Raw genomic sequence first — 72,089 nt, 5'->3', positions numbered from 1 at the left:
TTAATGCCAATAACTCCAACAAATGCAAGCCTCGCATTTGTTTAGCTGTTGTCATTTAAGATGTCTGATTTTTACTTTTTTTATACCATTGACAATAGTGCTATGCAAATATAATAATTCCACTGCAAATAAAAACCAAACAACTTTCTGCCCCATCTTTGTAGTTGTCTCCTGTCCCTGCCCTTGGTAATTGGTGTTTTTTTTATTGATCAATAGGCTTAGTGGTCCTTTCTTAGTACCATCTTGTCTCTACTTTAAACTTCCCAAAAGAACATCCATTGTTATATGAGTCATTACATTACTCCTTAGGGCTTAAGTGTAACCTTGTTCTATGTGTTATTACTCCCTAAGTTTTACCTACAGTAACCAAACACTATTGTCTTAACAGCCTTTAGATAGAACACAGGCTTTAGCTTCAAAGAAAGCTTGCAGTGGTTACTTTACTCACTAGCACATCTCACAATTATATGAGACCTTCTATAACATTTCCCTTCATCAGCTCCACACAGAGTAGAACCCAATCCGGAATTAATAATAATTCTTTTGTCACATATCAAAGCTATTAATTTTATGTATGGACGTAGCTATTTGAATGTACTTGTGGTACTGTCATGTATGCAGTGCATTATGGGTAGGGTGGATTTACCATATCTACTGCAGGGTGCAGTACCATATGTGGCCAAAAGTGAGCCCACTGGACCTCTTTTGGCCACATATGGTACTACACCCAACATGGCTAGGAAAAAACATTGGTATTTATAAAGCCAATAACTTCAACTTTGCAGGGTGCAGTACTAAATGTAGCAAAAAGAGGTTCTATGCGACCTCTTTCGGCCACATATAGTTCTGCAACATGGCTAGGTAAAACAAGCATTTGCAATGCAATAGGTCTCGCACTTAAGAGAGTTTGAGCTATTGGCATTGTAAATGACAATGCCCTTTATTTATGTTTTGGTTTTTAAAACATAAATAAAAGGCATTGTCATTTACAATGCCAATAGTTTAACCTCGTGTAAATGCGAGACCTATTGCATTGCAAATGCTTGTTTTGTTGGCCCCCTACCACCCCGCTAGGAAAAAACCCAAAATTTGCAGCAGTTACTTTCAAGATGCTACAAAGTTGCAGCTGGTGCTAAGCTCGCTGCCCTGCGTGGATTTTTTGGCGCTCTATACATACTAAGCCACCACGGTAAACTTCAGATCAGAGGTAAAATAATTAAACCAGTGAGCTTTTTTTCCTTGAATACTTTTTATGCATTTGTGAGTTTCAGGCATCATACCTATGATATGATCCTTCTCGCTTTTAACAACTTTAGACCGCTTTAGGACAGAAGGCTCCGTTTTCACCACATAAAACTTCCACACAGCCTATCTCAATTTGAATTTAAAGTTCCAAGTTCCTAAACCCAAGCATGGGAATCTTTTCACCCGTGAAGGTTACAGGATGAACTTCAGTAGTCAGCAAATTATCCCCTAAAACACTTGCAATGCGATCTGGAGTCCCCCACAATAGTCATAGCAACACTTCCAGTCTTCATCTTAAATGTCAGTTTGTCCTTGGATTTCAGGTCCGAATGTAGTATGGGACAGTTAATTCTCAAAGCACTCTCTGTAACATCCCTATCGTATTGCACATAATTGGATTCCCTAGATACAAACTTTTACATGAGTCTTTTTATTAAAAACCTTTTTTAAAGATCAATCATATAGACCTCTACGGTCTGTGGGTTATTGTGTTAATGCTGAAAGAAATTATACCTATCAATAGCTACACACTAATAGTAAAGGTCTGTCTTGCAATGCAGGTCTAAAGACATCAACCTCAGTCCATAGAAGAGCAACACTTCCGGAATATGTGGAAAAATCTTTTTCCGCGACAAAGTATAGTCCTCAGACGCTTCTTCCTTTACAGCTAATAAATAAGAAAGGAAGTAATCCTTCCATTCTGGCCACTTCATTTGTGAGTCGCCACAGGAAGAATGAGACGAAACATCTGGGCACACATCACTGTATGTAAATCAACAAAAGCAATTCTTTTTTTTTAAATTATATTTTTATTGTTACGTAAGAAACAGTGATGTACATCACAATCATACAGTGAAAAGGCTTACAATTGTGCCGTGGGGAATTCAAAGCAGGAAGCGGATAGTTCAATACCAAAACAGTATGCAATACAGTTAATCATCATACATTAACCAATGCGAGTGGGTCGTCGGCTCGGGAAATCTGGGGAGGTGCGCATATATAGCCCCTATACTCATTCCAGCTGGACCATATCTCGACCCATTTCTTCGGGCATCCCCTGGCCACATACACAGTCTTCTCCTGGAGCATGCACCAGTCCATATCTTTTTTCCAGGAGCCAAGCGTTGGTGGCCCCGCAGCCCCCCACAACCTAGCTATGTTCCTTTTCGCTATTCTGAAGCCCAGCGTGGTCCAGGCCCTCCCGCATGCAGATAGATCAGTGGGCTCCCATATATTCAATAGACATCTCTTCGCCTCAACACGGAGCTCCACCTCCCACACCTCCCGCGTGCAACGGTGTATCCGCTGCCAGTAAGCCTGGAGCAGTGGGCATTCACATAGGATATGGAAAAACGTCCCAGCCTCCCCACACCCCCTCCTGCAGAGCCCGTCCACACTGCGGCCCATCAATTGTAATCTCGTTCCTGATATATATACTCGATGGAGGATCTTCAACTGTATCAGGCGGATCCTGGCTGATATGGCCACTTCCTTAGGGGATGCCAGCGCACTCCGCCACTCTTCCTCGTCTATCTCCAACCCATCGGACTCCCACTTTCTTTTAAGGGGTTGCAGTATATCAGGGGAGTTGTTGATAATTTTTTTATATGTGAGGGAGATAGCGTGCTCGGGGAGGTGTCCGTCCAGTAACCTATCCTCTAGAGGGGAAGCGGCTGGGGGAAGTGTCCCATGGGGAATGTTGGATTGGAGGGAGTGTCGGACCTGTAGGTAGCGGTAATGTTCTGTCTGTGAGAGCTCATATGTGTGTTGGAGGGAAGCAAAGGAGGCCACCCCCCCGGCTCCCCATAAGTCTCTTATGTGGGAGATCCCAATCAGGTCCCAATTACGGAACCCTTTAGTACGGCTTAGAGTGCCCAGTCTTTCGGATGCCCATAGCGGGGTCGCCATAGTCAAAGTATCAGCCCAGCCTAGTTTCCGTTGTGCTATGTGCCAGATTTGTGCTGAGTGTTTGGTGGGCCCAGTAAGTGGATATCTGCCAGGCCTGGAGTATAGTGCCGCCTCATAGTTTCCCCCGGGCAGGAGCCATCGATCCATTCCGAACCCTGGATCATTACCATTGCAGTATGTGCCCTGATTGATGGCCGCAAGATGGGCTGCCCAGTAGTACTTACGAATATCTGGGAGCGCTATACCCCCATCATACCAACCTAACGTCAGCTTCTGAAAGGAGATACAGGGTGCCCCTGCCCACAATAACTCTCTGAGCGTGGTTTCAAGAAATGCGAAGTATGACTGTGGCACCAGGTCAGGGTAATTCTGCAGGGCGTATAAAAATCTCGGCAGCGCCATCATTTTGAAAAGTGACGCTCTGCCCAATAGCGACAGTGGGAGCTTCTGCCAGGAGGCCAAGTCACTTTTGAGCCTTTGCATGGGTGGCAGGAGGTTTTTCTCATACCGGGTGGCCGCGTCCTTGGAGACAAAAATCCCAAGATATTTAAATCCGTCGGTGGCGACCCTTATCGGGCAACGGTTTGGGATCGTCGGGGGATCGCTATGGAGGACATACATTACAGACTTGCCCCAGTTTATACTATATCCCGAGTTTCTACCGAAACTGGTGAATATGTCCATGGCCCCTACAAGTGACTTGCGAGGGTTTGTGAGATATAAAAGGATATCATCCGCGTAGAGTGATATCTTGTCCTCCCACCCATCGCAGCCCCTTGATAGAAAGGTCTTGCCTGATCCAAGCGGCCAGGGGCGAGAGAGATAGGTCAAAAAGCAGGGGCGAGAGAGGGCACCCCTGGCGCGTCCCTCTTTCAAGACAAAAGACCTCCGAAAGTTTGTTATTTACGGTGACTTGGGCCAAGGGCTCAGCGTATAGGAGCCGCACCCACCCTATGAATTCGGGACCGAAGCCCAGTTTCCGAAGAACCGCCATCATGTATGGCCACTCTAGGGTGTCAAAAGCCATGGCGGCATCCAGTGACACCACTACTGCGTTCTCCTGGATGGTGTGGCAGCGTCCCAAAACGCCATGTAGTCGACCAAAATGGAGTGCAGTGTTGCGATGCGGCATAAAGCCCGACTGGTCAGGGTGAACCAACGTTGGCAGGACCTGCTGCTGTTAGCCAGAACCTTGGCCAGGATCTTGGGTTCAGCGTTGAGCAAAGAAATAGGTCGATACGAGGCACAAGAGTCTCTGGGTTTGCCTTCCTTCAGGATAGCCACAATAGTGGCGACACATTGGTCTCTAGGCAGTACGCCCTGTTCCTTACTTTCCTCAAACATCCGTTTGAGATACGGGCTAAGGCCATCAGAGTTAAGCTTGTAAAGTTCAATGGGGAGCCCATTGGGTCCCATGGCTTCACCCGAGTGGAGGTCACGAATAGCACAACCCAGCTCCCCCGTCGAGATCGGAGCCTCCAAGAGTACACGCTCTTCCTCTGTGAGGGCCGGCAGACGAATATCTGTCAGAAAATCAACAGAGTCCTCAGGCCGGTCCGACCCTCTGCTATAAACCTTCCGATAGTGTCTCTCAAACTCCGCTACAACCTCTCGGGGTTCAGTTATGGTCGCTCCCGTCTCGGTCCTAAGTTCCACGACCACCTTCTGCGCCTGTTGCTTCTTATCCAGCCATGCTATTAGCTTGCCTGCCTTGTCCCCTTGGTCGTACACCCTACCCTTTCTGTCTCTGAGGACAGCTTTGGCAGCATCTGTGGCCAGCATCATATATTCCGCTCTCTTGAGTTGCAGCCGGTGGGCTATCTTTGGGTCTCCTTCTTCAAGCCCAGCAGCCTCCTGGTCGCGCAAGTCCCCCTCCACTTTAACCAACTGCGCCTCCCTCTCCCTACAACGTCCCGCGATCGCCGAGAGGGCCTCCCCTCTGAGCACGGTTTTAAACACCTCCCATAAGACCACAGAGGAATCAACTGTACCATCATTATCCGTGAAATAGTGGTCAATCGCCAGCATAAGAGTGTTACGGGTGTCTGCATTGCGGAGATACCAGGCGTTGATCGGCGCTATACCGCCCTCCCGCCTGTCTCCGATAGTGAGGTGGACCAGCAGAGGGGAGTGGTCCGAGATTCCCCGCACTAAGTGGGTGGCTTCCTGAATAACGGTGCCATGTTGTAAAGGTGTGAAAATGTAGTCTAAGCGGGAGAAGGAACGGTGAGGACCCGAGAAAAAGGTAAATTGGCTGTCAGTAGGGTGCTTGAAACGCCAAAGGTCAGTAAGGCCAAATGTCTCAACAAAATCGGCCAACCATGCGTGGCCGGAAGGTGTGTCCCTGGGGGGATGCCTGTCATAGTGCCCTGAGACCACAGCATTAAAATCGCCCCCCCCAGAAAGAGCTGGCCATCCGGAAGGGAAAGGATCAGTTTTCCTAAATCCTGAAAAGATTGGGGTTGTAGCCCAGGCGGGATATAGCTAGTGACCAGGTTCACCCTGCTGCCCTCCCATCTACCCGAGATGACCGCAAATCGGCCCTGTGCGTCAGAGTCTTTATGGTCTATCACCAAGGGGAGGCTGCGTCCCACCCCGTGGGACCCAGAGGTAAAGCCAGCATGGATCATAAGGAGGTACCCTAATCGATTAAGGGCATGGCACGTGTTTCCCAGTAGGTGGGTCTCCTGCAGGAGCACAACATCCGGTAGGTGTCGTTTAATTAATTGTAAGACTATAGTTCTCTTGAGTTTATCCCCTAGTCCGTTGACGTTCCAACTCAGAATCCTGAGACCTTTATCCCACTCCATGGCGGCATGGTTTGAGGACTGTAGTAAAAACCTTGACGCCCCTGGCACATTCCTGCAAAATGATCATCGTGATACGCTGTGACAACACCAAACAACTCCCAATCCCCCCAACCCTAGCTCCCCTCCACCCCCCTGTAACAACTTACCCCCCCCAATCCACACACCCTGCTCCGTAGGTTTCGAACTACCCACATCCCCAATTAGCAGAGCGCCTTTCGCCCCAAACCTGAAAAAGAGGAGAAAAACTAGCCCCAACCCCCCCACCACTCCCCTTAAGGTTCCTTCTCTCTAAGGAGCGTGCACCGGCCCCAACTTCAGCCGCCACCCGTTCCAACCCCACGTAACTTCACATTACATTTAGGTACTACACTCCACCTGAAATTGTACGAACATCCTTCAGTGGCAGAGCCATTTCCTTAGCAGCCAGTGTTACAGTCCGCCCCGGGCTCGTGTGGGCCCGCAGATCAAACAATGGTTGAGGGGGTTAGCCGTAGTAGACGTAAGAGTCAGTTAAGTCCACAACCTCCCAGGGCCAACCATCAATACCCCCCCCCCCCCCCCCCCAAGACTATACCCAACCAGAAATAGGCCTAAATGCCCCACCCCCTAGACCCAGCGCCCACAATACGTTACATTAGTTCTGTCGCCTTCATTCTTCTGCTCCCTCACGGAGGGACCCCCACCGGGGACTCGCCGACCTGGACCTCCATGAGCGGTGACTCTGTGCGTCCGCCTCTGATCTTCCGGCCGTCGAAGCAGGAGACGCTGCCTGAGTGTCTCTCCAGTTCTCACCGCCAGTCCGGCCTTCCGTTCTCGCCGACTCCCGATCAAGCCATTCTTGCACATCCGCTGGCGAGGTGAAGAAAAGGGATCAGCCCCCGGCTATGATTTTGAGCTTGGCCGGAAAGAACATCATGTATTTGATCCCTCGCTCCCGCAATGTTGCTTTGACACCTACGAAGGAGCGCCGCTCCCTCTGCACTTGGAGCGTGAAGTCCGAGAAAAAGCGAATTATGGCATTTTCATAATGCAGGTCCCCCGCCTGTCTTGCTGTTTGTAGGATGGTGTCCCTGTCCCTGTGGTTTAGTATTTTGGCAATTATCGTCCTGGGCGGGGCTCCTGGTTTGGGCTTCGAGATCGGCGCCCGGTGTGCGCGTTCCACGGTGAAGATCTTTGACAATCTTTTGGATTTGAGGTGGTTGAGGATCAGATCTTCTAGAAAGAGTTCTACACTTGGCCCTTCCAGTTCCTCCGGAACACCCACCACGCGTACGTTGCTCCTCCGGGCCCTCCCTTCCTGGTCCTCGAGGCGTCCAGCCATCTGTCGGTGCTGGTGCACAAGTTCGTTAATTTGCTGTTCCATGGCCTTTGTTGATGTCTGGAGCACTTGGATATCAGCTTCGTTCGCCTTGGCCTTTTCTGAGGTTTTCCCGAGGTCCGCGCGTAGGAGGTTAACCTCGATGGAGACTTTATCGTTCTTGGTCTCCAGAGTTGTGCCCAGCGTTTGTATGGCTGTGAGAATGGAGGCCAGCGACGGTTCTGTCTGTCCGGCCGGGTCCACCGTCGCCCCCGCAGCCTGCGGCATCCCTTTCTGCACCGTGTATTTGTCTAGCTTGTTAGACTGCGTGGTGGTGGATTGTTTTGGCCTCATGATTCCGGCGCAGTTTCTCCTTACGGTGACGTCAGATCTCCCGGTGCTGCCTCTGTGCGCCAGTGCCCCTCCTGGATCCGCCACCTGCACACCGTGCCGTTAGAATCCCCCCCAGGCCGATCTGCCGGGCACCAGTCCCCAAGCAGGGCCCGTCCACCAATCAAAGTCACAAGGCAGTCCCTGTCTCTACCGGGTCCTTGCTCCCCCCTCGTTCAGCCATCTCTGCCAGACGGGGAATAGAAACCTCCCCGACTCACTTTGGATGCCCGGCCTGTACACAGCAAGCCGTGTAGGCACCTCCGTCCCCTGGGCCCACACAGTCTCTGCAGGGACCGCAGTGTCTCCTTCCACTATCTGCCCTCACCCGTGCTGCGTCTCTCACTGTAGGCTCTAGTGTGCCTTTATAGTGCAAGGAGCTTTTCTGGCCATCAGGGACCGACTGTGTGTTGCTGTGGATCCACCACCCAGCCGCTATGGCCGCCGCCGAGTTCCTGGTCCACCACCGGTCCCGCCTCCTACTGTCGTGCCTCACGGTACGGTAAAACCAGCGGTCGATGAGGGTTCCGGCCGAAGCGGCTACCCTTATTTGGCCCCGCTGCAAGAGTGGCTCGATTACGCTGCAGTGCAGACCCTGCACCCGTTCCGTCCAGCTTAGGCCCCAAAGCCGGGGCCTCTCGTAAAAGTCCAGCCGGCCAGTCACACAGCCGCGTTCCTCTAAGAGAGCTGGCCCAGGATCTCCGATGTGTGGCGCAGCCCCGGGGGCACATATCGGGACCGGAGTTAGATCGAGATGCTCCGCTTCCTTTCCTCCACACCAGGATGCCAGTGATGTACAGCCCCAGCGGATTTGTCCGGATTTCAGCAGGGCGAAGGGTTTAGGCTCCGAGGAGCTCCCGGGTTAAGCGCCCATCTCAGTTGGCGCCTGGCCACGCCTCACAAAAGCAATTCTTAAGTTAGATAACTAGTAAATAAGTTAGGAGTACACACAAAGTGATTAAAATAAAAAACAGTAGGAGGTCCTACAAAGGTGTGTGCACCATCAAAATCTTGGTCTAGTATAACAATCCAAACTGAATAGAAGTCTGTCAAGTTACTACAATGAGTTTAACCTGGCAAGTTGGTATGCGCCACAATAAACAGCATCCATACCAAGTTTTGCGCATCACTGCATCCGTAACAAGAATCATCAAGGTGTGCACGTAACTACCAGCTGGCAGCTACACAACCAGGTGTGCGTATCACAAAGAAAGTCCTTACTGAGTGCCCTGCTGTAACATGCCACTGCCCAAGCCAAGATGGCTGCAACGCAAGGGTAGGTAGAGTGACCTCGCAAGGGGAGGTACAGACACGATAGTGTATGTACGCTGATGTAGATTCAAGCTCAGTGTTGCAGGAGTTCTAGCGCTCTGCGGGCATGTGGTCACAGGATCTCTCACAATCCAGCTAAGCAATGCACACACATGAACGTTGAAAGTCTACAGTGGCCAAACCGGCAAACTAACCCAAACTCAGCAAAGGCGAGCTAGCTTTCCTCTGACACCGTCCTAATAGACAGCAGTTCCTCCAACGTTCTACCTGCCCTCATGCTGGAACCACCGACATCCCAGAATGGTCAGGAGGACTCCAACTGCAACACAAGCATGTAAGTACCTCGTTGCCAACTTGTAGAGACAACAGGACACATGGGTAGTGGCTGTATAGTTTACTTGAGGGCAGACTTTTACCTTCAACTCCTGTTCCTCTCAACTGACAGTGCCTCCCTCCCACCCCCGAGTCTGGAACCCACAATCCCTATGGCAACTAAACTTCAAGACACCTATAGGAAGCTGGCTCTGTATATGGCATATCACTAGGTGGTTATACCATGCACAGAGTCCACAGGATCTCCAGAAGCGTACAGGGCTCAATGCCAACTCAAAGTGCTCTATTTAGTGGTGGTGTGGGCGAGTAGCCTTAGGTTGAACACAGAGGAGTGTAAGACATTTATTGAACACACATAGACCAATAAGGGACACACAAATCAAAAAGACGGTCCACACCAATTTTAGAAAAATAAGCTTTGTTTAAGTTTCATTTTCAGACCAAGATCTTCCCAATAAGGCAAGTACGTTTTTCAGGAAAAATACTTTTCAGTGTCTAAAATGGACAGTGTAATTTTTAAACAGTTCATTGTTGTTCTATGGAGGAAAACAACAATGCTGTTTCCCGGGTAAGTACCCAATATGCAGTTCCAATCTTCAGTGGTTAAGGTGAGCAGAGGACAAGGGTTAGGAAAGCACCAAATCTGCACCACCAGTGACACAGGGGTGGCCGGGTGCAGAGGTCTAAATCAGAGAAAAACCCAGTGCGTTTCAATGAATACTGGGTGTGCTCGGAGCCCCACTGCTTGCAGGTAGGTAAATCTGTTGCAGGGTACAAGCTTTAGAGGTTAGAGCAAGCACGGTGTGTGGGGAGAGGGTACAAAGCAGTGCCAACCATATACCACCATTGGCAAGGTGCAATAATCCAGCATCTGGCGCACAAAGCTTTTCAATGCAGAATCTCGGTTTGACAAACAGGCTGCAGGCATTGGACCGGAGGCTGCACGGAGGTGAGTTGAGGTGTTGAATAGGGGCACTGTCAGTTCAGCTCACCAAGGCCCAAGGGTGTCCTTTGACGTCCGATTCTTCTTACTGGAGCCAGTCAGGGGGAGCCTTCGGATTCAGTCCGCAGGCGTCCGTGTGGAGTTCAGGAGTGGTCAGCCAATGCTGGACTTGAGGTCAGATCGCTAGGGGACCTGTTCTGGTTCGGTGGGCCGCCTGGACACGGGCCTGCGGCATCGGGTTCAGAATGGGCAGGACAGGCGGATCCGGAGGGCACTGGAGTACTTTGTGTAGGTTTCTTGCGGACAGATCCGCTGTTCTCTGGAGTCTCTGAAGACTGAGGAAGACAAGCAGTCTTCCTCAGGTTCCGGAATTCACTGGCTGCAGGACAGGCGTGGTCTTCTTTGCAGGGACTTTGAAGCTGGAGACAGGCTGATAGAGCTGGGCCAAGTCAGTAGGTATCTTCAGTCTTCCCTGTAAGCCATCATCATAGGTCTGCAGGAATTAGATTCCAGGTCTTGGGGAGCCACCTAAATACTAACTGTAGGGGGTGTTTTTTAGGGGAGTAGCAGGTAGGGCCAATGGGCACCTTACCTGGGGTGACTACGCCCTCAATTATGCCACCCTCCGGTGGGAGGGGGCAAAGTCCTAGCTCTGATTGGAGGGGTCTCCCCATCTTCAAGATGGCAGTACTGAAAGATGTGCTTCACCTAGCCTCCCCAACCTTGGTGGATGAGTTGGCAGGAGTGGGCACACCTGCTATTCTTCCTAGGTTTTCCTGCCCAATGTGGGGGTGTAAACCGGGGGCCACCATCTGCTTCTAGCAGCAGAAGCTGGAGGTCACATTACAATGGCGGCAGGCCTTTGAAGCTTCCCTCTCGAGCACTGTGCACATCTTAGTGGAGGTGGTGTGATGCCTCCACCCAGGATGTGCTTTGTTTCAGGTCCCAGAGAGGATAGACTCTCAACCCAGGGGTCCAGATACATATCTGGTGGTGGAAGGCTGCCTACAGCCATTGTGTGATCACACCAGGGTTGGTAGGTTTACAGGGGGCACCTTAGAGTACATGGGCCAATAAATACCACACTGGCATCCGTGTTGGTTTATAGAGAGGAGTAGTTTGGTACCAAGTACTCCTGGTTTCAGAGAAGGCCTCACAGTGCTGGAGAACTCGTTATCGAGTTTCCATCCCATGTACTCTATGTGGCTTCCCTGGGATTCCAATATCCAAGAATTGACTTAAATATTGTAAGGGCACACCTTTGCTATAGAGCACACTGCCTTAGGGCTGGAAGGCCTGCTAGAGGGGGGACTTATCTAAGCCTTAGGAAGTGCAAGTTGGCATGACACACATGCAGTGTGCCATGTCGACTTTATCTGCACCAGGCCATGCATGCTGCAGCAACAGTCTGCAGGGCCTAGTTGAGGGGTCCCCTGTCAAGTCCCAGGTACCTAGCACAATTTACTAGGGACTTACAGGGGACCTGAAAGGCCAATTGTGGGATAGTTTTAGGGAAGAAGCACTGGCACAGGGGGCCTGCTTGACAGGTACCCTGCACACTACAATAGAAACCACATCAAGAAGTAGGGGCTAACCATGTCAAAAGAGGCACTTTCTCACAACACAGCTAATTTGTACATTCTTCTTGTGGTGGAAAAGACTTAGTAGTTTAATGGCAGATGTTGGGCAACATTGATACCTGTTAGGGGGATTCATAGTAGATGGCACTGGTCGTGTTGCAGTATTCCTATGGCACATGAGGCTCACAGCTGGCATCTGAGTGAAGTGAAGTGCAACATTTCAGTTGGCTTCCTATTGCTCCCACCACTGACTGCATTAGGAGGTCTTGTAATGTTGTGTAGACTGCCTAGTGTGCTTGCTGGAGCACAGTTGGTGATAGTTTAACTCAGCAAAGGATTTTTGGAAGTGAATAAGTGCCGATTTCTGAAGCATGCATGTCAAAAAGAAAAAGCCATAGTTCCCGAAACAACAATACATGTCAGTGTCATCACTAAAGTTTATTATTAATTTTACCATCAATTATACACTATGATAGTGCCTCTTTTTGTATGACCACCCTCCCAAGTTTTTCGACTGATGCTGCTGGTTTCTCGACCGTAGTGCACAAGGCCTTTCTGTCCAGGCCCACTGTATGTACTCTGAGCCATCATTTTATGTGTACAACTGGCCGATATTTGATTAGCACTCTTAAGTCCCTAGTATATGGCAAAGGAGGTACTTGGGTAAGTTAAATTCCACTAGTGGACTGCAGCACTTGGGTGTCGAGGTGAAAACATGACTCTAGGCCTCCCACTGCAGCCAACTTGGGCGGCTCCCAAATTGCCTACTTGACAAAGCAAAATAACACCTCTTAGCAAGTTAAACCTTCAATTTTAATATAAATAAGTCACCCCTAGGGAAGGCTTTGGTACCCCGCAAGGCAAGGTGCTAGATATTAAAAAAGAAGTGCATGTTCTCATGTTAAATATGCCCGGACAGTGAAAACTCAAAATTGTTGTTATCACTGTAGTAAGTCTGGTGGCCTCATTCGTTAACCTGGAGTTACATTAGCCGCCACACTAACTTCAGTTTGTTACCACCAACTATAGTACTCAAAAATATCAAATCAGCTGTCACCTTCAACCCACTCATTGCTGAGATTGGATTTAGGTAACTTAATAGGAAGGTGATTTTAGAAAGTTACCACTATGTTGCCTCTGGTAGCCCTTGATTATTTCTACAGCAGTTGTCACCTGCAACAGACTCCTCCCTTACAAAGAAGTGTGAAGTGCTCCCAGGAAAAAAAAGGAATTGCTGGTGAGAGGAGGTAGGACTTCCTCAAGAAGATGGCCACAGATGACCCAGCTTTAGAGAGGCTACTGCTTAGAAAAGCAAATGCTGATTACACCTTAGCCTGCCCGCTCCTTTGTGTAGGCAGCCAGGTTGGCATCTCCTTCACAGGGGTAAAACCCATTGCAGAACTGGTTTCTCAGGAGCAGTGGTTTATTATGCTGTTTATACCATAGACGATTTGAGCTATGTTGGATTCAGGCAGAGAAGGGTACTCTGGAATGATTTCTGGCCAAACCCCCAAGACGAAATGGAAAGTGCGACGGGCTGCCATGAGGAAATTGTTGTCCTAATGGCTTGTGAGTCACCCCAAATACGAAGTTGGCATATAAGAGGCACACCTGGTACTCGGTCCTCACATCACTACTGAACTGGGTAGAACTGCCCCGCTGCTCCCTAGACCCAGCAAAGAGAGGATGCACCAAATGGAAATCACCTGCTGCACCTAAGGAACCCGCAAAGAGGACTGTGCCCACTTGTGTAAAAGAACTCCAATTGTGTCAGAACAGAAAAAGTCACTCCAAGTACTAAGTGGCTATCCCCTGTTCAGCATTAGGACTACAAAAGCTAAAGAAACCTGCACCCTTGAGAGCCCAACTGCCCAGGATCGCCTGTTGCCTGCCACTGGATGCCGAAGTGGGAGAATGATGCTTGACTGTCTAGAAGTATCCCCAAGGTCGTTGGATCTATGACCGAAGTCAGAGTTGACTCTGGACCCCAGACAAGAAAGATTTGTTTACCGGTAAGGAAGGAATATGCTACTTACCAGTATGCATCTGTTCTTGGCATAGAGGGCTGCAGAGTGGTACATTTATGAATAGATCGCCATCTGGTGTTGGGCTCGGATGATTGCACTTGTTTTTCTCCTGGAGAAGTCTTTGTCGTCACGAGATCGATGACTCCTCCTCTGGGTGCTAGTGCGCATGGGCATCGGCTCCATCCTTAGATTGTTTTGCCATAGTAGGGTTAGATGGAGTAGTGTAATAGAATACAGAAAGAGATGCCCGTGTAAGTGTATCTAAATAAGAAAATGTTGGGACAGACACAGGTTTATGGGGAGGCAGGGAGGGCATGTACCACTCTGCAGCCCTCTATGCCAAGAACAGATGCATACTGGTAAGTAGCATATTCCGTTCGAGGAATATGGGCTGCAGATGGTACATTTATGAATAGATTATACAGCAGTTACCTCCCTAGCGGAGGTCACCCGTGTCTGTCGCAACCGTTTGAAATAAAGTTTTTAATACAGCTTGGCCCACTCTGGCTTGTAGTGTAGCCTGCACATCAACACAGTAGTGTTTTGTGAAGGTATGTGGTGTAGACCAAGTTGCTGCTCTGCATATGTCATCTAGGGGAACATTTCCTAAGATTGCCATAGATGCTCCTAGCTTACGTGTAGAATGAGCTCTAGGAGGAACAGCTAATGTTCTCTTTGCTTTTATGTAACATATTTGTATACATCTTACAATCCATCTGGCGATGCCTGCCTTAGAGATAGGATTGCCCTTATGTGTTGGGGAAAACGCTACATATAGTTGTTTAGTTTTCCTGAAATGTTGTGTCCTTTCTATGTAGTACAATATTGCCCTTTTGACATCTAATGTGTGTAGGGCCCTTTCTGCTACCGTCTGTGGTTTTGGGAAAAAGACTGGTAGTTCCACTGGTTGATTGATGTGAAATGTTGAAATTACTTTAGGCAAGAACTTTGGGTTTGTTCTAAGAACCACTTTATTCTGGTGTAACTGTAGGAATGGTTCTTGTATTGTCAATGCCTGTAATTTGCTTACTCTCCTGAGGGAGGTAATGGCTATAAGGAAGGCCACCTTCCATGTAAGGAATTGTATTTCGCACCTATGCATAGGTTCGAAAGGTGGTCCCATTAGTCTGGTGAGTACTATGTTGAGGTTCCAGACCGGGGCAGGTGGTAATCTTGGTGGAATGACTCTTTTAAGGCCTTCCATGAAGGCTTTGATTGCTGGCACTCTAAACAGGGATAGGTGTTGCCTGTTTTGTAGGTACGCTGCTATAGCTGCTAGATGTACTCTGATAGATGTGTACACAAGATTACATTGCTGTAAGTGTAGTAAATAGCAAATAATCTCTTTTATTGATACATCCAGAGGGTTGATGTTATTACTGGTACAGTATACAGCAAACCTTTTCCACTTAGCTGCCTAGCATGCTCTGGTGGTGGGACGTCTCGCTTGCTTAATGATCTCCATACAATTTGGGGGTAGATCTAAGTATCCAAATTCTAGGATTTCAGGAGCCAGATCGCTAGGTTCAGTTGTTTGGGATCTGGGTGCATTATTTCTCCATGGTTCTGTGTAAGGTGCATGGGTAAAATTCTTAACTTTTGGTGTGGCACCTGTGAGAGTTGCAGGAGCGTGGTGAACCACGGCTGTCGTGGGTGCTACTAGTATCATGGTCATTGAGTGTTGTTGCAGCTTTCGGACCACTAATGGGATTAGTGGGAGAGGGGGAAAAGCGTATGCAAATTTGTTGGACCAATTTATCCATAACGCATTGCCCTGCGACAGGTGGTGTGGGTACCTGGATGCGAAGCTTTGGCATTTTGCGTTCTGATGAGTGGCAAAAAGATCTATCTCTGGTTGTCCCCATCTTTGGAAGAATGGCTGCAGTATTTGGTGGTGCAGTTCCCATTCGTGTATTTGTTCTGACTGTCTGCTTAAGATGTCTGCTATCTGATTTTGAACTCCTGGTAGGTGTTCGGCTAATAGATAGATGTTTTGAGGAATGGCCCATCTCCAGATTTCCTGCGCTAGTCTGGATAGTTGGAGAGAGTGCGTCCCCCCGTTTTTGAATATAATACATTGCTGTCATGTTGTCTGTTCTGATCAGGACTGCTTTGTTTATAACATGCATTTGAAAGGCTTTCAATGCTAGAAACACTGCTAGTAGTTCTAGATGATTGATGTGCAGTCTTTTTTCCTGCACACTCCATCTTCCCTGTACTGTAGATTTCTCCATATGCGCTCCCCATCCAGTGAGCGATGCATCCGCTGTTATCATCACCTGTGGAATTGGTTCTAGGAACGACCGCCCCTTGGCAATGTTTGTTGTGTTCCACCACTTCAGAGAGCGGTGTGTGCAGTCGTCTACCAACACCAGATCTGTAATCTGTCCTTGAGCCTGATTCCACTGTGTCGCTAAGCATTCTTGTAGCGGACGCATTTGTAGTTTGGCATATGGTATTAGCAGTATGCAGGATGACATCATCCCTAATAGCTGCATGAACACTCTCGCTGTTAGTGAGTGTTGTGGTTGGAATCTTTGAATGACTGTAAGCATTGTTTGGATTCTGACTGGATTGGGGTATACTTTGGCTTTTTCTGTGTCTATAGTAGGCCCTAGATATTGTTGAACCTTGCTTGGTTGCAGGTGTGACTTTGTGTAGTTCACCGTAAACCCTAGCTGGTGCAGCAGCTGAATTGTCTTTTGTGTGTTCTGAAGACATTCTTCTTGTGACTTGGCCTTTATTAGCCAGTCGTCCAAGTATGGGAAGACATGTATTCGTTGTCTTCTTAGGTGAGCTGCAACCACTGCTAGGCATTTTGTGAACACCCTTGGTGCCGTTGTGACACCAAACGGAAGGACTTTGAACTGATAATGTTGTCCTTCTACCACAAACCTGAGGTATTTTCTGTGGGCTTTGTGAATAGGGATATGAAAGTAAGCGTCTTTTAGATCCAGTGTAGAAAGAAAGTCCCCTTTCTTCAGTAAAGGAAGTACTTGTTGGAGCGTGACCATGTGGAAATGTTCCGAATTTATGTATGCATTGAGAGGTCTTAGGTCTACCATTGGCCTTAGAGACCCGTCTTTTTGGGGGATCAGGAAGTATAGGGAGTATACTCCTGTTCCTTGTTGGTGTTGTGGAACCTTCTCCATGGCATGCTTTTCTAGCAGGGATAGTACTTCTTGTTTTAACAGTGTTAGTTGATCTTGTCTCATTGGACGCTGTTTGGGGGGTATGTTTGGTGGGGTAGCTGTGAGTTCCAGGCAATAACCATGTTGGATAATTTGTCTCACCCACCTGTCTGATGTGATGTTTTCCCAGACAGGTAGGAACTGTGATAGGCGTCCCCCGACCGGTGTTATGTGGTCTGGGGGAAGCTGTATGGAGTCACTGCTTTGGGGTTGGGGAGTTGCGGTTGTTATTGTTTCCGCGACCTCTACCCTTGTTGTTGTTACCTCTGTAACTGCCTCTAGAATTACCTCTGGGTGATGTTGGTGTAAACGAGGTTGGTTGCTGGCTTGTACCTGTATTTTTGGATCCTCCTCTATAGGTGGACCAACGAAAGGAACCTCTTTGGGTTGGCTGTTGCAATGCTCCCATTGATTTAGCCGTTTCCGTATCTTTTTTCATCTTTTCTAAGGCCTCATCTGTCCCTGAGCCGAAAAGTGTTTTCTCATCAAAAGGTTGGTTCAATAATGATGTTTGTACCTCTTGTTTGAACCCTGAAACTCTGAGCCATGCATGTCTCCTTAGCATTATGCTTGTGTTTATGGATCTTGCTGCAGTGTCTGCTGCGTCTAGGGCGCACTTAATGGAAGTATTAGTTATTATCTTTCCTTCTTGTATGAGTTGATCTGCCTTCTTTTGATGTTCTTTAGGGAGATGCGTTTTGAGTTTTTCTAATTCATCATAATGGGCTCTGTCATACCGTGCAAGTAGCGCTTGCGTATTAGCTATGCACCAGCTGTTTGCCGCTTGGGATGCTACTCTCTTGCCGGAGGCATCTATTAGCTTAGACTCTTTGTCAGGAGGTGGAGCTTCTCCTGTAGTTAAAGAGTTTGCTCTCTTACGAGCGTTTGTGACCACTAGTGAGTCTAGAGGAATTTGTCCCTTGATAAATATTGGGTCTTTTGGAGCTGCCTTATATTTTTTATCAATTCTTGGGTTTAATACCCTAGCCCTCACCGGGTCTTTGAATATTTCTGATGTGTGATTGAGGAGGCCCTTAAGCATTGGTAGTGTTCCTGATGTTCTTTGTGCAGCAGGTAGTGTTTCTAACAGGAAACCCTCTATTTGAGGTTCTGCATGTAGCTCTACCTTGTGGTATTTTGCTGCCCTATTAATTAGTTGTGCAAAACCTGTATTATCATCAGGTGGTGAAGGTTTTGAGGGATACAGTTCAGGGTCGTTATCATTATCTGACCCTACATTATAATCTTCCCATGGGTCGGCATCCTCTGGGATTGTGTCTTCATCATCCCTAGGATGCTCTCCCTCTCCTGTGTCACTTTCTACATCTGTTATAGGTGTAGATGGGCGTGTGAAAGGAGTAGTTGGCCTAGTGTGAGGAAGAGGAGAAGAGGGTGTGTCTATATGTTGTGGAGAAAGGGGAGGAGTTGTATTCGTCCCCATTGTTCTCTTCTTAGTAGGAGGAGTTTTGTCGTCCAACTGTTCATTCTTTCTCTTTTTAGGTAGTTCTGTCACTACCTTGCCAGTTTGTGGATCAATAAACAGAGTCTTTTCTTTAGGATCGGTTTGATGCTCCTGTGTCGGTACCGAAGTTTTTGGTTCCGAAAGGTGCTTTTTCTTCTGACTGTCCATTTGTGTTTTCGGCACCGAGAGTTTGTTCGAATCCAATGTTTTCGGTGTCGAGGATGTCTTCGGTGTCGAGGTTGTCTTCGACGTCGAAGCATGTTTCGGTTTCGACATGGACTGTTTCGACTTCGAGCTTTCCTTTGTATGGAGCTTCGGTGTCGATGTCGAGGTGGGCCGTTTTTCGGATCCACCATGGTGGGAGACCTAGTGTTTCGGTTTCGTTGCCGGGCCCGAAGGCGGGGCGTCTGAAACTTTTTTCGGTTGTCTGACCGGGCTCGAAGGCGGGGTCGACACCGTGCGGGGTCTGTTCTTTGGTAAGGGGACGTCGTCACTCACGGTTTGCTGAACGTCGATTTCCTCGATGTCGGACTCGTCCGCTTCTTACCCCGCTTCGTCCTCCTCTTCGGGGTGCTGGTCCTCGAACAGCTCCGGGATTGCCTGTGACTGCATTCTCGATACCTCGTGTCTTTGGGCTCGACGGTTTCTAATCGTCGACTTGGAGGAGAATGCCGCGCAGGCTTCACAGTCCCTGGATTCGTGTTCAGGGGACAAGCAGAGGTTGCACACCTCGTGTAGGTCCTTGTGTGGGAACTTAGCACCACACGTTGGACATTTTTTGAATGGAGTCCTTTCCATGGACTCCGGGCTGGACTACGTTGAGATGGGCCTCTTGGTCTCGTCGACGTAGCAGTTGGAAATCTTGTTGTTGACTTCGAAACGCGTCGAAATGGAAGTGTAGCCGCGTTCGATAACAATACCGTCGAATTGGAAAGGGAATACGCGCCGAATATATTTTTCTTTGTCGAAGTCGATCCGGAGCGCTTCGATCCTCATCCGAACCCGATGGCGGAAAAAAACAATCTAAGGATGGAGCCGATGCCCATGCGCACTAGCACCCAGAGGAGGAGTCATCGATCTCGTGACGACTAAGACTTCTCCAAGGAGAAAAACAAGTGCAATCATCCAAGCCCAACACCAGATGGCGATCTATTCATAAATGTACCATCTGCAGCCCATATGCCTCGAACCCACTGTTCCCGGGGTAAACAGTTGCAACTGGATCTGCACTGGATTCCACTTGTGCATCATGGGAAATAGAGTCCTGCGGCCGGTAACAACACCTGATGCTCATGGATCACAGGGTGGCCATAGAAAACTCACCGCTCGTCACAGCACACTCACCGCTCGTCACAGCAACAGCATCAAGAGCACTTTGCCAAAACGCCATAAGTGACGAGGATACAGAAAATACCTTGAAACTTGGAACCAACAAATAACTATTCCCCAGAACCTGAGTGGTCTCCGGGACTGGCTCCCAACCAGTTGTGGCCCGTCCATGAGTTTTAGTAACCGTTCAAGCCTGCTGCCCAAAAACCGCTTAGCTACTTGCAGTGATTTATTACAGTTTGATAGGTGACCTGCAGGGATTTATTTTAACTTTGAAAAATCATTTCTTCGGTTTCCTTCAGTAGTTTGTCGTTTTGGTGTCTATCTAAAGATAAAAATAGACATTTTTTTAAAAACTGGTGTTGGATTTTTATTGTCATGTTTATTTTTTATTTATTGGTTGTTTTGGTACTACTAAATGCTTTACACGTACTTCTTTAACTAAGCCTGACTGCTCTATGCCACAGCTACCCAGGACTAAGCTGAAGGTTTTGTTAAAGAGCATATCTAGACCGGGTAGACATTGTGGTATTATTACATGGTAAGGTCTCACAGCCACACGACATAATAATTCACTTTTCTACATATATGATTTAGGAATGTGTTTTTGTTTTGTTATCTAGCATCTCTTCAGCAGCCAGCCAGTGCCCCTTTGCCAGTATGACAGCAGCTGAGGTAGTTACTTTTATTTGTTTTGAACAGCAATGCAGATCTCAATTTAAGTTGAGGCGAGACTTGACATGCCTATTTCAAAGTAAAACACTTTATTTGCTCTGGCTTTAAGAAGAGTGAGCCAGGAATGCTCACAAAGCTTTTGTGGGCACATCATCTTGAATTTAGCAACTATTAGGGAAAAAGTGAGGTCAGCTACTTATTACACACACGGTTGTCGTCACAAATTAACACATTACTGGGCATCTATATGATAAAAACCACTCCTCTAAGCGCAATGTGTGGTATTAACCGCATCCATGCGGAGCTTTTTCCCGCTGTGCGCTGGAAAATTAAAAAACCCATTGTTCATGACGAGCTCACCTTGTCATGAGTGTACCAGAGGTACACCTCATGACGAGCTGAGCTCGTCATGAGCGTCGAAGGGGTTAAGAAACAAATGGGTTACAGCCACCCCTGCTGACTAATGGTGGACATTGGTTCATTGCCTGAGATGTTACAGGGAACTAAAGGTCTGTCGAACTTTATCCTGCAACAAAAACAGAAATTAATACCTAGTAGAGACTGCCAATTTGGAAGCATCCCGGACTCTTCTAATGCTTAATCATACTGTCATTGAAAGAAAAAAAAAAGACAAAAAAGACAAACGATAAGCATATTTTCAAAATGCATTTGAAAATATTTCATAATGGGTTAGTGAAAAGGAGTCGTCATCTTCTTTAAAATATATGGAAAGATTAAATGGCTCCAGTCTCAAAAACACACAAATACATACTGTGACACATGAAATTTAATTTTAAGAAAAAGGGATTGGCTTTTCTTCTTTAGAAGAATAGTCGTTTTTCACTATAAAACCACTTTTAAGTATATTGTGGACCATAATTCAGCGTTGTAGCGGTAATCGAAAATTTGCATGGTCCTTGGAATACTATATTGCTACATTGGAAGGAAGGCAAACTATATTGCCTATGTCAGACTGCAAACATCCACTACCCTGTAATTCATAAAGTCTGTTTTGCACATACTAACAAAATGTCACAAACTGCAGAGAATACAAGAAAAGGTTGTTATGCAAGATGATTTACTCCTCCCTCACAAGCTCCCATTACAAATTATAATCAGTTGAGTGATATCTAAGGCCTGAATCAACACGTTTCTTTAAAAACTTTAGTAATGTACAAAAATATTGCAACAGTATACCAATAATGCAGTCCTTGTGTGCCTGGGATAGTAGAGGAGCTATTTCTCACTTAAATCCAGCTCAAGTTAGATGGGGATCATTTGAAAGGCAAATAAAAAAGAAAATACCCATGTTCCTTCTTTAAGAGAAAACAACTGTGGAAGTTTTATAAATAGGAATTCACAAGGCCAGCTTCCGCCATAGTTTTCAGCGACATGAAACTGCACATCCACTATGTTTTCCACAAGTGCAACAAATGAAGATGTTATTTTGAACGTCAAGAAGGACATTCTTGGACGAAAAGTAAAACAAATCGGTCACAACATACTCTGAAGGAATGCAACTGGGGCCAATACAAGAAGGAAAAAAAACTTAAGGGATAAAACACTTGTAATGCACTCGGCACCATTCTAGGAAGGACAGGAACATTTTTACTAAAAAAAAAAAAAGAAAAGAAAGTTGAGGTCCTATAACTGAAATTAATCTGGCATCCAATACTCTTCAACGAATAAGAACAAGTTTAAAGTCTGATCTTCTGCATCTCAGAAAGAGGGCCTGCAAGTGATGTGGTTACAACTGTCCAGACACTTTCTGAGAAGGCAGCTTTGACACATTAGTTGGTCTTTCTCTTTTTGACTGATGGTCTGTCAAACACATCTCGAACTCCAGCTGCCTTGTGCTTGAAGAACTTTGTGTTCTGTGCACTCTCCTGCCCCCAAGCAGAGTCAAAGGATGTGGTGTCCTGATCAACCAGGTGAGTATATTTTGTTCGGCCGGAGCGTCCAAAATTCTTGACCTAAGAAGAAATAGAAAAAAAGATCAGGAAAGCCAACTTTCTAGAAAAGTCCAAATATCAACTTCACCCAAAAAGAAGTTCAAGTATCTCACACTGCAGACCCTTTAAATCTTGGTAACATGATAGTCCAAAATATTCAAATACTCCATTTACGTTAACTAAAGACAATATATATATATATATATATATATATATATATTTTTTTTTGCAGAGTTTTATATAGCGCGAACTAGACCCGAACCGAATCAGGCATCAGAGCGCTTTACATATTTTTCCAGTTACGTTACATGAGGACACACTTTCATTTTAGGCACGGGGAGATTAAGTGATTTGCCCAGAATCACAGGAGGTTTTGGCGTCGTTACCGAGGCTCGAACCCAGATCCCCAGGTCCGAGGTCGAGCGCCCTAGCCATTAGGCCAACTCCTCTCCCCAAATATGAAGAGAAACAGGGGAAGATGGGCTTAGACACAGATGTGCAGACTGAATCTCAATATCTTCAGCTTCATACAAGAATCAGATGTTAGCAACCCATATGAAGATCAACATAATGTTGTGTGAATCACATGCAGCGCAAAACATCGGATAGTGCCACTGCAGCAGAATGCATCCTAAAGTGTTTCACTGGTCCTTGATTTCAACAAAAAAGAAGCTGCGCCCATGTAAGCATGGACCACCCAAAAGACCGGTTTACATAACTTGCCTGTGTGGCGCCTTATCAGGAAATTAAATTCAGCTTCTCAATTTTGCACAAATGTGAATTACATCAGTATGGGGGAAGAGAACTAATGCAGTTCCCATCGTACTTAAAAAAAATTAACCCTTCTAAAAGACTTAACTTCTGTTGTAAGTAGAAATAAACATCAGATCCTTTGGGAGATCACATTAACTACACTACTTCAAACCTCCTGACGTGCAGCACAATAACAGTGACATATGGTTTTCAAGCAGACTTTAAAACAGATTCATCATTGTTGGTGATACTGGGGATCAGGTTAATGGTTCCACCAAAATCAATAGCACTGAAACGTAACAGTTCATGCAAAGGTACACCACATAAAACTCACATGTGAATATGAAAAAAAAGAAAAATGATTAATTCAAATTTACCTGCATGACTTTAGGTAGGATGGTCTTGTTAAAATGGTCCTCCAACGTCGGAGCACTGAAATCACGCTTATAAACATCCTCATCTTCATCCTAAGAAATAACAGATCACAATTGGAAATTACCGTCATACGGCATACCAACAATAAATATAGGTGAAACCCAAACTGCATTCATTCGTACAACATATACTACCATCTAGTCACTCAGAGGTCACAAACAGTATTCCAAAAAAGGAGGAAGGCTTTTTCAATCAACTAACATATAAAGCCTGATTTTGGGGGAGGAAAGCCCTCAAAAAACTACTGCCACAAAAATAAATTCACCCAGCATTGTTGTACTACAACAGCATTCCACCCAAACAGAGCCTAGCCAAAGAAAAGTCCTCTCATTGGAGGGCCTCAACCAAGTATCAGTTAATCTCACTGAGGTTAGTCGTGGTTATGCAACAATAGTGATTTTCTGGGAGGGAAACAGTGTAACAGAGAGGCTGTGCAGCGACTGGATTTTAAAAATACCTATGGGTTGTCGTTTTCCCTGGCAGGAACAGAGAAGTTCCTTAAAATGCAGCAACATTTTAGTTTTATCTTTGAAATGTGGGGGGGGAAGTGCAATGCAAGAATGTTTATAGGTTTTTTTTCAGCACCAACATGAGATTTGCTCTACCAAGATCATCTTCTCAACTGTCAAGAGCAGGTAGAGTAGTAAAACACCCCCCAAAAACTTTTTTTTAACCAAACGTTTAGCATTTTTTGAGTGGTAGTCTTTTTTTGTCGTTCTACCTATTTGTAGTTTGTGGTTGAAACGTGTGTGAAACCAATAAGTGAACTAGGAAAGCTATACATTTCTGAAAAGTAGACAAAATTTGGAATTCAACATGGTCATTCATTTGCGTAGATCACGAACAGTTTGTCCAAAGAAACTACTTGTTGAAATAAAATAATGAAATTATGGAAGAAAAATACCACAACATTACAATCTTTAAACTTCAAATTTTTTGTCCCAGTTGCCGATTTACAAAACCAATACACCGTTTCCTCCATCACACCCTTCAGGTCTCAGGGACGACAGTCTTTGTTAGATGACCAAAAATATTTGAATACCAGAGCCAGCAATTTATAATTAATTTTCATTTTGGATTGGCTATGCATCAATTCATATGGTAAAATCTAATGAAAGAAAAATGAGTATGAAGGAAATCTATGCAGTTTCAGTGTTCACAAGATATTGACTTTTAGGACAGAGGGTAATTTGTGCAGTTCTTACATTTTGAGTTATCTAGAACATCAAGATTTAGGTGGCATTTTGCAGAATGTGCTCGGTATTGCACAGTGGTTAGCATTTAGAAGCAAAATGTGAAAAGATATTCAATTGATAACATATGTTCTACACGTGATATAAAAAACAGTACCCCATGTGTGAGGCTGGGCCTATAGTCTGCATCAAGATACACCCCAAAATGCAGCGTGGAGACATCAAGATTTTGCTGTGCAAACTGAGCCATTCTTGTGATGAGGGTAGTTGTGGTACTTTGGACCGGAATTGGCTGTCTCCCAGAGAAACATACCAAACCCAAACATTTCTTAAAACTAGGCTCCAAGGAGTTCAGGGTGGTGTGTCATGAGTGGATCCGACAATGGTTTTCCTAGCAAGAATTCCCTACAAACATCAAAATTTGACTTAAGTCACATATTTACCTAACATTTCTGTGATGGAAAGTTCCGGAATTGGTGAAGCTCCACAACTTTCCTACCACCTAGCCTTCCCACACTGCTTTGCCCTAGACTACATATAGATAGACCGGTTCATACTAACATACTTCTACACAGGCACGTTATAGAAACTCTACAGACCGCATATGCAGGTTGCCCAAAATCGAAACTGTAGCACATGTTTTTTCATGAATGAAAAGAAAAACAAAATCTAATTAGGCATCTACTTATTTTTTTGACTCGGACTAATGATGAACACATATTCTGTCTACAAAAAGTCGTTTAATTGGCAATGAGAAACAGAAAAGGCCACTTCTACAATAGTTTGTGTAATTGTTTTAGTAGATCCAGCACAAACCTACACAGTCAATCATTGACATATGAAGATGAAATGTGGTCTAGTGGTTAAGTTGCAGAAATTGGAACCATAAGAACTGGTGCAAACCATCGCCTCCGTTTGCCCTTAATTGTAAATGTGTGTAGTGTAAAAATGTAAATGTGTGCAGTCTACTTTTCTATTCAACACAAGCAGGTACTATGATCTATATAAACTTGCTATGACCATGTACTAAATGTTAATATGTGCAGCATTCCTAATAGATAGGATTCATTCACAAATAAAGTAATTAATTACAAATAAATACTAAAAAACGAAGGTCTACTGTCCACATCACACACCTGCTAATTGGATCCTAGCTGTTGGTGTTTCAATCAATCTTCACAGCCCTAAGCTCTAATACGTTTCAATTTGCCATAAAGCATAACCAAGCCACTGACTGAAGGCATTTGGCCAGTTATAAGAAATCTCCCGATATGCCATACCATGAAAAAGGCTCCTCTGTGGTAGTACTTCTGCAGGAACTTGTATTTGCCTTTCAAAGCCTTGTTGGTGATGACCTTGCCATTGGCTCGCAGCTCAGCCCGACGCTCCTCCTCCGTCATATTCCTCATGCGCTCAATTTCAGCCTTCTCTTTCTCAATCCTGTCAAGAAAGAGCATGGTCCATATCAGTTTGGAATACTCAAAAATAGGACAGCGAGGATAAATTAGGAGCTGAGGGAGATAATTAGCTTAGAGTAAATAACTATTGGAAGCACTAGATTAGCTTCATGAATTGCTCAGAGTACAGTTTAATAAGACTTCCACATCACCTCATCTAACGATGTTTAAACTACAGGACCACAGCAACTACGTTTTCCCTTAGATCTTTGCTGGCAGTTGTATGTGGCAAATCCCAAAAAACATCTTAAATAAGTTAATCAGTTACAATTTCATACCAAAATAGTTCTCATACATTGGAAAGGATTTTTTTCAATAATCAATCATGTACTCAGCAGGGCATCTATAATACAAAATAGGATTGCCGAGGGTTCCAATGCTTCAACTGCAACAGCAGCGCAAGGCTGCCAAGGAATGCAACATTTACTTACGTGTCAAGAGGCAAGCATTAGATTATGATTCCATGTCATCAGGGGCGCCATTTCCTAGTCATGGCCTTTACTTTAACTAACTAATGCAGTTTCAGTATGCTAGGCTTAGTACATTTCAACTTGTAAGAAATGGAAAATGAGGTCCATGATAACAGGAGTCGTATGGTAAACCTATTCCTGAAAAGTAAGTTTGTGGATACTCCATATACACAATAAAGGTAATTGAACACCGGAAATTCTATACTTCCCAGTCATTCTTAATGGTTTCTTCTTTATGTACGTTGCCTTCTACTCTCATTGTGACAAAGATGGCGAGTAGAATTTCCTATCTATCATATATCTTGTAAGCGAGTTTTAGACGTCATAGAAAACAATGAAGCCTTTAGTAAAAAAGTGTTATATGATAAGAACTGCTTACGCTTCTCTCTCCTCACGATCTCGTTTGATGCGTTTCAACTCTCTGACTTTCCAGGCTTCGTACTCCTCCTCATCATTCTCATCATCTGTGTTCAAGGCATCGAGCGCAGCCAACGAGCGTTTGTTCTCTTCAATCTCCTTTTTAGTTTCTTCTTCTACTATCTATAAGGAGCAGTCATTAACAAGATTAAAAAAGGGACAAATATTCATCACAATTCATTCGTCAGGAGAGAAGGAATAAAAGTGCGGATTACAGGCAATTTCTCTGTTTTGATCATTTTATTGAACATTCTTGCAAGGAGTTCTTTTACATTAGTATTGCGCAGAGTGTCAGCGTGGTCTACGATTTCTAACTTTATAAGAGGTTTTTACTCTGTACCTGCTTCCTGCGATTTTAATGATCTTATGTTTTAGCTATGGTCAGTACAAGGTTCAAAAGTTGGTGCATGAACCATTAAATTAAATTGCACCCATTTTATTACTATTTAGTCCTGAACAGTGCAATCAGATAATGCAGGAGAGTTGCGTGTTTATATATTATTCTGCATTGGTGCCCACCATTCCTCTGTAACGAGGTGATGGATGGAATGCCTGAATTAATCTCAGCCACTGGCAATCGCTCAGGGCTGCACCCCAATCCATCATTTTCCATCCACCATGCCACCTCAGTTTGGACCCAGCCATATTTAAATAAGTGAGGCTGGCTGCCTACTGAGGATTTGGCCACAGGACAGATCCTGCGCTGCGGGAAGTTGGCTTTGCGTATGGTAATAAAATATTACTATATGTCAATAAAAATCTAGAAATTCACTGCAAAACCCAAAGAGAAAAGTAACGTTAAAGTTAGGTAAATATGTCAGAGACAACATAACGCTTTGAACAAAAAAAAAAAAACACAGAAATCACAAGAAATATTTAGCAGAGCCAACTATAACTTGCGCTCCTGCCATGCCCTGCTTATGACCTGACATATTACATCACTCATGACATGTTCTATGACATCATAGACATATGTAGTTTAAGACATATGTGATGTCATAGAACATGTGAGTGATGTAATATTTGAGATCACTCGCAGTGCATGGCAATGGCGCAAGTTATAGTTAGCTCTGCTAACAATAACTGGTGAATTTCAGGTTGTTTTTTTGGGCACAAAACGTTAATGTTGTCACTGACACATTCACCTAACTAGACCATTAATATAACCTTTGTTTTTTTGAATATGTATAAAGATACATGTATACACAGGCTGTCATATGGATACATTCTCAAGATCCCTCGACTAAACAGTAAAAATATGGCACCTCAAGCTCCACAAGTCAGACAGGCATGTGCTTGCATCCAGAAAGTTTTTTGATTGAAGGACAATGGTTGATCACAGCTCGTATCTCAGAGACGGGCCTGGCTTTGCAAGCAGAGGGCATCCTGCCCTCACCAATGATGTCCTCCACCTCTTATGATGGCAAACTTTTTAGATGTTAATTGTTATTAAGAGAGACCCAGGAGAAACTGGAATTCTTGAGAATACTGTGTAATATCTTTTCATTAAATGTATGCTCTCCGTACTGTTGCCCTAATAATGGTGAGGATTTGCCATTATTATTTTGCATATATTCTGAACTAATTTGGCTTTTAAAAATACTTTACTAATCCTAATAGTCAAGATATCTTATGTGTACCAATTCCTGGGAAAGGAAGAGGGGATCCCCCTACACCCCTCACCCCCCAAAAAATACATGTCTATGGCAGGTTAGTCTGTTCCGAATGTGGAACCATTCTATGCATGTCTGGGAGAGGTTCATGGAACGCCTGTCTATTTTCCAAGCTTTGAACGGTAAGGGGGTTTACATGCACTGCCTCTGGAAAAAGGAAGTTTACAGGTGCGCCCACCTTGGTATTACAACAAATGCACTGTTTAGTTGACTTATGATGCCGCCTCCTTTAACTTCTGACCCTTTTGGCTCATCTTAGACTTACAGTGATGTCATGGTTGAACTGGAGCATACCAACAAAGGCATTACTTTGATACTACTGTGACGTCATTTCTATCAGCTGGAATGCCCTGCGAGGAGTGTGTTTGGCAACAAACCTACCGAATGCATATTAACATCTTTGGCGACTAGTGTTTTCTGAGATTCTGATGCTTGTTCAGCGAGGTGCCATCTCTTTTCTATTTAGTCACCTTTGGCTAGTCAGGATTTAATGTATAGAAAACCGTTTTCAAATGTACAAGAAAAGATGTGGAGCATCCTTGGAGGAAGGCACTGTGCACAAGTCTGGTAGCTTTGTTAACAGGACACCGCAAGTTTATATTTGGACCACTTCTTTGGCATCAGTTCACCTTTAGGTGATGGGTGTTCAAAACAATTTGGACCATGACTATTTTTGGGAGACTTAGCAGCTGGGAATCAAACTCCCTAAAATACTCCTCTTTGCACCAAGGGTTGCTGGGAAATTGAACAAAAGGCAGACTTATTCACACAATTGCAATGAGCTGGGTATGATATGTGGCTAGAGGATATACAGTACAACTATGGATTTGCCACACCTGACATACTGTTCACCATCGGACTGTACTAATTGCAGATTTTAACAAATATTTAGATTTGTTTTAGCCCAAACATTAATAAAATAAAGAATAAAAAGTTAATGAAAATGCTGCACATGAAATGCAATAGAACTACAGACTACAGAAGTTAGTTGGTCGCCCTTGCCCGATGATTCAGGCTGCACTCGAGCATTAAAGAGGTGGAACATTTTTGCCAGATGGTGCTCATATACGTAGACCAGTCTCAGCTGTGAACAAAAGCCTCACTTATTTGAATGCAATTTCAGGATTCAATTATATGATTTCTTAGACAGGCACATGCTTTCTTCACCAGTTTATGCAAATGCAAGTTAACGTTACAGTTTTTTCAGTGCACAAAGAGGTAACCATAGGTTTAGAACAATAACAATATGTATCTCTAAAAGAATTGATGTTTTGCCTCACATACGGTCTGCTATTGAATGGATTACTGAAGTGCGCAATATCATTTGTTGAGAATTGCTTCCAGATGCAGGACAGCAAGTACGCATAAGAGCCCTTGAAGACGTACATAGGTATCTTTCCAGGCGATTGAAAGATTGTACATGCTCCACGCAAATTATTTTTATTCTTGGAGGCAGAAAGGACAAGTGCTAATAAAATTGCATGCCCATGCTTCTGCGCAACACAAACCATTCATTATATAATGAATATAACATTTTTAATAGCATCTGTTACATTTGAAATGCTTATTCTTAAAGCAGTCTCACCATTTTATACAGCTTTATCATCTCTTTTGGATAATTGACTCAAACATAACACCATAATCATAGCCACAAATTTTGACTATAAAATGAATAATAAGCCACATAGTTTGCCTTACCTTGCTCATAAATTGATAAACCTGCAAAATGTTGTCATGTACTATTCCATAATTTTAGGACATCTGATCAAAGCACATAATGTATCATACTATTTGGCAACTTTATTACAAAGAAAAGGAACTGACAAAGCTACATAGAACTACAAAAGCCTAGTTTTTGACTGTAGCCAAACAGGTACCTGACTCCACAGGCAGATTATTGTTCGAGTTCCTGGTTATTTGAAGGGGCCCTACTATACTACACTACAAAACAGTTTAAAGCCCTATCACAGCAGAGAAGGTAGAGGGACCATCTCATTTTGTGTTTATTTTTACCTTCCCTACATTTCATGAATGCAAACAAACTATTTGGGAGTCTTCGCTCTAAAATGACATGAGATTTATTGATTCTAGTTACTGGGTCATACAGTATGCACGTTCAAAACATACACCACCTCCTCCTGTAAGTTTTGACTTCTCCAAGAAGCTACCATTGAAAAATAAAGTTTACAAAGAGAATATCTAGGTTTTACAATTGGAATGCCTAAGAATTTAAGACGCTAAGTTTAAACACCATTATCCACCAACAACCCCTGAGAAAAAAACTTAAATTTCCACCATCAGAATGAGAACGAAAGCCGAAATAGTTGATGCTGTAGGCAGGTGCTGGAAAGAAGCGTACATTGTTAGGCTTAACCTTTATACAAAGAAGTTGTGAGTGACAGGGTTATGATACTATTAGGTATAGTTCAATATTCTTGTTCTACTAATTTATATGGATTCCGTAAAGTAAAGAAGGATTCCAGAGGTTCCATAAAGTTCATGGGTATTAAAATGGATTCCTGAAGAATTTAGAGGAATCTAGAGGAGCCCCCGTAGAGGTACTGGTAATGTTTATCCAGAAAGATGTGAAGTATTTTAAGCCGTTCATCACTGTGCCCAGGTGTGAGGAGATCAACGGAGTGAAATGTGATAGGAAAATCTATTATGATGAGTAGGCACGGTCATCGACTGACTGAAAAAAGGAGAATTGTGTCACTATTCATCAAATAATGGAGTAGGATGTGTTACTACAACTTACAGGTGAGGCTGGCTGAGACAAAAAGAAATCATGAAACCAGCCTGATATGAATAGGATTCCTAAGTAGGTATGTGTGATCAAGCGATTTGTCCAGCCAAGAAAATTTGTGTCGTTTTGAGGTTGAGCTTAACACATTAAATTATAACTTTCATGCTAATGTGCTGCACCAAATCAGCACATCACCAGCAAATCTTAACTAATATAGAAAGTGTTTATTACCAGAGTAAGAAAGGTGAATTACCTTAAGAGAGTATTTTCGTCTTTCCTCTGCCATGCGTTTGTTCTCCTGCTCCACCTCCTTCAGTCTAAGCTCTTCAGCCTCCTTCTCTTGAACTGTCACACGATCCTTCCTGTAAGTAGCATATTAATAAAACATAAACGCTTATACAATTGTATAATATTTATTGTATCCTATAAAAGTGGGTACGAATATATTTGTACAAGCAGAAACACAAGTCAAGAAAGCACCTTTTTGATGGGTTTGTTCAAAGTGCAACAGACATTTCAAAATGAGAAATATCTTGGTAAAGAAGTTCCGTTTGTCCTTCTACATGGAAAAGGCGATATCCACAGTGGGCCCTCATTGTCCTTAGATTAGCAGAGAGAAGTGAAGTGAGAGCTAGTAATCATTTGGGTCAGTAAGGCAACAGCCTGTGATGGATATTTTGCTCAGGATCCTCACAATCTCCACTTACTGTATACATCTACACCTCGATCCTTAGCGTAGTTTTACAGTTAAGGGCAATCTATAGAGGCATATTAGGAGCACTAAAACCTGGTTTAAATAGAAATTTAAAATGTTCTTTTTCTTGTCATTCTCCACATCCAAACAAGTACACTCCTCCTTCCCACTCTGAAGACTATCTAGGCCACTTCAATTATTTCTCATGCCTTGCTAACCATTTTCTCCATTACTTCTCTTACCAACATTTGCTACAGCAAGTCTGCATGAATTAGAGCCATATAACCATAAAGTCATCTCAAAATAACCAAGATATATTTTCAATAATTTAAGATTTTAGCATTTCATGGGTGCAACAATGCAACCACTACCAAAAGGGACCACGCTCAGTGCATGAGCTATAAAAACACTGTGAAGATAGCAATGTTGAGAAACTACTGCAGCTTTACTTGAAATAAATGAAGGAACTGCCAGGACCCCTCTCATAGCATCACAGGGAGGGTTTAACACACAATGCCCTGGTGCATCTGTTCTCCAGGGCAATCAGTAGGTAAAGACAATAATTTGGGAGGAAGGAACAATAACCTTTGTAGCGCATTAATGAGAGGGAGCAAAAAGGCAACTGCTTTTTTTGGAATCACTCGTTTACTAGCTCAATTCCACTCATTGTTGTCCTGATTTATCTTACAACTTCACAGTCTGCTCTCATCATCTCCTTGTGAGGACTGTAGGTAGAGCTCATGTATTTCATAGTGTATACCTTATAAACAAGCATTGGCAAATGAAGTAGTTCTGGGTCCAGTGTGCTAATGCAAACAATGCTGACAGATTGAAGTCTGACCAAGGAGAGGGAGCACCAGCCGGAGCAGACAAAGAGGGCTATACTTGTAAAACAGGCTGACTGACAGGCTAGGCTGTTATGCATCTCAAAGCAAACAATCTAGTGGAGGCGGAAGGATACCCCTAAATTGCCAATAGCATTAGGTGAGATGAATGGTCCGCTTAATGAGCCAAGACATGATTGACAGAGTTTTAGGGCAAAGGCTGGTCAAAGAAAGAAAATAGTTGAAAGAGGGGCCAAAAGTCTACTATGTATATATTGTTAGCAATCCGACAGCTGCACTGACAAAACCGAGACCAAAAAACACACATAACTGTGTGACAGAGAACAGAATCAAACAGATTAGGATAATTAATTTAAAGTGTGTCAAAACAGTATTGAAAAAGGGCACGTTAATTGTGAGCAGTCGCTTTCCCGACTAGCACACTATCTCTGGCAATAGATATTTTTTATAGCACACTAAATGCGACACCATTAAGATGGGGGCATCCTGACTTGGAGTAGGTTGAAATGTTAGTGGCACACTTGAGACAGCAAGGCCAATAGTCCATTCTGAAAAAGTCGAACTAAACATTAGCCATGTAAGAATCTATTGCTTTCCCACACATAGAATAACTATGACGGTTAGACAGCTATAGAGCTAAACGTTTTTAAGGGGCAGTGAAGACTAGCTCCCCATTAAAGGAAACATACCACTTATACACAAAGGAGCACTAGAAGGCGTGTAAAGCACGAGGCACAGCTGCCAAGACTCTGTTCCACTTCTCACTGAAAGTGGGTTCACTCCGTTCCCCATTCTGTGCTTTTAGCCCCACAACAAGCTGAATACTCCAGTTTTTCTACCAAAATCTAGGTGGGCATTAAGGGAGGAAGATAAATGGATGTGCTTTCCTTCAGGCAACTAGAGAGAATCAAACACAAAATCGAAAGTTAGCCAAGGTATCCTGTCCATCAGGATACAAAGCACGTCACATCTTCTGATTTCCCCATAACACACAATATATCTAATAAAGCGCTTGCCAGCTTAAGGAATCTGGCCTACTAACTGTATAGAGGTGCTAAGACAATTAAATCTATTATTTTTTTATCTATTATTTTTGGTCATGGAAGGGATGTGGAGAGTCAGGGTTAGAAATGAAGATAGAGATTATTTAGTCTTGCTTTACATGAAAAAAATCCCGAATTCTTTTATTGGCATATGTACTGACGTAGTCTATTTTCTTCAAATGTTCTGCTCTGGATTCTGCTACTTTTGGTATTGCCAATAAGGCACAAGAGGACTTGCGGGTTGAAAGAGTCCAAGGCCATCCAGTAAACAGCATATGTATTACTATCGCAAAAATAAGCATCTGCTTTAACAGAGCAAACTTATTATATAGGACAAGTGTTTATTTGATCAACTGCTTTACTTTCAGAGCACTTTGATTTTTCAAGCTAATCCTCAGTGCGTGACAACACTAAAGTTCCCCTGCTCTAATGGGCTGTAAAAATACTTCTTGAGAATGGGTTTAATAAAGTGTTTTACTGTGATGCATATTATGACACGATCCAAAATCTACAAATATGCGTTTATTGCACATTTAATCATGCTAAAATATTTGTATAATGTATTCAAGTACTTATTTATCCATTTAAAAAAAAAAAGACATGGTAAAAATTTAGTTTTGGTTTATGAACTATTTCCTTTACCTGAAGCACAACATTTACGTATTTCCCTAACAAAGTTTCTCTATATCTCTTCTTATGACTGCAAGCCAGCCAACTATAATTTGTAATATTCCAATTTTTTAATAGGACTGTGCTACCTTGAACGTATGTCAATGGCCTTTTAGAGATTCTAATCTTTTATTGCTTTACCCAACCCTATATCCCCTATTCACAACACATTTTAATGGTGTATTGCCAAACTGCAAGCCTACATCTGTTGGTTTCAAATAGCAGTTTCAAGACTGGAGTAGAGAGTAAATGGTAAAAAAAAAGAAGCAAAAGGAGGCCGACCTTCATGGGGGCCGTGCCATTACCCCATTCCAAATAAATTTATATCTTTAAAAAACAAACCAGCTATTTATGCTTGAAGAAGCAGCAATTCCATCATTAGGTTGATTGGAGAGGAACACACACAAGATGATGGACGGGATGTTGCACATTGGCAAAACGATCACCCCCAGTCACAGATCTGGGTTTAATCCATCGTTATTTTTCTCACCACGCCACCCCAGTTCAGACATGACCGTATGCAAATCAGTCTTGACCCTGTGCCTCATGGGAACAGTCCAGTACTAGGTACTCTGTATGTCCCTAGTAAATGGTATCCCTGGTACATAGTGCCTGAGGTACTAAAGAGGGTACCCAAGGTCAGAAGCACGAATTGTGCCACCCATCACCAAGCCCATGCAAGGCTGCAATTGCATGCTGTGTCTTGTTATGTAGAAATTAGCCCTTTCTGACATGGTCACCCCCACTTTTTGCCTGGTAACGGATGGAATTTCGACAGGAAGTGCACTAGATTCCTGCCAACCAGGTTCCAACAAGTGCCAAAGCTCTTTCCTAAAATTGTACAATTTTTTCCCTATTGGCAAAACCTTAAGCACCCTCTGTAAGTCCCTAGTAAATGGTACCCCTGGTACCTAGGGCCTAAGATACTAAAGAGGTCAGGTAAACTAGCCACCTCCAGGCTAGTACCATCCCTAAGGTAGACCCACTGAGGTGAACACAATTTTAAATAAGTAGCCATCTTTGTGATGGCATAGTAAGGAATTCTGGGACAGGTTATGCCCACTTCCCATAGGAAGGGGTCATATAGGGGGCATGGTGACCCAAAGGGTCAGTAGCCCAGTGGCTCTCCCATAACCACTCCCCTAACACCCCAAAATTCATTATTTATGGGAGTCCCTAGCACCAGAGAAGCAGGTCCTGATGGCCTACGAAGAAGGACACGAAGAGCCGCAGATGACTGAAAACAGCACCTGACTTGGCACCAGTCCAGCTGAGCTGTCTGCCGTTCTCCGTCTAAAATACGCCATAGATGTCTCATCCTGCAGCTGTGGGCCTCCAAAACCTGGGATGATTGCCTGCCTTCAATAAAATCTAAGACCTTCTGAAAAACAGAGGAACTGTTCCTTGCATCCTGCAGAAACTCCAAAAGAAAAGACTTTGAAGACTCCGGAACCGCCAATACCAGACACCCAAAGCCACCACTGCACCCATCTCTCCCAGCCCAATTCGAAGTGCGTCAACGGGTGTCATCAAGGTCCCCGAGCTCTCAAGGGCCCAATTCCATTGTGGTTTCACCCCTCGTGGACCCACAGGCGCTGTCTGCAGCCTCTGCACCCAAGCTCCCTCTACAACAACTACTCCTAGTAAGAAAATCTAATGCCTAAAGCCAACTCTGCATCCGTCGCCCCCGGGCCGTGGAGCAGATGACCAAGGATGTTCCTACGCCCCAGAGCATCAAAAGGCCGGAGCCCCCCTGTTGGTTCAGCACGAATTGCTTTCCAGCCAGAACATGTCGCCTCTTTTTGCAGTGACCAATCTCCATTGAAAAACACTGGGCTCCTGACACTGTTTTGCACTTGCACCCGGCCACTTTCATGCTGCTGGTGGTGAGCCTTAGACCTTGCCCACCCCCCAACTTAACTCCTGAATATTGGTCCTGAAAGTCGCTGAACTTTGCAATACTTGTTCTTCCTTCCATAGGATAACATTGCCAAACTCAAAAATTGCACTTTTTTTAATTGAAAAGAATGTCATATTTTAAAACGTACATACCTGAACTATTTCTCTCCGATGCCTAACTATATATCAAGATACTTGCTATTTGTAGGTTTTGCCAACAAGCGCTGTGCTTGGGAAATCTATTGTATTTAATATACATTTTAAAAGGGGCTTACATCCCGCCTCCTTGCTTTTCATTGGTTCCTGTGCTTGCCACTTACTTTCCCCGCATTTCTATTGCCAGTAGAATCCTGCACTTACCAATGCTTGTTCCTCGTGCTTCTCTCATCAGTTTCCCATCACCAAAGTAATGTTTCCATTCGTGTTTCCAGAACTATTTTCTTTGCCATCAAGCTATAATTCCCCTTCCTCGATCGCTCTTGCACTGGTTTTTCTTTCTATCACTTCTATTTCATTCGTTTTCAGCACTTTTACATAATCACTCACCTGGCTGCAGCATTTCAAGCGTGCATTTCGGCTCAGACACAGGCAATCTTCTGTTGTAATTTTTTCTATCTCCCCCATCCCGCCAGTCTTTCTTGCGATTACCTTTTTCTTATAAATTCTTTCTGTTTCCGTTTTTAATATCTTATTGCTTTCCTTTTTCGTGTGCTTCCTTATTTCTCTTAAGCATTCTTTCTTTGCTGTTCTATTTTTCTTGTACATTCCTGTTTCTCAACTCTTTAATAATAGTTCACTTTCCTCTGTCATGCTCTCACTCCCAGCTGCCCTCTTCTCTACATATGTTACAACTAAACCAGCATGTTTTCCCTTTCTCTAGTCTTTTCTTCCACTCTGCCCTCTCTTTCTCACGTTCTCATTCACTGTCACTGATCACCTTCTATCTCTCCCCTTCTTCCATCTCCTGCTGAGACTTATAGCCGGCTCCCCAGCTCCAAGGTCGGCAGTTCTAGCCCTTAAGCCACAACCAAGGTCCTGCCCCTTCTCTTATTTACATTCGAGTTCGTGGCTTGTTGAATACCGCCGGGAACTGGCCCTACACAGTCTTTGCACTGTACACCAAAGCAGATGTTGAACAAAAAGCACAAACCAAAACCAATTTAAAAGAATGACTGTGTGTGCAAATGACACAAAGCCGTAGACAGTGCATTTAAAAAAATAAGAGTAAGAAGTTGCACATATTAAAGCAGCAAATACATGTGGTTGGTGTATTACAGCCAAAGTCGATGACGGGACCACTGATGAATTTATTAACACAAAAGGCACATACGGTGACTGTGCAGTTGGTGACTCTGATAAACAAAACAACATTACCCTGGATTCACAGATGGAAGCGGTATCCCGTGACCCAGCTTGCACAAAGCCTTTAGATTTCCAGCCAGCTGATCTGAACTCTGGCTGTGCTGGTTTTCTCAATGGGCATATTTGAACAAGGAAGAACTTAGACCGGTAGGGTTTTACCCTAGTTCGCCCCCAACTTTCCTGTAAAGTTATCTGCCATTTCAGAGTGAGTGCAAATGAAAAATCTACATCAATCACCATGCATTCAGGCACTTACCAACCTTCCCCACACCTCTTATAATTAATTCCAGAGGTGAAACCTAATGCATTTACCAATGATTGTTATACATGGGTGTGGCATTCTTCTTGAGTCGTGGGTGTCTTTTATTGATCATTGTGTGCATATGCAGATATCTTGAACTCCTCTCAGTTAAGCCGAAGGCTGCTTGACCAACATGGTATTGCTAGAGCAAGCCCCTGTCCACTTATAGGGGAACCCTGGACTCATTACAAAGTATATCAGGTTACTGTTATATCACAAAGAGCCTGCTTCCTACTTTAACCGTGCTGAACGATTTTGCTATTATTTTTATGTGGTTTTAAATATGGACAGACCAATATCACACATACTTGCGGATGAAGAACTGGCTTAAGTCGCGGCTCTGCTTCATCTTTCACTGTCAGTGTATTCTTCATACTCCGATTCCGACTCAGACTCTTCCCCAGAACGTCCTTCATCCTCCACTTCCATAATCCTCCATCTCCTCATTCTTCCGCTCCTTGAGCTCGCTGGCGCATCATGACACGCCTCCGCTCAATTTCCACTAAGTAGGAAAAGTCAGAATGATTCACCTCTGAAAATCTCTAAATTAGATGAGCTGGCCCAAAGCACCAACATGCCCTTTAGAAATGTATTTTGTTATTTCTGAGGCCTGTCAGCAGAACTTTAGCCCATTTCACTATGTTATGAAGTTAAATAATAATGCAGATAAGCGCCATCGTTGACAGACACCAAGTATCCTAGAATCCAATGTACAAATGAGCAGAGCTGAATTCTTACATACATAATTGACTTCAGAGCTCTGTGTCTCAAATAAGCAAGATACCACCGCCTGCTGTGCAGAACAAGGGTGGATGTACTTTTACCAAATTCATAGCAGCACCATTACGTTACCACTAAGTGTTTTTACTTGAATCATGTAATACACACCTCATCATCAATCTCTTCTTCCTCCTCCTCACTACTATCCTCTCTTTCCACATGCCACTCCTCTTTTTCAGACTCAGATTCGCTTTCACCCACAACTTCGGGTTCCACAATTTTTCGATGCCGTGCCAATCTAAACACAAAAAGAAGCTCAATTGAAAACATATAACATTTTAGAACCTGGATATATATTATATGAGAGAGAGAGAGCGAGAAAGAGAGATACAGAGAGAGAGAGAGAGAGAGAAAGAGAGACAGAGAGAGAGAGACAGAAAGAGACAGAAAGAGAAAGAGAGAGAGAGAGAAAAAAAGAAAAAGAGAAAAAGAGAAAGAAACAGAAAGAGAAAGAGAGAGAAAGAGAGAGAGCTCTCTCTTTTGGAATTACAAAAGATTTTCAAAGTCAAGAGTCATTCGAAATTGAGGAAAAGAATACAAGCAAGAGACTGTAACTACATATCAGCAAAGAGGTTTTTATACTAGAAACTAGGTACACATCTGGAAATCCTCCACTAAACGCTCACCTTTTGTTTAAAAACTCCTTTGTAACGAGTGTCAAGTTCTATTGGAATGGTACTCTACTACAGCATTTTCAATGAGGCATGAACTAGCTTTGATCACACATTTGATTTGTTGCATACGGTAAGTGGAGTACCTCTGTTTGCTTGCTTGAAAAAAAAGAAATAGGGCTTTTACTGAAAACAGTAATTCTGTTGAGAGTAAAGGTGTGAGAACTCCAATTCCGTGTCTGAATATAGCACTGCACACTATGTTGTATTGGCAACACTGGAATATATGGGCCAAAACTTGGAGATAAGAAAAGAGGAGTAGGGAAATCACATCCCAATAATTCACAAAAACTCTACCTCAAAGGGGACTGTAGAAAAGACGCAGAAAACAATACTTGAGTGTAGTGCAGAAGTTATATTACACGTTCTAAACGTAGTGCTGAAATGCATTGCGACAAAGAAACTCAAAATATTAATAACACCTTTCTACCTTTGTGCTGTATTGTTGTGTCCAAAAGTCACAGGAAATTAAACATAATAAATACAAATGAAGTTGCAAGCCCATCTGCGCCTGAACTGTGCCCAGTGCCAGGAACTATGGTTCGATCACCACCTAGCGATACTCAGCAGCACTTCTTAGGGTCCTAGACCCTGGACGCTGTTCCACCAATTGCTGCCGCTTCTCACACCATGGTAGCTTACACCTGCACCCACTGCCGGTTCTCCAGCAGCCACCCACCCCCCTCGCCCGCCCCCAAGCAAATACTACAATGAATACATCAAATGCACAACATCCACAGAGAACGCCACCCCAATCATGGGACACCTGCACTTCAAGCTGCAAATGTCTGAAAACTTCACCCTGAACAAAACCCTTGCCTACTGACCACAAGCCATCTTTACCAACCTCATCACAAACTTCGTCACTCTGTTCACCATCGACTCCAGACATTCTCCTCAGTGACCTGAACTTTCACCGGGAAGACCGAAACAACCCCTGCTCCACTGCACTCCTCGAACACTGTGCAGACTCCCTTGCACCCATCAAACCCAAACACCATAGTAAATCAAACAAGCAGGCCAGCTGGTACACAGAAGACCTCCGAAAAACCAACAGATTCTGTAAATAGCTAGTAAGGAAATGGACAGCCAGCTACGATACCATCAGGAGAACTACTTACAAGACTGTACTGAGACGCTATCACCAGCAAGTAAGTCACCAAGAAAAAAAGCACTAGTGGACCGCATCAAAGGAAGCTCCAACAGTTGCAAGGAGATCTTGACCCTCAAGGATTTCACCTTAGCCTCAGCCACTGTCAACAGCATTGCTGCCTCCCGACACATCTGCAACAACCTATCCAACTTCTTCCACAGCAAGTTGCAAACATCTACAGCAACTTTGCACACCAACCCAAACCCAGAGAACTCATTGCTAACCTACCCAGCACTAACCGATACAGCTACCTGACCAAATAGATAATACTCACCAGAAATGACAGCAGCAATCATGCGGACCATCCACTCAAGGGCCCCAGTGGGCTCATGCCCCCACCACATCTACAGCCTAGGAACAGCGCCACCCTGACCTACATCATTAACAGCTCCACGTCTGTCACTTTCCCAGATGAACGGAAACTTGAATAAATCAACAACCTCCGTAAAAAGCCCATAGCCGACCCAAATCAACCTCGGACCCATCTCCCTGCTCCCCTTTCCAGCCAAAGCAATTGAGAAGGCCATCAACAAGTAACTCACATTGAACTTCACCATCTTCTAAACATCACTTATTCAGTATTCAGAAAGAACTACAGCACTGAAACAGCACCCATCGCGGCCAACAACGGCATTCAAATCATCTAGGAAAAGAAATAGCGGCCATCATCCTGCTTGACCGGTCCACGGCCTCCCATAACACCCTCATCAGAAGACTCCACAAGAATGGCATACAAGGATCCGCTCTAAAATAGATCTGTTACTTCCTCACAGGAAGAACCCAAAGAGTCAGGCTGTCACTCTTCACATCCGAGATGAAGAAACGGATATGGGGAGTCCCAACAGGGATCGTCACTCAGTCCCACACTTTATCAAAAAACATGACACCGCTTGCCAACATCAAGATCATACACAATCACTATCATCTCCTATGCCGATGAAACCCAACTCATCCTCTCCCTGACGGACAAGACAACCACCACTAGAACCAACTTTACCAACTGCATGATCATTGTAGCAGACTGGATGTGAACAAAATGCTTGAAGCTCAACTCCGACAAGACGAAGTACTGGTCTACAGCAACAAGAGCGCCCTATGGTACCCCCTCCGCCCCCGGTGGCTGTTGAAGCTAGGACCCATTGGCCGCGCAAGAAATCTAGGGAGCATCCTAGACCACAAGCTCAAATTGCCGGCTCAAGTCGACGCAGCGTGTCCCTCTGCTTCCACATCCTATGCATGCTGTGAAAGATCTTCAAATGGTTGCCTCGGAATACCAGATGAACCTCCACGCAAGCTCATATCACCAGCAGGATGGACTACGGCATCCCTCTCTACGCCGGAATCTCCAAATAACTCATGCACAAATTCCAAAACACGGAGAACACCATCACAAGACTCATACTCTACCTTCCACGCTTCACCCACATCACACTGTAACACAGTAAGCTTCACTGGGCTTCCCTTTCACAAGCACATCCAATTCAAACTTCTCATGCACACATACAAAGCCCTACTCAACACAGAACCAGAATACCTGAACAGCCACATACACTTCGATCAATCCACCAGACACTATGCTCTTCCTAACTCTTGCATACTCTCCGCATCTGCAAAACCAGAGGTCACTCATTCTCCTACATCGCACTCAAGACATGGAATGACTTCCCTCAAGACATCAGAGCCGCCTCCTCACTTTTTGAATTCTGTGCTTCTTATAAGCAACTACGGGACCACACACCTACGCACCTGCCTGGCTACCCTAGAGTGATTATTGTGCTATACAAATCAACATACCATAACACAGTCCCTAAAAATGCGACTCGATAAGTAGATTGGAACGTCCTAGGAAACACAGTCTAGCTCTGCAATCAGAGAGGAACATATACATTTCCTGAGATGATTTTCAATAGTTCACATCACAGTGGTGTAGATCCCTCCCTTTTATAAGTAGCAAAAGCAGCCTGATAACCACAGAAAATTACCTTTCTTCCACATCTTCATTCAGACGGTTCTGTAATCGTCTCAGACGGGGGTCGCTGGTGCTCTCCTCTTGCTGCTCCTCAGGCTCAACTTCCTGCTCTTTTCCCTTTTTGATGAACTGAAACTCCTCATCCTCTTCATCAGAGGATTCCATAGGAGCATAGTCGGGCCTTTTACCAGAGACATAACGCTTCACCTTCACCTTTTCCATCGAGATTTCACCTAGAAACAGGGAGCAAATGTCATTGTTACATTCAACAGTCAGACATTGCTCCATGATACCTACAGTGCTTGTAGGGTCTAGTTGTGAATTAATAACAACAGCCAGTCAACTTTTACTCTAAACAGTGTTAGATGAGCAGTCATTTTAATTGAGATGTATAAAGTTTTGAGATGCACTTTACAAATGCTGAATTTTTTCACCAAAAGAACCGCACCATCAGAGACAGACTGGTACACAGTACCAGCACAACAAATGTGACAAACTAAGAGTACACTAGGGGAACTACCCCATGTCACAGGGCATTTCCCATGCTGGAATTGTTCAATGTGCCCACTCACAATTCACACCAAAACAATTGACCTGGGACTGATACACCATGGGAACAAAGAGTACAAACCAATTGCAACAGTAATAACGCCATCTATATGATTACTTGCCCATGCAACCTGAAGTATATTGGAATGACCACCAGGAATGTAAAACTACACATCAGTGATCACAGACGCAACATCAGATGTAAAAGAGTCACAACCAAGCTCACTGCCCACTTCCTAGAGATGCAAACACAGATATTGACCTCAGATGGACAATCATTGAAAAATTACCACAGGTAATTGGGATACACAAGAGACTCCTCACCATGGAACACTGTCTACAGATACATAGAGAAGGACTCAATGACGATATCCCTTGGAACCAGCTGAACAATTTATATTAAAGAGTGTTTTCAGACCACAGCTGTCTTAGACAAGCATTACAACATGGCACTCTACCCAACTGGCTGTATTCCAATCTATCACATACAGAATAATATCCACTTGATACTCTGCAAACATTACAACTGACATATTGAAACTTCACACGTTTGCCTCTCTTGCCCCGTTTCTGTACTTACTCAGGCAGCACCTTCAGTGCCCTACATTTACCCGATATCTTAATAACGGGCTGTTCACCACCACAAGCTGTTAATGTGCACACGCCTTTTTTTTTTTAGATATGTGCACTTTGCTTTTAAATATACCCCATTTTTCTGTAAACCAGCTTAGTGATCGTTCCTCTTATATTAGGCAAATGACATAATTTCCTTTTTTTCACACTACACATGCCTAAATAAGGCAACCCATGGTGCAATGATAAATGGAATATTGAACTACATTACCCAAAGTGCATCTCATATGGGATCTACGTCTGTGTTTCAACTAATATGATCTCATGTAGCACGAGTAATAATCTCACATGTGCACGCTAACATTGACGCCCCTCCTTCTCTTGGGAGCGTCCATTCTGCTGCATCTGCTATACAAATCATTACTACTGCCCTTGATAATGTGATGCATTGAACGAGCATCACACATATGACGTTTGCGCTCGTTCCATCGGGCGGGGCCTCACACGGAAGCCTTGTGTTTCCATATACAATGAGGAACGTCCAGACTTCGGTCCTGGACGAGCCCCCGCGCTACAACCAATGTTCATCTTCCACGTCAGGGCAGGCGGGGCAACACACGGAAACACCATTCCAGATCTCGATAATGGCACGATACTTAAACAGAGCACCAGATCCTTTACTGCTACTGCAAGAATGGGATCTGAACTGGCAGTAGGTTCTATGCAGGGACAGGAGCTTTGATGAAGTAAGTTATCTTGCTCTTCGTGGCGGAGGATACTGCTGGATGCTTACTTTAACGGAGCCTTGCATCCATGCACCTTTAATTTTTTTTTATTCTGGCATTTCCCCCTTTTTCTATACCTAGAATGTGGCTACAAGGCTTCCCTCAAATGCCCCTGTGGAAGCAGATGCCCCTTTTAAAATTGGGTGGGTGACTATCACCCCAAACACGAAATTGTATATTATAAATCTTGACAATACATACTTTTTACACGAGAGAGTTTGGATGCTCGTGTAAGTGTGAGCAACCCTACATTGAGGGCGTTTTTTTTGCGTATGAGACCATATGTGTGAATTCACGTTCAATTAACTCACCTTGACTTACAATTGAACGTAAACAGTTTTTAAAGCAAATGCATCTGGTTTGGTATCACTGGGATCACTGAACAAAGTGCTATTCTATCTTTATTGTCACAATTGGCATTTGGTTGCCTGGGGACTTCACTGTTAAGTATCTCTGCAACAGTATGTTAACCTCTGGCTTTACAGCATAAATTACAGCATGTACTTTTCTACCATGTTTTTGTTGCAGGTAATTCCGTCATAATGCGGCGGCAAGTATAGGCCTTTCTCTAATCCTTTCACATGCAAATTGCATGCACACGTTATTCACGTCTTCGGGGGAAGTGACTTCATCACTAACCACCCTGACGAAAACCCCGGACCTCACGCAGGCTGTTAGGAAAGGGCTGAAACATGTTGGTGTTTTAGGGGAACATCCTTTAGCCCTACATACTATTTTCATACTTACCTCCCACCCCACGAATAAAGGATACCTTTGGAGTGGGTGAGGATTTTTATCTTTAAAGCATAAGTGCTCCCTGAAATGTGGTAGAGCCCACCCCTACCTTAAGGAGTTGGGGTGAACCCAATGATGAAACTTGTCACTACTAGAGTGGTGAGGGTTACATAAAGAAAACGGTCTTATTCTCGTCCCAATGGGTGTGTTGCCACCAGGCGTACTGACCACCCCGTTTTGTCACTGTGTTTCAGAAGGAGCCATCCTGGTTCCAGAGGGAATACTTTTGTGTTTTTGAGAAGGTAAAGTACTACCTGATGAGAGCCTTGCTTTCAGAAAATGGAAAGGACTATTTGATTGAGGAAGAAGGAAAACAGTAATACTGGGCACCTGAAATGAGTTGAATTAAACAAGTAAGGTCCTATAGTCTGTCTTAATTTAAAGTGAAGACTGTGACTTGGGGACCAGGGTGAACAGAGTATGAAAATAGCGACAGAACAATAATCGTACAAACCATAGGAGTAATGCTGAGCAAAAACAGAGTCTACAAGTAAGTATGGTTGTGACAGTAACCAATAAAATCTATGAGCTGGTAAACTGTGATAGCACGACCCAGGCAAAAGGAACATGCCCAAATATGTTCTACTTAACAGGTAAACACTGAATGGTGCCTTGGCTGAAGGGATTGACAGACAGCAAAGTCTGTAAGCAAGTACAGCCGTAAAGGAGGTAAACAATATCACTTCAGGGGGTCCGTCAACAAGTATGACATGTTATCAAATAAAGATGGTTACTTCCAAGAGAATAGGCATAGACAATGACACACTGGATAACAAAAAAGCAAATAGGGAAAAAAGACCAGATCAGTGACCAAACAGGCAGACTAGTGTTGTAATGAGATGAACACTTACTGTATTTTAGATTGTGTGCTTAAATAACGATCATTGAGCAAGAAGCCAACTATCTATCATGAATACACTACTTACGTATCAGAGAAGGCAATTCACATAATCACACTATGGTGTCGTTAGACAATAAAACCGACTGTCCCACTGTTCCAAGTGATGGGAAGCATCACCTAAAGTCAACTAGTGCTGTAATCAACATAGCACAAGCTATCGTCAATTATTTTGCTTTTATACTCTGAGCTAGGTTCAACCGCAGAAAATAAACCTGAGAGGCAATCGTTGTTTAAGAATGGAGAGCTGTTTGTGCTTCAGAGCCTCGATTTTAAAATCCTGCTAATTCTAAAACAAATCTACAACTGTAAGATTAGAATTAATCAGTGGCATGGACATAAAAGCCAGAACATGCAGAACATGACCAAACAGACTTGTCTGAAAAAATGCAGCATTTTCTGTGCCATGTGGATCAGAATGCTAAGAAACCACTAATGGCGGGTGATATGGAATCGGTATGCAACGGGTAATTTCGATTTTTTTCCCCATGGATAGAATATATACAGTACGATATGATCTCTTTCCATAAGGGAACACAGGCTTAGTCATGTGAATCGACTTTCAGCGATGCAGCCTGGGCATGGTCTTTCAGGCTCTTTCCTTACATCCAATAGATACAGAGGATCATACTTAAAATGTGTGGGCAACGAGAGACTTAATTCACTTAACAGATTATATTTGGGGTGACCATCTACATTACAGGTTTAAAAGTAGAACATGGTGGCTCCAGAGGATGTGGTTTCGGTCAACTGGTCAGACCACTGCCTGATCATGTTTACATTAATGGAACTTAACTGTAGACAACACTCAAAAAACACTAGAGTGAAGGTACAGGAATGAGCTTGGCGATACTTAGGGACATGGAGGGGAAAAAATCTTCAATACTACACACTACTTCCAAGAAGAAGAGACTGTATACACCAATTATAACTGTCTACGAATCAAAAATCACAATAAATGAACTCATTCAGATAAAACTGATGACACCAAAGCAAAAACTAGGCTTGACCTAACCATCTGTCCCATGGCACACGGAAGCCCAGAAGGATAGAAAGGCTGAATGTAGAATACAAGAAAGACAATGGCGAATAACATATACAAATAAACATAAGTTGCAACTGAAAGATGCATTAAGAAATTACAAGACAGAAGTCAGAAAAGCCAAAAAAACACCACTATTTTGCCAATACCATTACTACTGCAGTGAGGAAAACTAAGAACGTTTGTGAGACTGTCAAAGAACTTGCTCACCCAGACTGCACAAAACAAATAGCAGAACCAACACAGGAACTATGTAATAAATTGTCAGACTTCTACCATTACAAAGTGAAACTAATCATAAAAGAGTATCGGTAAAGAGAACCCTCCAAAGCAAACGGAAGACCCTAAAAGCATGGACCTCCAAATAGTCACAACGTAACTCAACAGCTGGTGGAGCAGGGTATAAAACTGATGGAAAAAGCCTCATTAAATGACGGTGAATTTCAGGGCACTAGCAATGTCAATTTCTTCTGGCTCGCCACTAGACCCTATACCACAAACTCTGGAAAAAAGGGGGAATGAACTATTCCTGGCCTTATGGAAAATATGCAACCAATCACTTGTGGCAGGGTCGGTTCCAGCAGGGTGGAAGAATGGTCTAGTCACCCTCTTAGTGAAGAAACCCCAAGCTGACTTACAAGATCTTAGTAACTTTTGACCTATCTCGCAGCTCCCCTACCTGGTTAAGATAATAGAGAGACATACTAGTAAAATATTGGCAAACTTTCTAGAATCTAATCACCTACTTGACCCTGAACAGATGGGCTTTGGACCAGCCCATGGCACAGAATCTACGCTAACAATAGCAACAAATTAGTTAAGGAGGAGAGTTGATGAGGTAAAAATCAGCAGCCCTGGTTGTGTTAGATCTGTAGTCGGCGTTCGACACCGTCAACCTCCGAATCCTACTTGATAGATTAAAAGGGAATGGGGTGAAAGACACCTTTCTAAAATGGATTGAATCCTATTTACAGAGAGGTGGCAGGCTATCTACCCCCCCCCCCATTCAGATCAGAGCTGATGCATGGAGTGCCACATAACATGTGTAATTGTAAAGCGCACATTCACCACAACGGATATCTTGGCGCTGAATAACAGATGTTTATTGTTACCCAACTCAATGGTACTCATTTTATCAACCTCAGAAGGATGAAAGGATGAATGGACCTGCCAGTATTTGAACCTGTGACCAGGAGGTCAAACACAGGCCCCTACAGTGAACGCATTAGTCCACTAAGCCACCAGACAGGGGTCAGCACTGAGGCCTATTTTATTTAATGTGTATTTACGCCCCATACTGACCCTAATGAAATCCTTTGGGTTAACTTTCATAAACTATGCAGACAACACTCAGCTAATCATATCCCTGGATAATGAAGACCCGAACCAGCTGAATAACTTCCATGACCGCCTTACTGAAATGGCAAATTGGTTCAGTAACAACGCACTCAAATTGAGTGGATGCAAAACAGAGTTCCTGTGCTACTCCCCCAATAAAGTTTCCGGCCAACTCCGAGATAACTTTTTGGCCATGGACAAAAGCTGTGGATCTGTGTCCGGTAAAATCAATGCGAAATCTAGAAGAGCAGATAGATATGAAGTTCTCCGTGTAATCTCAGGTTAACAAAACAGTGGCCACTTGTCATGGGTTGATGAGAAACCCGAGAAAAAAAAATCATCCCCTTGCTTCCACAGCCAGCTAGAAAGCTGGTGGTACAGTGAGCAATTCTAAGCTGGATTGACTACTGCAATGCCCTTCTACTGTGAATTCCAGACAATCTATTAAAAATATTACGTAGAATACAAGGAGCGGCGGCTAAATTAGCCCTCAATAAATCATGGGCTGATTCCGCGAATGAAACTTTGAAGGAACTCCAGTGGCTACCAGTGAAAGAGAGAGGCACGTTCAAAGCAATGTGTACAGTCCATTAGGCCCTAAATAGATAAGGACCCAGACTCCTACAGGATAAACATACGTACAATAAACCTGCAAGGAGGCTGCGATCGTCATCAGTGTGGCGTCGCGGCCAGGGCGACTGACGCTGGAATCTGGGGATCAGGGTTCGATCCCCGGCTCCGGCGGCAGGTTAGCCCAGCACCATGTGACTCTGGGCAATAGCCTGCTTAATCTTCCCGACGGCCCCCAGCGCCTAGAGACCCTTACGGGTGATTGTGCGCTTTACAAATGTGGATTATTATTATCAGCGAACCCAATGCAAGTGACCAGGTTTAGGAAAAGCAGGGTCGGATGGGGAGCTTTACGAATTAGGGCAGCTCAAGCCTGGAGTAAGCTGCCAGGCTCCCTCAGTTCAAGCACAAACCTTTTTAGTTTTAGGAAGAGCCTAAAAACCTGGTTCTATCCTAAATAAACCAAGAATGGATGTCTCCAGTCTTTTTTGACAGTCTCAAATGAACTCCGATAGTGCCACGACACCTGCCAGGTGAACGTTGTGCGTTACAAATGAACAATTTTTAAAAAAAATAATTTGTTTACCAAATTCTCCACCATGCCTATGCATATTTAAATCTATACACATAAATAAACCACTGTCAAACCAAGACAATACATGCACAGAACGTTACATTAACACTTATTAATACTATAATTGTTCAGAAATAAATGCATACTGAAGAAAAGGGTGCTAGGTCGGATCTCTATGCTGAAGAGAAAACGCGAACTCGAGGGTGTGCCTAGGAACTCAACGCAGTACTTCACCCATCCCAAATTATCCAGGCCGCTGCAATCCTTCTTGCGATTCATGCGAGACATGCTGAAAGTGGCTGCTAGTAACTAACACTTGTCTGGACAACTCCTCCATAATCAGCATGGATGGTAGAGTAGCTGCTACTGAAAAGTACCCGAGGTAATACGTTTTTAAGACATGTCACTTGAATGTCTGAAAAGAGACAGACTTATTTATGCTCTCTGAAATATGCGCTTTCGCTAACCAATGAAATGACATACTTTATGATATAAAATATCTTTTTACCCCTGCAGTAAAGGATGAAGGAGCTTGTGTTTGAAAAAAATACAATTACTTCAGTCAACATCCAAATTTGGCAGCACGGTATCTGTTAATTGTCATTTCGTGACCTACCTGTGAGGACAGATCATCACTGGGCTATAATCTGTCAGTGAAGTGGCCCCACTAGCAATGGAAAACTCAAGAGGGACAAACCACATACTTCAAATGTATTTGCATTAACAACCACAGAGAAGCTGGTATATTCTTTCAGGCTGCCTCCACCATATTATATTATCTGACGGAATGGCTTCTCTTTACTGCCAGGTTAGTCATCCTAGCACTACAAGTAAAAAAAATGATCCATGCAGAGGCATTCCAATAGTTCTCATGCAGGATAAAGCATTATCTGTAAAGTGACACAGAAAGCTCCATTTGCTTCTTCTGATCAATATAAATGCATCCAACACAGGATTCTAGAAAGAAACAATCATGACTTCGTAGAGATGTACTCTATCGATAATTTCCTCCTACACGAATGCGGATAGGAAGTAAGCATGCTCGGACTCTGGGGGAGTGCAATCTGATCCACAGAACAGGTAACCCAATTATATTTGCCAGTCCCATGGTTAGGGAGAACAAAAAAAACATACCCGACAGAACTGAGAGCACTCCATGTGGGATCCATGCTCTTAAACCCGTGTGCAGTGAACGTTACAACCATCTTGCTTCACCAGGCCCATAATACTGTGCCTGAAAGGAGCCTTTAACCATCCCACCACAGGTGCTGGGTGGCCCCCACCGAACCCCATAACAGTAAGCACTGAAATTGCTTAACTCCAGCCTGAATAGATGCCTACTCCAATAAAGCCTTGCTAAAGTGCTGCATACTCCTGTAGGCCTTCTATCTAACCACTTAACAGCTGTTTCTATCACCATGTCAGCGAACCTACTCCATTATCTAAAACTGATCACCCTCAAGCATCACGCTCTTTATAATGTCCTGTTGCTTTATTATCTACCCTATGCCTATAGTTTCACCGTCGTAGTCCAAACTTGTGACCCTCGACCAATACTTGCTGCCTACTTCTCACAGATGCCCAATTCCACACACATGCCCAGCCCTCACCTTTCTCATTGCGGATGGGCACGGCCCCCGCCGTGGACTGGATGGGCGGCTGCTTGTTCAGGTTGTTGTTGATGTTATTGGCCGCCATAACGGCAGCTGCGTGTCCGTCCCAAGACATTTTGACAACCGGCACCGACCCCGAGATCTCCAGGTAAACTGTACAAACCGGAAGCGGAAGTATTCTCAGACGTACACAAACAAGCCGTACGCTCGCGGTGTCATAAAGACGCGACCAGCTATAAACGGAATAAGATTGGCAGTAGCAGCCAGCAAACAGCAGATGGCAGCACAGGGTCTGTAATCACGCTCAGTGCGGTGGTTCGCGTGTGTCTAAATTGTCTATGATTTTAGGGCTCCCCCTGCTGACATTTCTCTGTATTTGTGCAAGTTGTTTTGGATTTGTGATGCTCATTGAGAAGGCTATGTATTAATATCACATAGAATAATAACGCGCATAAGGAGTCTGATGTTGATCGTGTTTTTTTTGATTTACATTTCTTTTATTGATTTCAAACACAGGGAAAATGAACGAGCCATTGTGCTCTTTGGTCATCGGGGTGCAACCCGGCAGTCGTATTACGGTATTCGGCCAATCAAAGGTAAAGTTAAACAAGCATTTACAATGCAATGGTTTCGCCTTTGGAAAAGTTAGAGCTATTGGCATTGTAAATGACAAAATTTGTATTTATGTGTTGGTTTTGAAAACAGATAAATAAATGGCATTGTCATTTACATTGCCGATAGCTTAATCTCTCGCAAATGTGAGACTTATTGTACCCTACGGACGAGCTCAGCAGACAGCAATTACTACCACACATACACACCCAGAGCCACACACACACCCAAAGCCACACACACACACCCAGAGCCAGCAACACACACACACCCAGAGCCACACACACACACACCCAGAGCCACACACAAACACACACCCAGAGCCACACACACACACCCAGAGCCACACACACACACACCCAGAGCCACACACACACACACACACACACACACACACACACACACACACACACACACCCAGAGCCACACACACACCCAGAGCCACACACACACACACACACCCAGAGCCACACACACCCACCCAGAGCCACACACACTCACCCAGAGCCACACACACCCACACAGAGCCACACACACTCAGGAGAGCAAGCACAGCGAGGGGGCAGGGAAGCAAGCACAGCGAGGGGGCAGGGAAGCAAGCACAGCGAGGGGGCAGGGAAGCAAGCACAGCCAGGTTGCAGGGGAGCAAGCACAGCCAGGGGAAGTGGAACCAGGGGGCGGAGGAGCAAGCACAGCCAGGGGGCGGGGAAGCAAGCACAGCCAGGGGGCAGGGAAGCAAGCACGGGCAGGGAAGCAAGCACAGCCAGGGGGCAGGGAAGCAAGCACAGCCAGGGGGCAGGGAAGCAAGCACAGCCAGGGGGCAGGGAAGCAAGCACAGCCATGTTTCCAGTGCTTGGCTATTCTGAACAAACCATTGGTATCCGGCCTGCCACTCAAATGAAAACAACTCCCAGAATACCATAAATAGCTAAATGAAACCTCAGAAGTAGAAACATTATGTCCTGACTACACGAGAGAGGCTGCAATTGTAACTGCGAGGGACCAATACCACTGAACTGGGAAGAAGACGGCGTACAACTTTAGTGGAGGAATAACAACCTCGTACACTACTGCATACCACAGGTTTGAACGCTACTTCAGAAATGCACAGCACAGAAAGAATAACATTACCTAATGTACTTGTGTAATGTAGTTGGTGCTCATGTAAAGCACTCCAATACCTACTTTCGCGTTATTTAAAACTTCCCAAAAATAGAAGCGGGTTTGAAGTCCTGGCAACGTGTTACAAATGTAGTTCATTAAAAAAAGTTTTTTCTTGTTATTGAGGCCGCAGAAACAGCCAGCCTCGAGGAGCAGCTTCAAGCATGGGGAGTAACTGTGACGGTGAGTAAGCTGTTTTCTGGGCTAGTTCTTTAGATGCTTACCGTGCCGCGGGGACGGGGCTTCGTGATAGGAGAATAAAGACTCTGCAATGGACAGAGGCTGGTAATCTATAAGAGCGGCATACGTGGCATTGTGTGAGGATTGGGCACGAGATGACTGACTCGGTGAAGTCTGTGAAGGGAGCAGGACTTTGTGGCCATTTGAGGATTGGAAAAGCGAATGCCATAAGTGGACTGACTGGGGTTGTAATAGAAGGCTTTCGGCGTTACAAAGGGAAACTTAATCAACGGGGCATTGGGTTAAGGAGAAGTGGACTGTTCTATGAAGAGAGCGGGGTTGGGGAGTAGGTGAGATGAGGTTTTCAGGCTGTGGGCTCCCTGGGGCAATTGTTTGACGTTATCGTTAGCGAGAGCGGGATGGAGAAGAGCTGCGGGGAGGAGAGCTGCGGGCAGAGGGAAGGGGGGCCACGCACGACAACAAACCAAGACCACAGGACACCCAGAGGACAAAAACAAAGACAACAGACACGAAGAACAGTACACAGAGACGACAGGACACGGACAAGACCTACAAAGTAAACAACCAGAAAACAAAGACAAGCCACGGACGTACAAAATGCCGCTTACCTGCTAGCAAATCAAGGAAATTGAAATCGCGCAACCCACCCCTGCAAAACACACGTCCAAAATGGCCAAAACATGCCGAGAAAAAAAAAACCATCCGCCCACCGCCGCATGATGTTCTAAAAGGGGCGGAATGAGAAAAAATCTACGGAACGCCCACGAATATGCTCGGAGGATAACGGACAGATCTCTCTTCCAATGGCTAGCCTCCATTTATGAAGCTAGCCAATGGAACAGACAGGCGGGACAAAGCCCCGTACTGCTAAACAAAAGATTTCGCCTGCGCGAACACTGCTGCGCAGTGGACGCCAGGCGAAACCTAAAAAGAAGAAACATCTCCCCACCCTCCTCCTCCCCAGGAAGGAACACACATCTATGAAAAGAGAGTACGACGGGCAATCTGGGAAAAGACCGCATGGAGTATGCTAAGTAGTGGAATCGTTGGGGCCAGTCAGTCTAGGGGGTCTCTGCAAGTCTCAATAGTCGCAGATCTTTGGGGCAGGTAAGCTCCGTAATCTCTGATGTCAATAATGTAAGAAAGGGTGCCCATAGATCGTGAAAGGAAGTCCCTGGGTGAGTCAAAGAGAGAGAGATCTTTTCCATTCCCAAAATGGCCCACAACCTATGAAGCCATTCTAGGCGTGTAGGGACTGTCTTGGTACACCAGTGAGTCAAAACATTTTGTACCGCCGCCCCTAGGGCGAGTGCCATCTGATTACCCCTCTGGAATTTTTAGGGGGAAAGTAATGGTGTTAGGGAGGCCCAGAAGAACATAGACCGGGAATCAGGGAATCTGGGTGTCAAGGATCTGCAGCAATATGCCCCCAGGGAGGGACACTCCCACAGCAGATGAGTAAGGGTGCTCAGTGAACCACAGACTCACCAACACTACGGACTTCGGGACAGGTTGCCTCTATTGAGTCTTACAGTTGGTAGGTACCAATAAGTGGCCACTTTAGTAGCAGTCTCAATGGAGGCGACGTTACGTGCTGATCGTCAGGCCCTATAGTAGATATCAGTCCATTCTTTCTGTGTCTGGGCCCTACCCAACTCCCCCTCCCATCGTAGTTGGCCGGGAGTCTTCCCAGTGTCAGGAGTGCCTCTGGCAAATTTATATAAGTCTGACGTGCGTCACTATGTCGAGTGAGCAGCCACCTCTCAAACGGAGTGAGATGTCTCACCGCGCCCTCCTGCACCTCATTGTGGAGAACCCAGTTGTCATGTCTTGCATACAATAAGGACACGACGCTTGTGGATCTGGTAACGCAGCCTTTATTATCTTGACCCTTCCTTTTACCGTCCCTAGTCTGTTCCGCCCCTTATCCTGTTTCCCCGCTCCTCCCTTTCCTGTCCCTCCCACGTCTCCACCCTGTGATGACTAGACAAGCTGATTCTCGGGTCTGAGGAGAGGACTGCTGGAGATTGACGTCTCCTTGGCTGGAGCTTCTGATAGCTTGTTAAGGGCATCTTTGACTGCCGAAGTGCACTTTTGGAAATGTGACACATTTTGTGTGATCCTTTTGTTTTCAGATTCCGCGGTTATCATAGTTCCTTTTTGTTGAGTGACTATCAGGGGTTCAGCCTGATAGCGACAGTCCGTTTTCCTCTGTTGCTCTTGTTTGACTAGCACCCAGTCTCCTTCCTGAATGGACAGGTCTTTGGCTCTCCGCCGGGCATCAGCATAGACCTTCATCCTCTCCTTGTTCTTGCGATCAGTGTCGGCAATGTCACTATGCGTCCCGTCAGGTGTGTGACACTGTATAGCGTCCTCCAGGGTGGGTATTCTGGTTCGTATGGGACGCCCTAGCATGAGGGTGGCAGGGCACTTGCCAGTGGTCGCATGTGGAGTTGCGCGATATGCCCGCAAGACTTCCTTCAGGGCAACTTGCGGATCCTTTTTGTCGAGAGCCGCCTGTTGAAGTGTCTTTTTCAGAGTGGCCAGGAAGCGTTCAACCATCCCGTTAGCTTGCGGCCACAGAGGAGTGATCTTACGATGCTTAAAATTAAGATGTTTAGCAAATCCTCCGAACTCTTGACCGTTGAACAGTGGTCCATTGTCTGTTTTAACTTTTTTCCGTATGCCCCAGGCAGCAAATAATTCATCCAGGACAGCGATGGTAATGGCAGCTTTGGTGGATGAGACAAACTGTGCGATTGGAAATCTTGAATATTCGTCCATGATGACCAGAACGTATTTTCCCGATTGAAGAGGCCCAAAGAAATCCAGAGCAATATCTTGCCAGACGCCAGTGGGTAGTGTGGATATTTGAAGGGGAGCTGGAGGTTCTCCTTGGCTCACCAGTTGGCATTGAGGGCAGTCCTTGAGAGTCAGTTCGACCATCTGATCCAGGAGCGGGAAGCACACTTTCTCTCGAAGCGCTCTTTTAGTTGCCACCACTCCACGATGTCCTTCGTGCGCTAGATTGATTACACCTTTGAAGGATTCAAAATTAATCTATCAGGCTATACTTACCAATAGCCCATATACATTCATCAGTAATAATAATTCAGTCGGCAATGGAGAAGGTTCAATCGTTTATTCAGAAAATACAAGCCCTGGCAGGGGAGCCTCAGTCTACACGACCCTCGGAGGTGCGCAGAGGAGACTGGTTACATGTTCAAAACACAAAGCATATATACGTTTCATGTGTTCAAGATGACACCCTACAAGGAAAGATACAAGTTGTCCGTATGCCAAGAGGAATACCCATATAAGGCACAATTGATTGCTAGTAGCCTAGGCCTAAGCTATTCTGGGGGCAGGTCAGTAAGGTGCCTCTGTGTCTATCTGTAGCCCGGGGAGTACAGGAACGGGCTCGGCTAGAATGTGCGCATCCCACAAGAAAGGCAGATGTGACCTTGGGTTTCCTTGAGCAGACGACTAACAACTATAATAAGCGGCCTGACTATCGAGAGAGTTTCGACCAGCAAAGGTGATCACGTGATTTCAGGGAAACCACACGAGCACACAGGGAAATGAAACAAAATGGTTCCGGTTATATCAATAGAAATGAACGAGTAAAAGTGAATCTATGGCCACTAAAAGTTCATAATGCATTCTAACTATGTGATTATATATTACGGGGTTACATTGGATATATTAGGCCAATTAATGCATGGTATCGAAAATTCGATCCCAACAGACGGCCCTTTTGGCCTACTATAGCCAATACAATTTATTCTACAAAAATCCCTTCGTCGATCTGCATGAGATCCGATACTTCCTTCTGAATTATCTGCTTCTCGACCTTTACTTGCAGAGAAAAATGCAAAGCAGATGTCATTCGATTTGCGCAAAATGAACAGCAAGCCGGGCCACACTGGAGACACAAGCAACACGTGAATATCACTCCAAAAGCTCCGGCCAGCACTATGAATATCTTCCAACCCCAGGTGGCTAAAAGACCCCAGAACCAGCTACTAAGGGACCAGGTACCATTGTCCACACGGGCCTCACCGGCTAATCGATGTAATTTCTGTATAGCTAAGTGGATGGTAGGGGCGGAATCTGGAATAAACACACAGCAAGAGCTGCCGATCACACAACAGGCTCCTCCCCTATCTGCGAGGATGACGTCAAGAACCATCCGGTTCTGGAGCGAAACAAGCCTCGTCGCTGCAAGCTCTACAGTGATATTAGTTAAAATCCCAGTAGTGGTCTGGACCACGTTTTCAACTATTCAGGACAGGCGTCGTATGCTGCGGCTATTGAATATAGGTCCCCAGAAAGGGACAAGGCCCTTACTAAAATTCTCGAATTGCTGTAGGGAGGTATCTGTTTGGTCAGTACTATCAGTGTCATAGCTTCTAACATTTCGGCTACCCACTGCTTCTTTCTGGACTAACTGATGAGTTCGGTGATAGTCGGGCGGAGCGATGTACACAGGAGGGTAGAGGAATGAGAGATAGCAACTTCCGGCCCATCCCCGGGGAAGCCATGTGTATGCATTTTCACCACAAACGAAATATACATCGGGTGGAGTGATCATAGGTGGGGTACTATATACCTGCAAAGTGTATGTGTAATTACAACTGCTCTTTCCTACCGTAACATGACCTCGTCCCTGTATGCAAAAAGGGGATGTTGTATTAATGATGGGAATCGGCAAGGCCTTGTCATTCGTAACATTTCTTTCCTTAAAATGTTGGAAATACATGGTGTCGTTAAAGAGTTCAAAATCCTGCATTTCCTCCATTAGCCATGTAACATTCTTATAATCTGTATACACATTCATACAAGCATTGGGGTCTAGAGAACCCTCTCCCTCATTTCCTGCTGCATCAAATCCTTGATGTTTTTCTATATATTTCAAAATAGCTTCATTATCCTTTTTACAGTATAAATTTTCGGTTCAGCTACATAATGTGAATACATTAAAGATAACAACTGGAACCAGCTTCACAGCTAGCTAAATATGACATCGGCAAGGAGATAAACAGTTCATGCTGGTGCATGACTGAAGGAAGTAACCCACATACCCAACAATTCGTCTTATTCGTGGTGCTGTGTGTCTGGTGCAACATTTCAATAAAAGCATTTTTCATATAAGTTTCTCTATGTCTAGCCTTGTGAGGGGGCAAAGAATAGAAGAGATGCTCTTCCGGGGCAACAGTAGTTCCTAACAACTTCTGTGTTGGGTGCTGAAATTCTAAATATACGAATACACACATCATAATTATTGTAATAATAACAATGAAAGCAACGAATGCCACCTTCACTCTGGTGGACCATCCGGAAAATAAATGCATATTATCCACATATCGACGAGGGGCCAGTGGCCTTTCATCCTCCATCGCAAATCGACCAAAGGGAAACATACTCTCTATAAGTCCAAATTTAACTCGGTCCCTCTCTATAAGTCCAAAAACTATCTTTGTATCCACAAAGCACGCACACCACCAGAGGGGATCTTCTTCCTGTGTCCGTTCTAGAGCCTCACAGGCAGACTCTCACCATCCTTTGAATGAAAAAGAAAATGATCTCCTTCGTCTGGAAAAACAACCGCGGCCCCCGGCTCAGTCTTTCTTTCTGAACAGAGCTACTTAATACAGTATTCCAAGCCTCAACGAGTTCAGTCCAGTGTCTCGCTCAGTACCCCAGTGTACCTATCTAATACTTTTCAAATGAAGTCTTTCCATATCTTCTTCCACGGAAAACAGTGGTACCGCGCTGTTTTCGGGGCCGCAGGTCGTAGTTACAGCAGCCAGGTTGCTCCTGGTCAGAAAACAACTCAGCTGCAGGGGCATCAGATGCATTTGACCCCTGTGATATATCAGAGATGTTGGCCTCCGTTGTTTGAGCCTCCTCCTTGTCACCGGAGGGCAATGCTTCACTTGGCTGCCCCTCCTCTCGAGCTTCAGAAAAGGGCACAAAGCTTGGCAGCGACTCTCCTTCCTGGCTAGGAATTCCTTCACGGTTTTGCAAATCAAAGGGTAAAGGAAGCGGAAGGTGCTTCAAATGGGACGCATGAATCCAGTGTTTGCGCCCATGCACCTTCACCGCCAACCTTGTAGCAAGTATGATCTGGTAAGGGTCAGACCATTTCGGTTCCAGACTCGATTTCCGTTGATAATTCCTCACCAGGACCCACTGGCCGGGTTCCAACCGATGTCCTGGACCCTCTGGTAGCGGCCACAATGTCTCGGATACCTGTTGATGAATAGAACACAGATCTTTAGTCAATGCATATAAATAGTGTGTCATCAAAGGATAGTCAATATCTCTAAAGGATCTGGGCCTAGGGACTCCCCACACATTGGCGGGTCGAACGAATATCACTTCATAGGGAGATAAACCCGTTCGTGTGTGTGGGGTGGTTCTCAAAGACAATAAAGCCAAGGGCAGGGCATCAGGCCATTTTAATCCTGTACTAGCACATATCTTGGCCATCTTTAACTTCAATATGCCATTATATTTTTCGACTAGGCCTGCAGACTGAGGATGTCTGGCTGCATGAAACTTCTGCCTAATTTGTAGTCCATCACAAACACTCTGGACCAGGGAAGCATTGAAGTGTGAACCATTGTCAGACCAGATAATTCGGGGTAAACAAAAGAGGGGAAAATATTCTTTAATCAAAGCTTTAGCAGTGGCAACTGCGGTGGCTTCCTTAGTGGGGTAGGCTTCGACCCATTTACTGAACGCGCAAACCACCACTAGCACATATTTTAAATTATTTACTCTCTCCATCTGTATGTAATCAATCTGAAGAACTTCAGAGGGCAAAGACGGTGGTGCAAAATTTCCACTCAGGACCGCCTCTTTGCCCCCCGAATTGTAACGTAAGCATACTGGGCAATATTTAACCACATGCACGGCTGTTTTGGAAATATTTGGGTTATTCCAAACTGGGTCCAACACAGCACAAATACCTTTCGCCCCTATGTGTGCTGGACCATGGGCCATTGTCACTACAGCATAAACCAATGCATTAGGGAGTAACCAACGTTGTCTCTCAGTTCGATCCACCCAACATTAATTTTTGTCCAATTGTCCCACTTCTTGTTCCCATTTCTGTGTCTCCTCTACGGTAGGTTCCTTCTGTAATTCTTTTACACTTTCAATGGTATTGTCAAACACAGATGTTTCTGCCACCCACCGGGCTGAGGCACTAGGGAACATGGGAGTCATCTTAGTTTGCGCTGTTTCTTTAGCTACTAAGTCAGCATATGCATTTCCCTGTCCTATAGAATCAATGATTTTCTGATGGGCGCTGCATTTGATAATGGCAATTTTATCTGGTAACGTCAAGGCATGCAATAAACGATCGAATAGAGGACCGTGTTGGATTTTCTGACCATGTGTGGTAAAGAAACCCCTTTCCCGCCACAGCCTCCCAAAGCTATGGGCGACGCCAAAGGCGTACTGGCTGTCTGTGTAAATATTTACTCTTAAGCCTTTACTGATCTCACAGGCTCTTAACAAGGCTATTAGTTTAGCTGCCTGCGCTGAGTGATGTGAAATCCTAGCGGTTTCCACCACAGTTTTCAACGTTGTAATGGCATATGCAGCTGTGGTCGTACCATCTGGTAATTTAAAACAAGAACCATCCACATTTAAGTCTCCTTGGGATTCTGGTAAAGGGGTGTCAGTAAGGTCTACACGACCTTTTGTTTCTTCCTCAGTCCTGAATATACAATCATGAGCGTCATTTGTTAAAGCATCGGAAGGGAGAGGCAATAATGTGGCTGGATTCAATGTAGCACATATTTTAATTGTAATATGTGGTGCAAACAATGTTAATTCATATCCTGTCAAACGAGCACTCGTAAGGTGCTGGGTCTTAGTTCTATTTAACAGAATATCTACTGCATGTGGTACCAAGACTGTGAGTTCCGTATTCAAAACGATACCCTCCGATTGCCGGATGGCCATCGCCACTGCTGCAGTAGCCCTCAGACAACTGGGGAGGGCTTGGGCAACCATGTCTAATACTGATGAAAAGAAAGCACAGGGTCTCTGTTTCCCTCTAAAATCCTGTGTTAATACTGAAAGGGAACAACCGTCCACCTTGTGCACATAAAGTGAAAAAGGCTTCCGGTAGTCCGGAGTACCCAAAACAGGTGCAGAACACAAAGCAGATTTCAAAGAGTCAAAGGCTTCTTGACATTCATCCGTCCAGGGTAGGGGTTCATGCACATCCTTGGTTGTCAGATACAACAAGGGTTTAGAGAGAAGTGAATAGTTAGGGATCCATTGGCGACAGTAAGAGGTTATGCCAAGAAAAGCACAAACATCACGTTGAGTACGAGGTACAGACATATTAGTAATTACAGATATTCGTTCTGGTGTTAGTTGTCTCCCCGCTTTCGATAGCAAGTGGCCAAGGTAGGTCACTTCCTGTCGACAATATTGAAATTTAGAGAGGAAGACTTTATTTCCTTTATCAGCCAAATGATGTAACAATTTGACCGTTGCTTCCTTGCAACCTTCCTCCGTATCAGAGGCCACCAAAATATCATCCACATATTGGATGATAGCGTTGCCCGCAGGCAAAATTAACTCATCCAGAACTGCCTTTAAAGCCTGGCTATAAATGCTGGGACTTTCTGTATGATTCAGAAAAGGGGGTGGTGATGAACAGAGTGTCTGAATTAAGCAGACCACTCTTACCCAGTCCAAAGATCAGGGCTTGATCCATCACCGTTATTTAGCTCACTGCCCCATCCCAGCTCAGAACCTGGCTATATGCAAATTAGTCTGTCCCTGGCCCAGTGCATCATGGGAACAGGGCAGACCAAACTACCAAGCCAATTCTTCACCAGAAAGGAGACAAGCTACCGGGGACCGGTTTCTGGCATTTCAGCCTCGTCGGCCCGGCTTGCTTGAATCCTGATGGAGCAGTGAGCAAGGGACTCATGTCTGAGTATACCCTTCCACGCTTATGGTGGACAAAATGATTCAGAAAAGGGGGTGGTGATGAACAGAGTGTCTGAATTAAGCAGACCACTCTTACCCAGTCCAAAGATCAGGGCTTGATCCATCACCGTTATTTAGCTCACTGCCCCATCCCAGCTCAGAACCTGGCTATATGCAAATTAGTCTGTCCCTGGCCCAGTGCATCATGGGAACAGGGCAGACCAAACTACCAAGCCAATTCTTCACCAGAAAGGAGACAAGCTACCGGGGACCGGTTTCTGGCATTTCAGCCTCGTCGGCCCGGCTTGCTTGAATCCTGATGGAGCAGTGAGCAAGGGACTCATGTCTGAGTATACCCTTCTACGCTTATGGTGGACAAAATGATTCAGAAAAGGGGGTGGTGATGAACAGAGTGTCTGAATTAAGCAGACCACTCTTACCCAGTCCAAAGATCAGGGCTTGATCCATCACCGTTATTTAGCTCACTGCCCCATCCCAGCTCAGAACCTGGCTATATGCAAATTAGTCTGTCCCTGGCCCAGTGCATCATGGGAACAGGGCAGACCAAACTACCAAGCCAATTCTTCACCAGAAAGGAGACAAGCTACCGGGGACCGGTTTCTGGCATTTCAGCCTCGTCGGCCCGGCTTGCTTGAATCCTGATGGAGCAGTGAGCAAGGGACTCATGTCTGAGTATACCCTTCCACGCTTACTGTATAGCCTTGGGGAGCAAGCATAAATCTGAAGCTTCGGCCTCCTAATGAGAATCCGAAGATATGCCTGCTATCAGGGTGGATCGGAATACTGAAGAAGGCGTTCTTTAAATCTATTACAGAAAAATATTGGGCCTTAGGAGGAATCATTGTAAGAATGGTTGTTATGTCCGGCACCACTGGGTATTGAGGGACTACTATCTTATTGACTGCTCGAAGGTCAATCACAAAACGATAGGCAGTTTTATAATCAGGGGCACCATCAATTGGGGTCCTTTTCAAAATCGGCAAAATGGGACTATTACAAACATTAGCAGCTGTTTTCTCCACCACTCCTTTGTCAATGAGGTCACGAATGATATGCAACAAGGCGTGTTCACCTTCTGGCGAAATCTTGTACTGAAGAATGCGTGGCATCTGTGCATTTGGTTTCAGGGTTATTGACACAGGAGCTATTCTTAACAGACCGACATCAGTGTTCCCGGTTGCCCACAGTGTCCGAGGAATGGTGGAGAATTCAGGAGGCAAAGTCTCATTTTTAGCCAAGTATTGGGCCTTTGTCACCGATGGTTTCTGCATTGTCAGAAAGACACCATCCTGGGAACAATAAATGCGAGCATGTAATCGTTTGAGAATGTCTAACCCTAAGAGGTTTTCACCACAATTAGAAGTCAGAAGGAAGGGGGTGTGCATAGAAATAGGACCTATCGTAAAAGGCAGAGGTTTCGAAACGGGGCTCACTACCGGTATTCCAGAGAATCCCACTGATACATTATTTTGGCCAGACAGAGCTGCCCCTGGGACCAGTGTACGAGTGACTGAACTACTCATCGCCCCAGTATCCACTAAAAACTTTCCTGATGTACCCAACAGTTCTCCTTGTACATAAGGTCCCTCTTGGTCAACTGGTACTGTAATATGGCCCCCGCTCTGTCCATGGCTGTCTCATGCATAATCCCGTTCATCGTATCTATCATCCTGATAAGTCTCGTTGTAGTATTGTCTGTTCTGGGGGTCATCAAAATAATTTTTCCGAGAACCCTAACGTTGCAACTCCTCTCTTCTCATGCTGTTCTGATCTACGTTCCCTCGGCCTCTACCTCGCCCTCTACTAGGTCCATTCCTTGCCAATAACAGAGGGCAATCTACTCTCCAATGGCCTTCCTCCTTACAATAAGAACATTGATTTATTCCAATATTCGTTGGGACTCCCCTTCCTCTTCCTGTTGTTTGACCTCTCTGTAAGGGACCTCGTACTCCTCGTCCTGAATTATTTCCTCTACTAACTTGCTGCAGTAGCACCCTAGTTTTTAGATCCTTAGTCCTTTTCTCCGATTTCTCTTTACTCTCATTTTCTCTGTGTTCATAATATTGGGCCATGCTAAGAATAACAGAGGGTGCGGCCGTAGTCCATGTGCTTTCTGCCGATTGGAGACGGGTCATAACCTCAGGAAGCAAGTTTGTGACAAATCTATTTACAAATAATCGAATTCCACCCCCCGTAGAGAGGTCCTGACCACTAAAATCTATGAACACCTTCTCAGACCTGGTGAAGAAATCGGACACACTTTCGTCCTTTTTCTGTTTACATGCTGTCAATTTATCCCAATCTACCTTCCTCGGAGGGAGGAGAGTCTGCATATAGGTAACAATCTTTTCTGGTACTGCTAATATCTCATCCCGGGGTTTCTCACCCGGCTTTCGTTCCTTATCCCAATCTTTTAATTGATTCCAAGTTCCCCCCAACTCAGGAATGTGGTCTGTATCATGTATCTGTCTCCAAATATCCACCGGAATTAGGAGACCGAAAAATAACTCAATGTCAGCAATAGTCATAATGGCCGAATTGGCAGCTTCCGTCAATTCTTTATAATAGGCAATAGGATTTTTGCGGGGGTCAGGGAGCTGGGCTTTTAACGTAAGGACCTCACTTCGTTTCCAAGGGTTGTAAACCCATTGTTCCTGAAGTCTAGCGTCCACACGCGCTCTGATAACATTTCCCCCGTTATCCCTTATTTCAGGTAGTTCCGGGAAGAAAAGAGGATGCACCTCTCTCATGGGGTGCTGTGCCCCCCATTCAGCACTCTTTCGGTGCATCCTTTCCCTATAATGCAAAAGGGTGTTTACATTCTGGTACACTTCCTTAATTTGGAGATGAAATTTATGAGCATGATCCCTGATGTCACGCAGTATCTGAGGAGGTAATCCTTCCTCAAAACACTGTTCCCATAGTGAGATTAAGCGGATCACCATGCTCTCTAGAGCCAGCTGTTGTGCAACGGGTTCAAAATCCTTCATAGTACTCCAAATATCTTCTAAAGTATAAATAGGATTCCGCATCCACTGGGATGCCTGAATTATAATAGCTCTCCTTTCTTCCTGTCCCAACAGCGACCGAGTGAAAGCTCGTTGATCACTCAAGTCAGACAGCGGTCGCTTGGGCGTGGCCCCCGGACCAACTATATTTCGAAGGTCTAAAGTGGTCTGAGTCAGAGGAGAAAGGAATACAGGGTGCAAGGGAGAAGGGACAGCCTCGTCCGGCCGAAGGGATAATAAGGGTGAGGTAGTTTGTCGGAGAGAAGGAGGGGAAATCGGAATATCAGATACCAATCCACTAACGGGGGCCGTGGCGACCATCCCCGAGGGTGGTCGCGCGGTCGAGACAGCACCCGCTTGGTCTACTCGTACCACAGGCACGGCTGGATACAAGCCTTGCGGGGCATAAGGAGGGGGTGGTCGAGTTTCCAGCAATTCCTCCAACTCATCCCCTGTCTCTAGTCGAGCCACATAGCTTTTATCAGTTTCCAACCGGAACTGCCTATCCATTCGTTCAATATTCTTTTCCACCTTTTCCTTATCATACGCTATGGCTTTCTCGGTGACCGTTTGACCCGACTTCATCTTTCCTAACTTCTCTTCCCTGATTCGTCGCCTTTTTGCTTCCTTTAACCATAAGTTCAAGGAATCAAACATAGACTGACGACTTTTTTTCATAAACAATTTATTCTGTATATAGTTAATCTTTTTCTCATCGAAAGACCCAGAGAGAGGCCATTGCAAATCCGAATTATCCTTGGTGTATTTGTTCCAAAGATTATTAAACAAAAACGGCTGTAAACCATGTTTGGTATACATATCGAAACTGGGGCTGCCCACGGGAGGGGCAGGCTGTCTTTCTTGGAGCCGTGTACCTCTACGACAACAACACCCAAAAGATATTTTGCTAAAACACGACATTATGATAATACTTTCACGTTACTTTCAGTGACAAAAAATCTCACAATACCTGCATACTTGGACGCGTCCTTTCTCTCATCCACTCATACACCTTTTATTCCAAAGTCACAAAAAAAAAGTGCTGTAAAACAGTGCAACAAAAGGGGGTGGTGATGGACGGAGCATCCGAATCAATCAAACACTCACACCCAGTCAAAAGATCTGGGTCTAATCCATCACCGTTCTTTAGCCCACTCCGCCACCCCAGTTCAGACATGGCTATATGCAAATCAGTCTGACCCTGTGCCTCATGGGAACAGTCTAGCCCGAACTGCCAAGCCATGTCTTCCCTGGACCGGAAACAAGCTTCCGAGGACTGGTTTCTGGCATTCCAGCTGTCTTCAGCCCGGCTTGCTTGAATCCAGTGGCAAAGTGAGCAAGGGACTCACGTCTGAGCATACCCTGCCACACTTATGGCGGCCAAAAGCGGTACAAAAGGAGGTGGTGATGGACGGAGCATCCGAATCAATCAAACACTCACACCCAGTCAAAAGATCTGGGTCTAATCCATCACCGTTCTTCAGCCCACTCCGCCACCCCAGTTCAGACATGGCTATATGCAAATCAGTGCCTCATGGGAACAGTCCAGCCCGAACTGCCAAGCCATGTCTTCCCTGGACCGGAAACAAGCATTTATCAGTCATAATAATTCAGTCGGCAATGGAGAACGTTCAATCGTTTATTCAGAAAATACAAGCCCTGGCAGGGGAGCCTCAGTGTACACGACCCTCGGAGGTGCGCAGAGGAGACTGGTTACATGTTCAAAACACAAAGCATATATACGTTTCATGTGTTCAAGATGACACCCTACAAGGAAAGATACAAGTTGTCCGTATGCCAAGAGGAATACCCATATAAGGCACAATTGATTGCTAGTAGCCTAGGCCTAAGCTATTCCGGGGGCAGGTCAGTAAGGTGCCTCTGTGTCTATCTGTAGCCTGGGGAGTACAGGAACGGGCTCGGCTAGAATGTGCGCATCCCACAAGAAAGGCAGATGTGACCTTGGGTTTCCTTGAGCAGACGACTAACAACTATAATAAGCGGCCTGACTATCGAGAGAGTTTCGACCAGCAAAGGTGATCACGTGATTTCAGGGAAACCACACGAGCACACAGGGAAATTAAACAAAATGGTTCCGGTTATATCAATAGAAATGAACGAGTAAAAGTGAATCAATGGCCACTAAAAGTTCATAATGCATTCTAACTATGTGATTATATATTACGGGGTTACATTGGATATATTAGGCCAATTAATGCATGGTATCGAAAATTCGATCCCAACTCCTTGGCGGAGCTGCATGGGATGACTATTCTTTGGTGTCGGAGCACAAGTACGTCCGCTGTGAACAATAGCTCATCTTTTACGTGCTTGAATGCACTCAGTTCTTGCCTTTCACCCGGATCTCTGTTTTCATCATCATTGGAGTATCTCCAGGTGTTTGTTTGCAGCAGACGTTTCACTTGATCTTGACTGGTGGCTACGCAGATTACTTCTAGCGGGACGGCTGGTGGCCGGGCCTGGTCGACCACGAAGTGGATGTATTCCTCTCCAAGCGACGGTCCTGATGCACTTGAGAGTTTGGGATGCCTAGACATATAATCAGCCGGGTTGGCAGACTTCCTGGGTTTGTGTATGATGGTGTATGTATACTCCTGAAGACGCAGGCCCCATCGTTCTATCCGAGGAGGCATCTTTGCTCGCGGGTTGCCGAAGATGGTGACTAATGCCTGGTGATCTGTGACCAAGGTGAAGTGCTTGCCATACACGAAGATGTGGAATTGTTCACAGGCCCAGACGACGGCAAGGCTCTCCTTCTCAGGTTGAGAGTACGCCCTTTCTGTGTCGGTCAGACTCCTGCTTGCATACGCAGCAACATGCCTCTGATCGGTGTCATGATCAAACTGCGCAAGAATGGCGCCTAGGCAAACAGGGCTGGCGTCAACCGTGATTTCTGTTTTCCTCTTGTGATTAAAATAGGCTAAATTGTCTGCAGATTCAATAGCTTTCTTGAACTCTTGAAAAGCATGTTCACATTGTGGAATTGTATGGGCAATTCAAGATTTAACGGCCCAAAACCCAATACATCTTGTATTATGAAAGGGATAGTAATAACATTCACAATACTTATATAAGTATGTTTACCTGCAGGACCTTCATGACTTTGGCAACCATCCAGTGCCATATTAATAGGAGAGACACATCACTTCTGTCATTAAAAAGATGGCCAAGAATTCAAACTAACCATCGAAACGCGTCGACGCAAGAAATCACATGATCAAGGGACAGAGCTATTTCCATAGACATTATAAGCAAAACGTGTCCTGGACTAGTCTCTTCCATTTCGTATTCCCAGATATGTACTGCTATGACAAATAAGATTGTCTGTTTTTTTGTTCTCTCCTTTGTCTTTTCTTATCTTTAGAACTATTTGTTTTATGGTTTTTATTTAGAGATGATTTTGTGGTGTATTCAAATGTATTAAGTATGTTCTGTTTTTAAAACAATTTTTGTACAAAATAACTCCTTTTTAATCAATTGAAAATAAAAGCATTAATAACATTTTTTTACAAAAAAATATCTTTAGTTTGCTATTGATACTCACTTCTAATATATGGGCTAGAGCATAGCCACCAATTCACCCTTTTCTATTTGTGTGGGGCATTAATTTTCACCAAGGGATCTCCTTTCTCATACCACATTGTGGAGTCCACTGGAATGGCTGCCCTTGCTTGGTGAGATTGCGCAACGGGTAGCTGATTGTGGCATAGTCTCTTATGTATCGAGCACAATAACTCACCATTCCTAGGAAAGACCTTACATCACCAACATCCTGCAGGCTTTTCGTGTCATTCAGTGCTGCTACTTTCTCAGGGTCTGGTTTCATCCCTGCTCCTGAAAATAGGTGTCCAAAGAACTTCAGCGTAGACTTGTGAAATTCGCATTTCTCTTTGTTCAGAGTGAGATTGGCATCTAGGAGGGCGTGACAGACTCTATCTAGTGCCGTGTCATGATCTTGCACTGTTGCACCATACACTAAGATGTCGTCGCTGTAATTCAGTGAATTTGGAATGTGGTGAATTGTTTTTCTCATGGTTTCTTGCAATATCTCTGCGGCAGAAGAGATTATGAAACTGAGCCTCTTATATCTAAAAAGTCCAAGATGCGTAGCAAAAGTGGTGATGTATCGTGACTTTTCATGTAGTTTAAGCTGGTGGTATCCTTTATTAAGGTCCAACTTGGAAAAGACTTGGGCTCCGTTGAGGGACGCGATCATATCACTCAGATGTGGACCAGAATGACGCTCTCGCTCAATCGCGGTATTTGGTACCCTCATGTCCACGCAGAGGCGCACTTTGTCTGGGGTACCCTTTTTTGGCACGATTACTACTGGGGAAACCCAAGGAGTGGGTCAGTCTGTTCTCTCAATGATGTCAGCCTGTAACAGTTCTTGCAATTCATCCTCCACGGCCTTCTGGAGGTGAAACGGGACTCGCCTATGATGCTGAGCAACGGGAGTTACTTGCTCATTGATGTGTAGGCGTACCTGACACCGTGCCATCTTCCTGAGTCCAGTGAACAGCTTGGGAAACTTGTGGGTGATGTCTGGGTCGTCATTTACTCGATAGAGAATCTCTACTAGCCGGAGTCGTTCAGTGGTGGGGAGGCTGAGGAGACAGTCCGTTTCTGGTCCTTCGATCACGTGGATGTGAGCAGGTACAGTGTGATTCTTGTGAGTGAGAGTGGTTGCGAACTTTCCTAAGCATGGAAGTGGCTTTTTGGACATCCCTGTATACACCCTTACGTGTGCTGGACTTAGTGAAGGAGTCGGCTTCATTCTCCGGTATTCGGTCACTGGTATGTAATTTAAAGAGGCGCCGCAATCCAGCACGAATTTTGTTGCATGGTTTCCTTCGCAGATGTCCAATCACGGATACTTCTTCAATTGATCTGGGTCAGCCACCATGCAGATGTACTCATCACTATCTTGTGACACAGGTGACGGTGACCTTGACCCTTGTGACGGTGATCTTCTCAGCCACTGCGATCTTCGGGACTCTCTGCTCGATCGCGAAGACCCGGTGGACGATTCTCGGCAGTCTTGAACTGCTTTCGCATGATGTCGCGCAGTTGTCGGGCGAGACGACCTGGTCTGATCTTTTTGTTTGTCTCTCCGATAGTCTCCGCAAACATTTTCAAAATGATTGTCTCTCCCACATTTCCTATCTGAAAGTGGCCTAGCCCCTGATAGCTGCTAGGACTCTGACATGCATCAACAAAGAGAGGTATTCCATTATGACATTTTAATCATGTGATATTGGAATTGAAATCAACAAATTCAATATACATTCATTTTTGCAATTCATTACACTTTGTCTCAGTGATATAGAAATTATATTTCACATTTAAACTCACAATACATTTCAATACATGACCCAATGCATTTCGGAACCTAATATTCCTTCGTCAGGGGTTCTGCCGAAAAGAAGAAAATAAAGGAAACATATTAACTTGATGCCAGTGTTTTTTTTCTTCTTCAAGAAAAGGCGTTTAAATTAACTCAACTATTGTCATTTGCAGATGTTGGTGTGCGCTGATAATCTTACATGATGAAGCCATTACTCATTAGTTGCACTAATGCAACTGTCTAAATAAGAACTTCTGGTGAAGGTTTGTTATGGACTAGTTGATTATTTTGAAGTTAAAAGGAAAAATAGTGGGTTCTTACCTAGTTGAAAAGTATTGGTATGCTAGAACACGCGAAATGCCATTTATTCAACACTGTTGAGGTCTGTGTGCAAATAGAGATATGTGGCATTTAAACACTGATAACAAAAATATATTTAGTTTTAAATGTTATCCCATGGTTTTGGGCTTACCTGTGTCAACAGGTGTTTAGAAAGCTGAAATGGCAACCTGGGGATATGGATGGGACCTGTTAGGTTTTTGTTCATAAAAAATTTATGAATGAGGATTTGAATTAACATAAGCTATATGCTCAATATGACTAACCCTTCGTAAACTGAAAGTTCTTTGGAGTATTCATATATTGGAGTCCCGTAGGGACAGTAACTGTAAGAGAAAAAGAATCATTCTAAAGAATCCGCGAGATACGTAGATTGCTGTTGCATCTATGTTCGAGAATCGACTGGGGATCAACTTACCCGCAGAGGCGGGACGCTCCGTAAAACGGCGTATACGTCTCCGTGTAAAGTCCCGTAGGAACGGTGACTGTAAAAGATAAAAGGTCATTCTAGGCAATGCGCGAAATGAGTGGATTACTATTTCATCATTGTTCAAAAATCGGCTGGAAAGCAACTTACCCGCAAAAGCGGGAAGCTCCAACAAATGGCGTTTTCGTCTCCGTGTGTTGACACGAATAGGGAGTCCGTTTTCGGTGTCAATTAAACGTGACGAATGTCAGGAAACAATGACAAAGGACTATTTAATGTAATCAAACTACCGTATGATTGATGAAAA

At 44.7% G+C, this 72,089-nt stretch overlaps 1 protein-coding gene across 1 annotated transcript; it reads right to left on the bottom strand.

Annotated features, from left to right (window-relative positions):
- Positions 1-21,231: 21,231 nt before the first annotated feature.
- MFAP1 (microfibril associated protein 1) lies at positions 21,232-51,912 on the bottom strand. The gene is given in 13 exon segments (XM_078683276.1): positions 21,232-22,435; positions 23,545-23,634; positions 26,076-26,235; positions 27,102-27,262; positions 31,812-31,920; positions 38,680-38,690; positions 38,692-38,721; positions 38,723-38,803; positions 38,805-38,828; positions 38,830-38,872; positions 39,261-39,389; positions 42,958-43,177; positions 51,679-51,912. Coding segments are annotated over 13 exon segments (1,359 nt in total). The 5' UTR covers positions 51,797-51,912; the 3' UTR covers positions 21,232-22,252.
- Between the last annotated feature and the right edge of the window lie 20,177 nt (positions 51,913-72,089).

This window comes from Lissotriton helveticus, chromosome 3_1, assembly GCF_964261635.1.
Source record: "Lissotriton helveticus chromosome 3_1, aLisHel1.1, whole genome shotgun sequence".
Classification (NCBI taxonomy): Eukaryota; Metazoa; Chordata; class Amphibia; order Caudata; family Salamandridae; genus Lissotriton; species Lissotriton helveticus.
Note: the sequence above shows the minus strand (reverse complement) of the source record. Positions and strands in the feature narration are given on the sequence as shown.